General features: G+C 40.5%; 1 pseudogene; it reads right to left on the reverse strand.

The window, feature by feature from the left end:
* Nucleotides 1-27,895: 27,895 nt before the first annotated feature.
* LOC101541052 (protein SET-like) lies at nt 27,896-31,933 on the reverse strand (annotated as a pseudogene).
* Between the last annotated feature and the right edge of the window lie 40,156 nt (nt 31,934-72,089).

The raw sequence follows: 72,089 nt of genomic DNA on the forward strand, positions 1-72,089 counted from the left end.
AGTGAAACATACTTAAATGAACCAGGAATTGTCAGTACAAATGTCTGTGTAGTATTTGGCTTTGTCATCTGCAAACTGGGATAATTTAAGTTCTTTGGGTTTCAACATTCCTATTTGTCATAGAAGTAGTACTACGCTATTTTTCAGACTTTTAAGATAAAGTTGAATGAGATGAAAATGATTCAGTGTGGAACAGGCCCACTGAGATAGCTCAAAGGGTTTGGCAATGTGATACACATGAGGTCCCAATTCAAATTCTAGCGTTGCAGGTCCCCTACTCCTAGTACCAACTGTAACCCTGGTGGTCCATTACCACTGGGTCCAGCAGCCCCTCGTTGCTAGACTTAAGCATTAAACCATCAGGCCTTCACAGTGAAGCCAAGAATCCAGGAGTGGTGTCTAGGTTTTTGAGCACTGCTCAAAGGTCCCTCATCCAACTGATATCAGTGGGCCCCACGGGTGACTTACGTGAAGCGGGGAGGAGAAAGATGGTCACTTTCTCCTCAACTGCCTCTACCACTCGGGACCCAGAGTTACTGGGTTCTTGTCTCACTCTCGGAAAAGAATTTCAGGAGTAGACAAGCAGTGAAGTAAATAGATTTTATTTAGAGGCTTCTGAGGGAAGGAGGAAGGGATACGTGGGAAAGAAAAAACAGTAGGAGTAACGTGCTCAAGAAAGAACGTGGGCTTCTCCAAGGGTGGAGGAAGCCCCTACACATATTCTAGCACTGTAGACGAAAGCATGAAAGTACACATCTCAAGGGGGGGAGATGCGGGCGACACATGTGCTCAGCCACGCGGGCACAAGCAGCACATAGGCTCAGGCAGCATATGCTGCACTTCCTTTGTTCATGGTTTCTTTTATAGGGTTTCTTCAACCTGCCCCCACGTGGGGCTTCTTTCCAGGTAAAAGTTCATTGCTAAGGTTACTAGGGAGGTTGGGAGTGGTGATGGTCTTCTTTGGGGAACCTCCTGGGGAGGGGCCCATTATCCTCAGGGTCTGCTGATGGTTTCCTCTGGGTCTTTTGTTTTCTTGAATCTGCAAGTCTTAAGAGTCTCCTTGTTAAATCTCAATTTTCATAGCCAAGGGCCTTTCCCTATCTACCTGCCTACATCACAACCACTATAAACAGAGATGTAGTATTGTAGGTAAGGCACTTGCATTGCATGTGGATCACCCAGGTTCATTTCTTGCCCCGCTCCATATGGTCCCCAAGCCCTGCCAGAGTGATCCTTGAGCACAGAGTTAGGAGTAAGACCTGATCACCCTTGGGTGTGACCCCCAAATAAAACAAAGGCAAGAAAAAAAAAGACCACATGAAAGAAACATCAGGTAACAATGAAAGCAAGCCTGTTTGCTAGATTAAGGGACAGTGTGTATCACCAAGATCCAGAATTACTGGGTCAGAGTGCTAGTACAGTGGGTAGGGTGTTTGCCTTGCATGTGGCAGACCTGGGTTCATGCCCTGGCACCTCATATGGTCCCTTGAGCCTTTTAAGAGTGGTCCCTGAGCACAGAACCAGGAGTAATCCCTGGTCACTGACAGTGTGGCCCAGAAACAAAACAGAAAAGTGAAAATTACCCTTGCAAAGCAAACTTTTTTAAAAAATAAAATTTAAGTGATGGAAATTCCACAGTTTATAATACTATTAATAGTGGTTTTTGATATACAAAATTCCAACACCACACCCATCTTTAGATTTGCTTGGTTTAGGTATCTTTGTATCCACCCTGCCACAGCTATGCAAATTTAGACCCTTATTTCAGAAGTATTACTGTTTGAATATGTGAATGCTGGAGAAATCTGATTTGAGAGAGGCTGAACTGCGGAAGAGAGCAGTTTGCTTCCCCTCTAGATCAAAAGGTGGGGTACTTGACTGAAAAACTTAAGAATATGAATAATATTAAGGTCTATCTTCCTGGATAAAAAATGGATTATGCTCACCAAAGACTGGAGTGATAGCTCAGCGTGTAGGGTGTTTGCCTTGCACACGTGCCGACTGGGGTTCGATTCCTCCATCCCTCTCAGAGAGCCTGGAAAGCTACTGAGAGTATCCTGCCCACACGACAGAGCTTGGCAAGCTATCCGTGGTGTATTCGATATGCCAAAAAGTCTCACAATGGAGACGTTACTGGTGCCCGCTTGAGCAAATCGATGTCCACCAATATTCTCATAGTGGTATGTTTTTGTTTTTTTTGTTTTGTTTTGGTGTTGTTTGGCTTTTCTTTTTTTCTTCTTTTTTACTGCTATGTTCTGGAAAATACACATACATACATACATGTCTACTTTTACAAATTAAGATAAACTAAGTTTTTAATTTTTAAGAAGCACTTTGAGATGACTCTTTGTGATAATTGAAGATGCCCCAGGGTGATACAAACCCAGGCTTGGAAATAACTGTTGTAAAGCAATGTCACTGACAATCAGCAAATGCCAGGTCATGCTTCAAATGAAGAAAGACAAAGGGAGAATCGGGAGCAATGTAGCCACAAAGACCATTTTTCAATAGTCTCTGCAGCAGCAGAATCCTGACCCAGTCCCACGTTGAGAAAAGTAGACAAAGGCACCCCACATCACACTCAGGACACTGCCCTTGAGTGGAAGTTTCCAGTGGTTCTTGATCTAAAGTTTCAGAGTAGGGTGTCATTGAAGCCATTCTACTTTTTATTGGCATGACACTCCTTACACAGGGCTGTGGTTGAATGGGGTTTTGTTCTTATGGCGTATTTCGATTCCTGGTTTTAATTGCTACTGAAACACTCAATAGATGGACAACCGTCTCTGTACCACACCAGTCTGGAATCAAATCTTGGTGGAGGCTTCTGAGTTTGAAAGTTGTGGGGCATATTTCCTCTACTGTGAAAAAAAAAAAAGTCATACCAGCCTCCTTGCTGTTACTAATTTTAAATGAGACAATTTATTTAAAATATCATGCCTAGTGCTTAGCTCAGAAAAGCCATTTAGAGAATGGGAATTTATATTCAAGAAAGAATATGATCAAAGAGACAGGAAGTGTGAATTAAACTATGTTTCCTTCAGCTTCTAATCAATTTTGTGAATTTAGGTAAGTTCAGCAGGCCCCATGTTTACTCATCTATCAAATTGTCAACTGGTATTTGATGGCTTCCCTCTCACAGCTAAGGAAGAAATTGCCTTGAGGATATTAGGAACTTGACAAATATTTGTTAAAGGGTCAGAGGAACAGCAAGCACATATGTGTGTGTGTGTATGTGTGTATACCCATTAAATATATTTACCCATAAACATATATACCCATTAAATATATTTCAACACTTTAAATTGTGATTATACCCTTAATCATTTCCAAATTCTAAAATAATTTAATCAACACTTACAATTTGTGATGTTATTATTATTATTTTTTAATTTGGAAAATACTGAACCCCTTTAGAACCTGGTCACATATTTAAAATTGGACAGGATTTCTGCACCTGAATCCTACAAAAACTTTGCAGAGCTTTTAGACAGTTTTTTTTTTTTTTTTCTGCATTCGACTAAGGACAAAAAGATGAATGCCAAGGAGGATTTTTTTTTCTTTTTTTCTTCCCCTTCCTCCATTCTGAAACAATCATCAATTACCCTTATCTACCGGCACCATCTCATCTAAGTTCATTTTCAAGATGAAGTTTCCGCGTTGGATGGTGGTTGTCCAATCCTCCTCCTGTCCATCACTGCCTGCCTCAGAGCTGTCCCTGGATTGACAGTTTGAGAGCGAATCAATAATAATTATCTGGCTGCAGCCATGGCGAGCTGTGTAATTCTGCCACACGACAGCATTGTGCAAACAGAGCTGCATCCCTGGCTCTACGTTTAAATATGCAGACGGGGGCTGTCTGTTTAGCTGTGCTGATCATGTGATTACCAGGTGGTAGCATTTCTTCTCCCACTGCCTTAAAATGCTTTTAAATGAAATGCACTTACCTTCTAAAACTTGAATGCTAGGAACCCACTGCACTACGTAAAATGTTGCCCTCGAGCCTAGAACATAAATCAGACCTGTAAAAAAGGCACAGGCCTAGGAATAGAGACACAATTTGTTTTTGTTTTCTGGGTAGATTTTTGGATGAACCACTGATGGGAAAAGTATAAGCACAGATGAAAAATCCAGGGTTTCAGTTATGAACCTCACCTGAATCAAAGTATCTTATTCCTTTCCGATATGATTTCTCAGTTTAAACAGTAGAATTAATTCAATGTTATTCTTTCCTTTTTTACTACAGAGGTACAGGTTCAGCATCTGAACAGGAAAATATTGAGTTGAATGTTACTTATTTTTTGATTTATTTTATTTTAGAGAATGTGTTTAATAATACTGTTAATGGAATAAAACATTCCAATACTCTACCGGCCACTAGAGTGGTCATTTACTTTCCTTGGCCATAATTCCAGTGTTTCTCTCCCCTTTCAGTCCCCCTATTTCCCCTGTGGTATGCTTCCTATGGAAGATTTGCCTTAAAAAACTTTAGCATACCGATGTAGAATATAGGTAGAATATAAGTAGAATGTAAGACTAGAGCGATAACATAGCGGGTAGGACATTTGTCTTGCACACGGATGACCCAGGTTCGATTCTTCCATCCCTCTCAGGAGCCCAGCAATCTACCAAGAGTATCCCACCAGCATGGCAGAGCCTGGCAAGCTACCTATGGCATATTCAATATGCCAAAACCAGTAACAAGTCTCACAATGGAGACATCACTGGTGCCCACTCAAGCAAATCAATGAACAATGGGATGATAGTGACAGTGCTACAGTAGAATATATAGTAGAATATATTGCCCAATTAAAATTATTTTTAAAACCACCTAAAAGTGTTACTCTTATGAACAAGCTAGGCCAGTTATTGATCCTTTTTATTACACTCGAATATTGTGATTTCCTTGATGTTATTTTCTTGGAATCTGTTTCTGACAAGAAATTAGACAAGGAGAATATTTGCGTGAGGGATGGAGTAGAGAGGAGAGGGTTGAGTTATCAATTGCCTAAGAATTCAGTGAGATAATGCAAACAAAATGGGGCATCACAAATTATTGGGGGTTAGGGACTTTATATGTGGAACATGTATGTTAAGAATATTCTATTCGTTATAAGAAAATGACAGCAAACAGGAAAATTGTGTGTTCTTCTAATACAGTTTTAGTTTTCATTCTAAAACTAAGTAAAAAGAATATACACAAAATGGGGTGGCTTTTATTTGTTCATTCGTATGTTCCTTCTTTCTGTCTTCCTTTCTTCCTTCTTCCTCACTTCCTCACCTTCTTGCTTCCTCTTTCCTCCTCCCAAACACCATCCAGGTGAGATGAATTACCTGTGATGCACAGCCAATCAGGCTGGGGACTCAATGCTCCTGCTTGCACTGCAGTGTTAATCAGGCCCAGTAGTGCTGGGAGTTTAATGCTGATGGGGCATGTACTCCCAGTACATGTAAGACATGTACCCTCTACCCTGGGCTCTCTCTGGCTGGGCCCAGTAAGTTTGTTTTTTGGGACGTAATTAAGCTAAGGGAAAATTACTACTCTGCAGAGATGTCGGGTAGGTTATGTAAACTGTGAGAAATGATGATGAAACCTGTATTTTTTTTTCTGATCCGGAAACTGTAGGATTTGGGTTATTTTCTTGATTTGTGGGTAGTAGGAGAACCTGATAGAAGAGAATTGTGTGAGGCACGAGTTATGAGAGGGACGTAACAGCAAAGAAATGATAGGCATGTTGAACATCATCCATGACCATGGAGTCAGGCACCATTAGCATTCTTTAGCTTATCATTGCTTTATTGCCCCAGTGATTTTTATCGGCTCCCTAATCTTAGGAGTTAAAGAATTTTGTGGGGTAAAAATGACCATAAAACTTGTCAAAGAAGCTTTAGCTATTCCTTAAAATTGACAATAGGACAAAAGATGAGTAGGGAATGGAGATCCAGGTCACAACATTTTTCTTTCTTTGTTCTTCCCCTGAAGCCCTTCCTTCCTTTCAGTCTGACAGCCAATGGTTAGCAGATAATCAAACTATCTTTGTTTATAAACTTCTTGCTTGCAGAGCATACACATGAACCAACCATATTGTAATCTTGTCCTTGAATAATTAGACTAGTATGGGCGTTAATTCATAGCAATATTAATTGTAGACTAATAAGAAAATGAAGATACTAATTTTCTATATCTTCTTTGTTACAAGAAATGACAAAGAGTATGAAACACAAGCATGAAAAGTTTTAAGTGTGTAACCACCTCACGGTGATTCACTAATAAAAAATTTAAAAAAAAGAAATGACAAAGAATATGGTATGGGGCTTCAGAACCTAGATTATTTCCAGCCAAGGGGTCATATTTGTAGCAAAAACATCCTGTGATCAAAGTGTATACCTGCTATTTTTGCCACTAATTAATGAACTTTTTAGAAACCAGGGAGCCAATTAAAGGACTTAGGAAAAATAAAGCAGTGTTAAGTTAAAAAATACATGAAAGTTTAAACACTGGACATAGTGGGAACAATTTTAAATGATCTGAAAAAGACTTTAGAAATAAAAACCACTTAATAAAATCTTACTTATGAAGGCAATAAAGAAAAGGATGTAATCCCAGACAGAAAAATATTTCTGAGATGTGTAGGCTTTCCACAATTGAGTTGAATAGGAGTTATTATTTTGTTTTAATGATAAACATTAAAATGATAATTATTTTATTTTCTAATGTTTAAATGATAAAATAATTTTATTTTATTAAATGCTTTATTAAGACTCCATCTCTCTACCTCCTCCAGGACTCACAGGTTTCTTAACATCACACTACACTTATTCTGAATGTTTGTGGCCTTTCCTTAGTGAATTTGACTTCTAGAATTCACTGGCTCGTATAGCATGAAATGTGATTTTAAGTGAAGAAGATGTACTGTTTTATATTTAAAGAAGCATGGCCACCAGAATCACACTTAATTAGGAAGTTGACCATATTTCCAGAATTAAGTTTACTAACCAACTGAAAAGGCAAAGAAAGGTGATCTGTTTAACTGAGGTGATCTGTTTTGTGAGACCCATAATGTCTTCTTATCAAGAAATATTGTAGCACTGCCGTCCCATTGTTCATTGATTTGCTCGAGTGGGCACCAGTAACGTCTCCTTTGTGAGACTTGTTGTTGCTGTTTTTGGCATATCGAATACACCACAAATAGCTTCCCAAGCTCTGCTGTGCATGAGAGTACTGTGGGATACTCTCAGTAGCTTGCCGGGCTCTCCGAGAGGGCGTGGAGGAATTGAATCTGGGTTGGCCACGTGCAAGGCAAGTGCCCTACCACTGTGCTATTGCTCCAGCCCATCAAGAAATATTATGCAAAATAATTTGTACTGTGGTAAGTTCACTGGTTATGAGTGGTCACAGGAATAGTAAAACAGTGAGTATTAACCTGCGACCCTTTTGGCTGGTTTCTCTTCCATTCTATTTCCACTTCTTCTGGGCGATGGTAAGAAAGGAATGAGCTATCTACAGGCAGAAGAAGGGCTGAAGTTAGATTACTGGAAGTTACACTGAGTGCTGGGAGAAAAGCCAGCAGGGTTTTCTATTGGATTACTTGTGAGAAAAAGAAAACATTACAGGAAATAGTTAATTGTACAGTTAAGATGGGTTCACTAAGAGACAGGGGGAGCCATCATGATGAAAATAGGAGGAAATCTAGGGCATTGGTTTTGGAAATATTGGTGTCATGGAGGAAAAGTAACTACAAGCATCAGAATTCTAAGAATCAAAACTCATAAACATGTGACCCAAACTGTAGCACTGTAGCACTGTAGCACTGTCATCCTGTTGTTCATTAATTTGCTCGAGTGGGCACCAGTAATGTCTGCATTGTGAGACTTGTTGTTTCTGTTACTGTTTGGCATATCGAATATGCCATGGGGAGCATGCCAGGCTCTGCCGTGTGGGCGGGATACTCTTGGTAGCTTGCCGAACCTCGAACCTGGGTTCGAGGCTTGACAACCTCAAACCCAGGTTGTCAGCGTGCAAGGCAAATGCCCTACCGCTGTGCTATCACTCCGCCCTTGTGCTATCACTCCCAAACTATAATAATTAAATAAAAACAAAATGAGCTTGCTAAGGGGACAGGGTAGAAGTGAGAGGAAACCTTGGGACATTGGTGGAGGAACACTGACACTGTTGGTGGAACTGGGACACTGTGTGTCTGAAACTCTGCTGTTCATAGTTGTAAATCTGTGTATCCTGAATGGATTCGCTAAAGCTTATTTGTAGATGCAGGTTCTCATCTATAACATGGGGGGATTAATACCTAATTATCCCCAAACTGATTGTTAGCATGAAATATGGTAAAATGTTTTATATAAATATTAGCTAGGTATACTGTTTAAAACCCAGAAGGGACTTTACTTTTCCCTCTTTTCTCTAAATGACAACTCTGCAATGTAGGTGCCAGTAGCATTCATTTTGCTTATTGAAAAAAAGTGATATTTAGTAAATCCCTTATGGGACTAATCAAAGATTTGCTCCCAATTCTGTCTCCTGCTTTTCCTAGAAACAGAGGGCACAGTTTTAGAATTTTGATTGTTTATTTTCACCTCAATGACAAACAGTTGCTAAGAATGTAGAAACGTGTTATTCAGCCAAAAAGTATCATTCAATCTGAGGGTGTGGATAGAGAAACAATGAGTCAAACTTGGTTTTGAACTTGAACTCTAAGACTAGGAGCAGGGTCAAACAGAGTGCCAGTGTTTGGAGTTAATGCTCCCATTATTATTCTCCACTAATCTCCAAACCACCAATCTTACTGTCAGTGGAAATGCAAAGACGATATGGCTGCTGTTTACTGAGTCTGAGATTCTTCTCTCATTACTGAATATAAATTATCTCACTTAAACAGCTAAACTTAAGAAATCCTTCCAACTCTTCTATTATAAACCTTTATTTATATTTTATAGATAAAATTTATACATACAAAAATATCAGATTAGTATGCAGTTCATTGCAATTTGTATGGAATTGAAAGTGGTAAAAAGTTATGTCAGAAGGAGAACAGAAACCAGATCACAGAAATGAGGATGCTGGGATCCAGAGAGAAAGTACAGTGGTTAGGGTGCTTGCCTTCCATCTGGCCAAATGAACAGGGTTTGATCTCAGGCACCCCATTTGGTTCCCTAAGTACCATCGGGAGCAACCCCTGCCTGAGTGCAGAGCCAGGAATAAGCCCTGAACATAGCCTTGAGAACACAGTTACATCCCTTTGCTTCTCTTAGTATTCCAACTCTGGCTTGTACAAACAGAATTTTCATGTCTGAAGACTAAGGTTCAAGCTGACTTGGTCTATCATCATCATCATCACTGTCATCACCGTCATTCCGTTGCTCATCGAGTTGCTCGAGCGGGCACCAGTAATGTCTCCACTGTGAGACTTGTTACTGTTTTTGGCATATCCAATATGCCACGGGTAGCTTGCCAGGCTCTGCCTTGCGGGCGGGATACTCTCGGTAGCTTGGTCTGTATTTAAATAAATAGATAAAACAGTTTAAACATGCCATCGAAGAGCCTCTCTCAAATAAGCAATAAGGACATTATAATAAGGACATTGATGTCACACAGGACAACTGTTGAAAGTGATCAGGGTTGTTCCGGGAAGTGAGTGCAGGAGTCTGTGCCTCTGAAGAGTAAAGGGGTTCGTGAAGGCATGGTGGGAAAGGACTGGGGAGACTGGAAATGATGGAGTCTAAGTTCAGTGAATATTGGAGTGATAGCACAGCGGGTAGGGCATTTTCCTTGCATGTAGCCGACCCGGGTTCAATTCCTCTGCCCCTTTCAGAGAGCCCGGCAAGCTATCGAGAGTATCCCACCCGCATGGCAGAGCCTGGCAAGCTCCCTGTGGCATATTTGATATGCCCAAAACAGTAACAACAAGTCTCACAGTGGAGATGTTACTGGTGCCCGCTTGAGCAAATCGATGAACAAGGGGATGACAGTGACAGTGCTACAGTGCTACATTTAGTGAACCCAGGAGGGTAGTGGGTGACAGGCCTATTTGGATCTTGGCTTCATCACCTTATAGCTGTGCGATTTGGGGCAAAACGCCTGTCATCATCTCCTGACTTGTGAACCGGAATAAGAAACCTTAACTGTATTCCACAATGCAGTCATGATACAAAATGACAGGCTAATGCTTACCTCTGAAGAGACCAGATAAATGTTGGCAGTCTTCCTTGGCCTTATCTCCTCAATGAAGCACTGGAACTTTTGACACCTGGGTAGTTGTGTATGTTTTGAGGTGTATGTGCTGAAGAAAAGAACGGATAGAGGCACACAGGACTGATAAGGAAGAACTCTAATAAGGGAAACAATAACAGTTGGCTACCAGTCTATAGGATTATAATCTAATTTTTACATTCAGCGCATTTGAATGGAGTACTTAGGATTAGATGTAGCTTGAAGCTCTTTCAGCCCTATGAAATCCTACAGAAGTTACGTTGGACATTTCAACATGGACATACACATGGAAAAAAAGCCACGCACTTTTAAAAATATTTAGGCATATCGTGGAAATCAGAAAGGAACCATTTCTTAGTGAAATTTCTGATGCATTGAATAGAAACGATATCTTTGAACATTGATATGAAAATCAAACTTACTCCCAAGTTCTAAGATAATGTTCCTTTAAACTATATTTTTAAAATTTTCATATTTAAAATTCTGAGTTTTATTTTATTTATATTTTTCCATAGTTCTGGATAAAAATACTTTCTAAACATAGACAATTGTTTTTGATCTTTTAAGCAAAATAAGAATATTAAAAGAAGTGAGCCAAGTTCAATGATGAAAGCCAAGAAATTAGCCAAACATGATGGCCACTTAGTACCCGTTTTGCAAACCATAGCACCCAAAAGGAGAGAGAGTAAAAGGGAATTTGCCTGCCATAGAGGGAAGGGGTTAGCAGGAGGGATACTGGGGACATTGGTGGTGGAGAATGGGCACTGGTGGAGGGATGGGTACTCGATCATTGTATGACTGAAAAGTAATCACGAAAGTCTGTAAGTCTGTAACTATATCTCATGGTGATTTATTGAAAAATAAAGTAAATAATGGCCAGAGAGATAGTACAGTGGAAAAGGCACTTACCTTGCATGAGACTCACCTGGCTTTGATCCCTGCACCCCAAACCCTCTCCAGAGACCTCCAGGAATCATCCCTGAGTGCGAAGCCAGGAGTAAGTCCTGAGCACAGTTGGGAGTCATCCACAACCTACCAACCAAACAAATAAATAAAAAATAACTCACCAGAGGCTTTATAATAATACTGAGAATATTAAAAATATTACAAATATGGGGTAATAGTATATATAATGAATCATGTTCTGGCTTAATGTCTGATTTCATCATCATCCCATTGATCGTCGAATTTCTCGAGTGGTCTCAGTCACATCTCCATTCGTCCTATCCCTGAGATTTTAGCAGCCTCTCTTTACTTGTCCTTCCCAACAGTGCTGCATTAGAGGCTCTTTCAGGGTAAGGGGAAAGAAAACCAGCATTGTTACTGGCTTTGGCATATGAATATGCCACGGGGAGTTTGCCAGGCTCTCCCATGTGGGCAGGAAACTCTCGGTAGCTAGCCAGGTTCTCCCAGAGGGAGAACTAAGATATCAGATGTCTCCTTCTGGCAGCTTGGTTTTATAGTCTCTGGATGTTGGCCGTTGGTGAGATTACACAGCACTGGGGGCAGTCCCTGGGTGTGACCGCCTAGCTACTGGAAAATGGGAAATCTGGGTGGAAGAGGCCCAGTTCCGATCTGAGCAGGTTTGGAGGTCTCAGCCCCGAGTCCCACACACCTGGGTTTCTCTGCTGGTACCTTTATGTGTGAAGGTACATTACATTACATTGTAATGTCCTATTTAGGAAACACAAATTACTTTGTTCACATTAAAAAGAAAATAATTTATATTTGAGATTATCTCATCTTTTTCTCTCCTAACATGTCTTTGAAGAAAGAGTAGTTACTATATCAGCTTTTCTTGGAAATCTAATATTTTTCTTGTTATAATAATGGCATTTTCTTTCTCTGTTGTCAATGGATGTTTTCCAGTGGAGATTGCATTTTAAAGCTCTTTGGTCTGACATTTTAAATCCAGTCATAAATATTTCCTTGAAACTAGACATGAGAGACTTGAATTTTACTCTTTTGAAAACAACAAAAACAAAAGGATTTGAAGTTCTCTACATTCATATTAGAACACTAGAATGAGATGCATCACTGTCATCCCATCACAGTATCACTGTCATCCCGTTGTTCATCAATTTACTTGAGAGGGCACCAGTAATGTCTCCATTCATCCCAGTCCCAAGATTTGTATTTGAAGTATTTAAATATAGTTGAAGTAGCACTTTAGTGATCAAACCAAGTAAATCTTTTTGATCACATTTTTAGTCACCCCTCATCCCCCCACATATCAATGAGATGTCTACTTCCTCCCTCCCTTCTTTCCTTCTTTTCTTCCTTCCATCCCTCCTCCTCCTCTTCCCCTCTCCTTCTCCTCTTCCCCCTTCCTTCTACTCCTCCTCCTCTTCCTCTTCCTCCTTCTCCTCCTCCTCCTTCTTCTCCTTCTCTTTCTCTTCCTCCTCCTCCTTCTCCTCCTCCTCCTTCTCCTTCTCCTTCTCCTTCTCCTTCTCCTCCTCCTCCTTCTTCTTCTTCTTCTTCTTCTTCTTCTCCTTCTTCTTCTTCTTCTTCTTCTTCTTCTTCTTCTTTTTCTTCTTCTTCTTCTTCTTCTTCTTCTTCTTCTTCTTCTTCTTCTTCTCTTTCTGCTCCTTCTCCTCCTCCTTCTCTCCTTCCTTCCTTCCTTCCTTCCTTCCTTCCTTCCTTCCTTCCTTCCTTCCTTCCTTCCTTCCTTCCTTCCTTCCTTCCTTCCTTCCTTCCTTCCTTCTCTCTCTTCTTTCTTTCTCTCTTTCTCTCTTTCTCTCTTTCTTTCTTTCTTTCTTTCTTTCTTTCTTTCTTTCTTTCTTTCTTTCTTTCTTTCTTTCTTTCTTTCTTTCTTTCTTTCTTTCTTTCTTTCTTTCTTTCTTTCTTTCTTTCTCTCTTTCTCTCTTTCTCTCTTTCTCTCTTTTCTCTCTTCTCTCTTTCTTTCTTTCTTTCTTTCTTTCTTTCTTTCTTTCTTTCTTTCTTTCTTTCTTTCTTTCTTTCTTTCTTTCTGTCTCTCTCTCTTTCTTTCTTTCTTTCTTTCTTTCTTTCTTTCTTTCTTTCTTTCTTTCTTTCTTTCTTTCTTTCTTTCTTTCTTTCTTTCTTTCTTTCTTTCTTTCTTTCTTCTCTCTCTCTTTTATCTTTCTTTCTTTCCTCTACTCTGGTCTCTGAACAAGAGTCTCAAATAAGTGAGGCATTTTATACCACTGATTTAATGTCTGGTCTTTCATGATCATTATTTCATGTAAGAAAATTTATGTTTATTTTCATCAGATTTCACTGAAAAGTGAATTAGACCTATTTTATCCAATGTACAATTGACTACAATGAATTGAAATTAATAATTTTATATTTCATCTATTTAATATTTTTATTTACCAATGTTCTTATAGTATTTAGAGAGAAGCTGTGTATGTTTCATATAAGTGTACTGAATTAACAAAAAGCTACAAATCAAATCAGAAGTATGGATCTAATGAACTCATATGTGATGTTGAAAACATTCTCTATACTATTAATTTCCTAGAATTTTATTTGCAGCAAGAACTTTTGGCTCAGTACACAATCAGAGATGAGAAGAAAAGCTCTGGCATTTTACACTTTCTGTTTCATTATTGTAATTAATTTTTCAAAGGACTTTGGAATCCTGTGGGAATGCTACCATCGCCTGAAATTCTGTTATCAATTCCACATTTTATAACAAGTTAATAGTGACAAAATTTAATATGCATAAAATAAAGTTTATTGCATGGTAATAGCCCTTACCAAGTTTCCTTATTTTATTTTTCCCTGGATCTTATATAAGTATCATGTTCATTTTTTTACATTCTGTGTCTTAGAAGTGTGAGGAATGGTGGTTCATAATAGGGTTAATTGAGCCACTTTTTAGTTCTGATGTACATGTAAGTAGATGACCTAAGTCAGATAAGCCACTTACCTGCTTTCTGTGAGACTCAACCCTCTCATCTGTAGAAGAAGAAAATTGAGCTATGGCATATTTAAGACTTGATCTTATAAGTTAAATCCTTATAGGATCCTCATAAACTATAAGTTATATAACATATAATCTAATTTATAATCCTTATAAGTTAGATCTTATAACTTAAAACTATAAGTTATATAGTTTTATAAGGATATCTTTTAAAAATTTTCTTTTTTCATTACAAGAATTTCTTTTTTCATTTAGTTCTTATAATCACTAGTTGTTAGAATATGATAAGAACTAAAAGAATAGAATGACTGGGCAATGGTGGCTTTTCCTGGGAGTTTGTGTTTTTAGTTCATGGAGTGTAATGAAGAGTTCCATGAGTAAGGAAAAACTTCTAAACCATGATTGGTGATTCTGAAGATACTTGTTCTGTGCTTTCTTTTGAGTAAGTTTGTCTAAGGTTTTGTATCTTTTCAGAATAACACCAACCTTAGATTATGTTAAATAGGGACATTTAACATAATCTAAGACACTGCCTAGCTATGAAAAAAATGCTTTTTAGTGACATATCAGTAGCACTTAGCACAGTATGCCACACATAGCAGGGTCTTAAAAATAATAGTTAAATGAAACTGAACTCACTGGGAGAGATTTGCTTTATAAAGCATCTAATCAGAAATCTTACAGGGTGGATACCAATAAGCAACTTGAGACGTGATAGAAAACTAGGCTTCCAAAAAATTTTCCACTCTACTATGTCGACTGAGAAACTTTAATGCTGTTTGGGTATCTAGGTATATGAAATAGATATACTGTTGAGTAGGAAGGTAGGGGTTCCTGATAATGTGTGTTTGGGGGAAAGGAGTCTAAAACCTGAAGCATCCCAAAGTCATGGAGAAATTGAACCTGGGTCAGCCACGTGCAAGGCAAATGCCCTACCCACTGTGCTATAGATCCAGCCCTGGAGTATTTATTCAAAACCTCTGAAAATTAAAAAAAATAGATTAGAAAATTTTGAAAATATTGGGAGTATTGCTTTCAAATAAAAACTAATTACAAATCTATATTTTCTTGGTGAAAATTGGAGTTTATTAGTATAATTCATCAAATTAGGAGCTAAGTTCATTAGAATTATTTGATTGAGACTAAATTGATTGAGGACCTTGAAAACAGTTATACATATAATCAAGAAAAACATCCTTCTACATGGAAAAAGACTAGGGTGACATTTCAAAGACTGGTACTTTTTAAAAATAATAACTTAATTAATGTATAGAATTATAAAATTTGCAATAACACAAACCTTGGTAAAACTATTTTATAAAGCCGAATCTGAAGAAAATTGCTAGCATTTTCCTAGGAGAATAAAAATACTAAAATCTTCTTCCTTGCTTGAAGTGAAGTGAAGGTAATCTTGGACACTTGCTCCAATTAGTGATTTGAACTAAATAATCCAGGCAAGAATTAACTTACTCTGATCTGTTTAGTTCTGTGGTTCTCCCTCTTTTTAGCACCAGCTGTGTGCAGATGGTTATAGAATTATTTAAGTCTTTTTCTTTATTTCAGTGTGTGCATACATATATATAGCTTTATGAAAGAATGAAGAAACATTTGCTTTTAGAAAAGTGTTACCCTTTCTCTCAACATTTTCCCCTGGAGAGCCTCTACAGATGGAAAACATTCTTTTTCACAATTGAACCAATGCTTGCAAAAATGGTGGTCATAGTTTTTGATTTATTTTGGCTTCTGATGAAAGGCAAGCACTTTCAAAAACGGTTACACCAAAACGTTTCACTAGGGAAGTGGGAAGAAACGCAGAAAACGTTTGCAGTATGGAAGAGTGAAAATATTTCCTCTGTTAAAATGTCCTTTCCATTGGGATTCTACCTTTTGAAAATATTTGCAATGTCTTGCAGGAACTTAAAAATATTCCTAACTATTATTTCCCTGGTCATTCTATACAGTTCGTTCCAGAGTTTTAACATCTACTTAGAATCTTTTAATTTAGGTCAGAAGGCTTTCTCATCATAGCAGAAACACTCTGGCCAACACTCTTATAGCTACCAAGTGCTTGCAGCAATCATCCATAAATACACCATGCAAATACATCCTATACAGGAGAATTTCTGTGCTCATTTCTTTAAACTGAATCTCACAAATTGAAGAGTCTCAGGACTCTTATATACAATAAAAGTTGCTAGGGTACACCTGCCCCAGGCTGAGAGCCACCATTCTGGAGATGAGCACTGTCCATTAGCATCCCAGCCTCAGCTCCACCTCCAAGGTCCACAGTCACACAACTCTGCTCCTACACACAGTATTGGTCCTGCCCCCAATAACCTCAGTGCCTTAACTCTGTATCCACAGACCCCACACTTCAGATCACAACTGCCAGACTGTCTGCAGGCATGGAGTGGCAATCATCCCGAAACTAAAAGTTGGTCCTCCAAAGTGTTTGCACCAGACCTAACATCCCATCTGAGTTGGATAGTATCTATTGAAAAGGGTTTCAAAAGATCCAGTTCTGTGCCTGGATGACATGACAACGATCATGCCAAAAACAAACTAGGAGCTGGCAATCAATATACAAGGCAAACAGGGTACAGTTGCCTCCGGACCAGAGTTGGGAGCAGCCATCCCTGAGAAAACAATTGGAAACTGCCCTATCCAAGGCACAACAGACAATGGGTACCGTAGTGGCGAGCCCCACCCCATTGTAGTGTGGTTCAGAGTGAACATCCTTAAATCTGTCCTGGATAATGACAAAATTCCCCTAAAGCTACAAAGATCAATTTTCTGAACAATTATAGTTTGAGACACATGCCCGCAATCGCCAGTTAATGCCCGACACAGTTGAACTGTGATGCCACATCAACTTCCAGACACCAGAAGGGAACCCTAGGCAAGAACCAAGATTAGATAGACCTGGTTTCAATATCCAGAACCATTTGCCCTCCTGAGTACTACTGGGTCTATCTCTGGTGGCCTCTAGACTGCTGGGGAAGCCCCAGACAGCAATGACAAACAAAAAGAATTCAACTGCTATTTCCTTGATGCGTCATCAATGTGTCCTTAAAAAGGCATTTTTTAAATCCTCCTTATACCCCTTATCTTGCTTCATTTTTCTTCAGAGCACTGCTAACACATAATTTATTCTTTTGTGTCTGCCTCCTAAACTAGGATAATAGACCCTGGAGGGCAGGAACTTTCTCTGTTTTGTTCATTGTTATGTTTACTTCCATTGTACAGTCTGAAAAAAAAAGTTTTCAGTAAGTGATTGATGAGTCTACTTCTAAGTCCCTTAATGCCTGTATTAGTTTGTCACGAAACAAAGCACCACAAACTGGATGAAAAACAACAGAAAGTTTATCTCATGGTTCTGAAGTCTAAGGTTAAGATGGGTTGATTCCTTCTGTGGGCTGGGGTGAGAATCTCAAACAGTTCTTTCCCTTGGCTTTTGGTGGTATGTTGGCAATCTTTGGTCTTCCTTGGCTGTGGAACACCACCCCAAATTCTTTCTTCAGTTATCACATTATGTCTTCCCCGTCTATCTGTGTCTATTTCCAAATTTCTCCTTTCTATAAGGATTTAATCATGTTGTCTTAGGGACAACCCTAAGACAATATTTAAGTTAAGGTTCTTAACCCTAAGTTTAGAACCTTAACTTAAATATTCTTCAATGACCTTCAATAATCCTTCAATGACCCTGTTTCTGCAATGATTTGTTTCTAAGTAGGGTCACTTTCTGAGGTACTGGGTGTTAGGAGCACAACTATTAATAGATAGATGACACTATTCAGTTCCCTTCTCAAGTATTGTGGTTGGACGGAGACCCTGAGTTTTAGTGTTTCATTTGTTTGGAAAGTGGGCCAGAGCAGGCAGTGATCAGGGGCTACTTCTCTGGATGCTAAAGGGATTGTGTCATTTCAGGAGTTGAACTCAGAGCCTTATACAGCTCATGTAAGTGCTCCACCACTGAGCCATATTGATGGTCCCCCAAATCTAGAAAGTCAATCTACTAAAGAATAACTGCTTTTATTTATTTATTTTTTTGCTTTTTTTTGGGTCACACCTGGCGATGCACAGGGGTTACTCCTGGCTCATGCACTCAGGAATTACCCCTGGCGGTGCTCAGGGGACCATATGGGATGCTGGGAATTGAACTCGGGTCGGCTCCATGCAAGGCAAATGCCCTTCTGCTGTGCTATCGCTCCAGCCCTGAAGGAATAACTGCTTTTAAACTGAAACTTATGCCTGACTTTGTGCTTGTACTTACTTTGTTTTCCTCTGGAGAAAGAGTTATCATCTCTTCTGACAGCAGTTGTTTAGCCTCCAGGAAGACTGACCTACCCTGATCCGTTCTCACTCTGAATCAGAGCCCTGTTAACAGGTGCACACTCTTTTTTTTTTTTCTGGCATTAAATCAAATTTTATTACTTTATGAATATTTGAGTTACACAAATTATTGTGAAGTTTTTGTGTTGTTGTTTGATATATTTTTTGTGTTGTTGTTTGATATGTGCCTTTTTTTTTTAAATTTTATTTATTTTTAATTAGAGAATCACCGTGAGGGTACAGTTACAGATTTATACACTTTTGTGCTTATACTTCCCTCATACAAAGTTTGGGAACCCATCCCTTCACCAGTGCCCATTCTCCACCACCCGTAAACCCAGCATCCCTCCCACCCTCCCCAATCCCATCTCCCCCCCACCCCACCCTGCCAGTGTGGCAAGGCATTCCCTTCTGTTCTCTCTCTAATTAGCTGTTGTGGTTTGCAATAAAGGTGTTCAGTGGCCGCTGTGCTCAGTCTCTAGCCCTCATTCAGCCCGTAACTCCCTTCCCCCACATGGCCTTCGACTACAATGTAGTTGGTGATCGCTTCTCTGAGTTGACCTTTCCCCGGAACGTGAGGCCAGCCTCGAAGCCATGGAGTCAACCTCCTGGTACTTATTTCTACAGTTCTTGGGTGATAGTCTCCCACTCTGTTATTCTATATACCATAGATGAGTGCAATCTTTCTATGTCTGTCTCTCTCTTTCTGACTCATTTCACTCAGCATGAAACTTTTCATGCCCATCCACTTAACTACAAAATTCTTGACCTCCTTTTTTCTAACAGCTGCATAGTATTCCATTGTATAGATGTAACAGGTGCACACTCTTACAAGGCCACTGACCAATGAACAACTTGAAAGAAAGTATCATCAATGGTTTTTTGCACACCGACACATAGGCTGAATTTCCCTGACACCAGGTTCCACGGTAGCACAGTTCTAACACATAACATTTTTTTAAAAATCTGTTGGTTGTGGCAGATTCATGCAAATTCTCTAGCAAGTTATGTTAACTCTTACTTACTGGTGTCTTCTTCTTAAGTTCTTGACCTCCTCATCAGACCCTAACTTCCTCAGGAGTATAATTTTCTGATCTTCACTGTCTTATCTTATGCTGGCGGTCAAGCTCCTCAGGTCTTTTGGGGGAGTGATTTTCAAGTGGACAGCACTAGAAACCTCTCTAGGTAGTGGCCTCGCCCATTTAGACTTGCTCCCTTTCTCTGTTTCCTTCCTTCGTGACAGAGGTGGTCTTTTGTTTGTGTTCTCCTATAATGAGTCTTTGCCCATGGCTGGGGGGAGATGGGGTCTTTTTTTTCCCCTCTTCCAGTAGATTAAGACTTTAAGTGAAAAACATACTGGGGAACTAAACAGAGGGTGCGCTTCCTCCGTGCAGTGTTGGTTGCTCTTTTTTGAATATTGGAAGCAGGGGAGATGCTCTCCGAGGTAATTGGCACTGCTCCTAGACCCACAAATGGGGACCTGGAGTGAGTGTGACTCCCCTTGTGTTCTGTTGCACACAGTTCCGCATTCGGCCCTCTCATCATTTGCTAACTTGCTCATGGCATTTACTCACTTGCTGATTTTATTTTTCTCGTTTGCATGGTGGTATGCACATCTTCCTTCAGAGTTGAGCAGGTCTGTGTTATATGTGTTTCCATGGAGATTTCTTTAGATTATGTCAATTTACGCCGTCCAGTTGTGCTGTCTCATCAAGTCTCCCTGATATCAAAAACACTTGATATTATCATCTATCTGGTATTTTTTTGCTGATATAGTTGTTGCTGGGCTGGAGTGATAGCACAGCGGGTTGGGTGTTTGCCTTGCACGTGGCCAACCTGGGTTCGATTCCTCCTTCCCTCTCGGAGAGCCCGGCAAACTACTGAGAGTATCCCGCCCACATGGCAGAGCCTGGCAAGCTCCCCGTGGTGTATTCGGTATGCCAAAAACAGTAAGGACAAGTCTCACCATGGAGACGTTACTGATACCCGCTCGAGCAAATTGATGAGCAATGGGATGACAGTGCTGCAGTGCTATAGTTGTTGCTGTTGCTTATCCAAACTATGAGCCTAACCAGAAAAATCTTTTCTTTTAAAGAAGCATAATTGCATAAGTTAGTCGTAAAAATAAAATGTCATAAGTTAGTCACAAAAATTGAAAAACCTTCTGATTCCCATTAGGGATTCTTGAAACCTTTCCAACATGACTATGACCTTTGCCTCCATCCCCTCTATGTTCTGGTTCTCTGATTCACATCCAATTGTTTCTGAAATATATATTCTCAGCAGTCATGCCCATATACCACCTCTGGCTGGCGCCAGATAATCTCGTCATCAGCCACCATCCAGATCACATGTCCTCTCCCGGAAGGGAGCATATCATGACGCTCACCATAATCATGCCAAAGAACACCTCGTCAGACTCTTTCACTCGGGGCGCTCCAAAGAGGGGCAGTGAGACCCCTCCCCACCCCAAGGGACAAAACCCTGGCAGGCAAAAACCTCCAGAACTCACGATGACGGCTGCTCTCCACATGCTTGGGCTAAGCATCACCCATGAGTGAGCCTTTTCCTGGACCACGCGGACACAGACACTTCACAGGACACATCCCACCCATACTCCAAGAGTACCACACCACTTCTGATGGAATTCAAAGTAGGGGACAACCAACCTTAGAGGGAAATACTATATTATTTTGGTTCAGCTTTTGGACAGGGATTGAAGTATGGAATGAAAACACCCAAAATATGGTGGTGGAAAGGTGTATGGTGGTAGAATTGGTGTTTGAATATTAAATCTAATAAAATATTGTGAATTACTTTGACTGTATTACTGTCATCCCGTTGCTCATCAATTTGCTTGAGTGGGCACCAGTAATGTCTCCATGGTGAGACTTGTTGTTACTGTTTTTGGCATATCTAATATGCCACGGGTAGCTTGCCAGGCTCTGCCGTGCAGGCGAGATACTCTCAGTAGCTTGCCGGGCTTTCTGAGAGGGATGGAGGAATCAAACCTGTGTTGGCTGTGTGTAAGGCAAATGCCCTACCGGCTATACTATCACTCCAGCAAAAAAAAAAAATTCCATGGAATTTTGTAAAAAATATTAAATATTTATATTTTTGGTTGCTGAGGATCTATGTATGTCATCTTAAACTTTTCACCTGAGGGACCTGAAAAATACCTGTGTTTCTGTGATCCACCTGCACTTGATCCTCAACATCATGAGACTTCCTGAGATCCACTGGGTGAGCCCCTGTGGTCTCAAGTACACAGAACCTGAGCAGCCCCTGGGCCCACGCACTGGACCATTGGTCCAGTTGGCCAAGTGTTGCCAGGAGTGGCCTCAAGCTCTCCAAGTATCACCTGGGGAATTTCTCCTCCCTCCCCCAATTATTCTTCTTTTTTTTTTTGTATCTGAAACTAAGTTCTAACTCATCCTGAACCCACATACTGGCCCTGTTTATCAAACACTACACATGCTAGGAACAACACAAGACACACATTCTATTCATTTCATAGATGAAAATCTGAGGTTGGTGAAGGTTGAAAATCTCATCTGAGACTACTAGAAAATATAGGTAAAAAAAAGGGTCTAAAATTCTGGGTATCTTTCATTTTGGAAGTTCTACATTATCCCATTTGGCACAAACCCCACCACTATTATGAATGGTCACAGATATTTTACACAGAAAGCACATGTTAACATTTAGTTGTATGACAAGTCTATTAATGAATATTATATATTTTTTTCTTTTTGGGTCACACCTGGCGATGCACAGGGGTTACTCCTGGCTCTGCACTCAGGAATTACTCCTGGCGGTGCTCAGGGGACCATATGGGATGCTGGGAATCGAACCCGGGTCGGCCGCGTGCAAGGCAAACGCCCTACCCGCTGTGCTATTGCTCCAGCCCCTGAATATTGTAATATTGAACTAGAGACTCAAAGTAATTAACATGACCGTGAGTGCACAGAAAAATAAGTGGCAGAATGTTGATACATGCCCGGGTTTGTCTGAATATGAATCTAAAAGCCCCTTTTAGCTGAATATAAAGAGTAAATTAAATGAAGCATAAAGTACTAAACAAGTTATAAATTTTACCCATTAAAATGAACAACTTTTGAAACAACTTTTAGCAACAAGGGCCAGTAGGACTGGTCCACTGTCGGAAGCTTGCCACAAGTAGAGGGGGCCAGTAAGGTCAGAGAAGGGACTACTATGATAATGATAGTTGAAACTGATACTTCTGGGCAAGAATGGAGTGCTGAGGGTAGGTAAAGGGATATACTTCTCAGTACCTGCATTGCAAACCATAATGCTCAGAAGAAAAGAGAGAGTGAGAGAAAGACAGAGAGAGATGTAGATGCAGAGACAGAGACAGAGAGACAGAGAGAAGAAAAGTGCCTGCCTTAGAGATAAGCTGGGACAGAACTGGGAGTCAGGTGGTGGTAGGAAAGAAACTGGGGATATTGACTGTGGGAAATGTACACAGATGAAGGGACTGGTGTTGGAACTCTATCATGAAGAACTTTGTAACTGTGCATCTCACAGTAATTCGATAAAAAATTTTAATAGAATAAAACAAGCAACTTAGTAAATAAGCCATAAATGGAATAAAAGAGAAATTGAAAATGGAGAAGATATTTCTCATATATAATTGATGAAATATTGGTATAAAGAATATGTCAAGAAACTTACAAATGAATAATTCAAATGAATAATAGAATAATGGACAAAAGTATAAATAAAATATATGAAGAGAAGATCAACAACAGAATTATCAAGGAAATAAAATTAACATTAAATTAAGTGCCCAATGAGATTAAATTATTTGGTTTGTAAAATATTAATGTAACCTGGAACTAGGGAAATTATTCAGGGATAAGAGCTCAAAGATTTTTTTCTTTGCCTTTTGGGTCATACCCTGCAATGCTCAGGGGTTACTCCTAACTCAGCACTCAGGAATTAGTCCTGGTGTTGCTCAGGGGACCATATGGGATGCTGGGAATTGAACCTGGGTCGGCCGCCTGCAAGGCAAATGCCCTACCCACTGTGCTATCACTCCAGCCCCTCGGAGATTTTTATATAAGGTAGGTATGGTAGACGAAGTTTATTTTGCTTTGTTTTTATTTCTTTGGTTTTGGGTCACTCCTGGCAGTGCTCAGGGCTTATTCCTGGCTCTGTGCTCAAAGATCACTTTTGTCAGTGACATTCAGGGTAAGTGTCCTACCTACTGAACTATTTCTCCAGCCCTCTCCTATATAGTAAGTTTAATGCAGCCATAATAGTAAGTGTAAAAGACTTTAAAATAGAGACATATAGGAGAACAAATGCAGTGGGGAGAATAATCAGTGAAAGTTGTTCACATGAAAAAGCAAAATAAAATTGAAAAAGAAACAGATATGAAAAATAAAGAAAACAGGATACCAGTAAGTAAGCTTCATATATCAGTAATAACTCCAAGGGTTAATAGTTTTAATTTAACAATCAAAAGACACAGGTTGACTGGTTGAATAAAAGAGTAGGATCCATTTATATTATTCATATAAGAGTCTCATCAAATATTAAGAAACAAACATAGTCTCACGGACAAAGAACAGATAAAGGTGTCCCAAGCCAAGATTGTAGAGAGTAGGAGCAGTAAATATTGTTTTCATATTGGAGGAAATTGAAAACATTTTTAAAGTTTAAAAATGCTTGTTTTATTTAAGCACTATAATTTACAAAGCTTTTTCTAACAGAGTTTTGGGGATTCTTGTTCCAGCTTCAACTCTGCCACCAGAATCTGTCTCCCTCCACCAGAGACCCAAGGTTCTCTCCTTCGCTCACCCCACATTCTTAGCAAACTGCACTGTAGCACTGTCGCCCCATTGTTCATGGATTTGCTCGAGTGGGCACCAGTAGCGTCTCCATTGTGAGATTTTTTTTGTTACTGTTTTTGGCATATCGAATTTGCTACCGGTAGCTTGCCAGGTTGTGCTGTGTGGGCGGGATACTCTTGGTAGCTTGCCGGGCTCTTTGAGAGGGATGGAGAAATCGAACCCTGGTCGGCCGTATGCAAGGCAAATGCCCTACCTGCTGTGCTATCACTCCAGTAATATATATATATACATACATATATGTATATATATACATATATATACATACATATATATGTGTGTGTGTCTGTATGTGTGTGAATTGCCCAAGATGAATTCAGATACAAAAGGAAAGATGGATGAGTTTCTAGTTGATAATTTGAATCATTTTTATGAATAATTTTTATTCCATCATTCTTCCCTCCTTTATTCTTCCTATGAAATATTTTCCAGAGAGCATACTCTTAAAAAAAAAGTGTTGTGAAGAATTAACTGGATTCAAATTCTGAGTGCTACATTTGAGCCGTGTGACCTTCCTGTCCCTCCATTTTCTCATATATAGTCTCTTAAAGGAATTAGTCCTCTTGTTAGTTACTAGTCATTGCTTCATTCGTTCATTGGCTATCTGGTTCTATATTTTCCCCTTTACACCTATATTCATATTGTAATATTAATATTAGGTCATTTGGATGCATTTTTCTTTTCAATCTCCCCAACTGAATTCTTTCATGCTCTTCACTTACTTCTTTGATTCTACTCAGCATATATGTTGGTTATGTAATTCTTCAGTCGAAGTAAGGAGTACATATTTTCAAAATAATGAAGTCAATAAAAAGAGGCTTCTGGAGAACAGAAAAACCCACTAGTAACAAGGGAAAATCTTGAGACCTCCTTATCTTTTATTCTCCACCCTGCCATTGCCTCTCAAATAATTTGGTGATAACCGTGGGTTTCTCCACTGAGAATAGTTCTTGTGTGTATGTGTGAGGGGAAACAGACGATGAGAAGACTCCACTTCTGTATATCCAAACCTCAAGTCTCTACTCAGTAATGTCCACATCTAATAATCCACCAATATCAGTTTTTCCCTCCATAATTCCAATAATGGAAAAAATAAGTTTTAAAGCAGCGGGTCTTTCATTCTGCTGTAAAAGTGTCACCGCCAGTAACAGCAGCAGCTCCTGAGAACATAATAGAAATGAAAGTTCTTGGTCTTAGCTCTGACTGGATGAATCAGAATATCTGAAGTTAGAGCCCAGAAATCTATATTTTAATAAGTCTTCCAGGATAGGGTGCCCATGGCAAAGCAACATTGCCTATTATTAATAGCAGTAACTGCTTCAGAAAGGCGGAAGAAAGACTTTAGCAGCTGGCTCCAACAATAAAGACGACCACAAAAGCATCAGTGTTGTTTGGTGCCAGCTATCCAGCTATGGTATAGATGCTCTCAGATGTATCACCTTATTTTAGCCATAAAAAGATTAAACCCAGTGTTTGTAGGGGAGGAAATGAGGCAAACACCTACTCCTGATTATTGAGCAGGTAAACTCCAGACAGAGAAACCAAATATTGGCTAATTCTCCAAATCAAACTTTTTCAGTGATTCCACTTGGCTTCCCAAATTTTAAAAATACATTATTTTTTTATTCTTCACACTTATTTTAAATGATTGCTATTCCAGGTAAGCATTCTGTATTTGTTTTTCAGAATGTTTTATATTTGCATGTCTCTGTAAATGAGAATTACAGCTAAATTATGCATCTCAATATTATAGATTAGCTATTTGTTTTAACATTTATTAAGAGCCTATTATGTGTTGGATAGTAAAGACATTTGCAAAGGTGTTCATGTTTTATCCTTGCCCTCAAAATGGTTAAGTCAAATAATTAACTGGTATCCAAAATTACTTGGATAAAAACAGGTTAAAGTATCTCAGATATTTAATGTAGATATTATATACAGAACATTTTATGTTAAAATGAGAAGCAAATCTATTGCTAAGCATAGAAATGTTGAGATATTATTCTTTCCACACGTATTTGTTGAAGATTTTCAATGTGTCCCAAGATTTCCAAAGTGCTGTGTGTGAGTAATAAAAAAACAACAGAAAATAGACTCTGCTTTCAAGAAACCAGCAAGGGATTTTGTCCTTTGACTTGCCCTGCTGTTATCAAGATCAATTACTTTTTTAAAAATAAAATATACTACTCTGCTTAAGGCTACAACTGATCATCCTCATATAAAAATTATTTGATTTTTCACCAGTGTCTTTGAATTTCATTTAATATCCTGGGGTTCTTCTTCAGATTTTCTTTTCTTTAAAACATGAAATCCATAGTCAAGTCTTAACAAATACTTGACTTTTATCCATCTGTAAAGTAGCGAGTGCTATGGAATAAATATATGAAACAGATGGTCCCTGCACTCAGTATGGTCAGTGTTAGGCATGCAAGAAAATTATTGTGATTAAAAGACATGTAGTAAATTGTTTCGTGGATTTACCACATGAAGGGTGATTAAACAGTCACAGGGCAGATTTAAGTAAGGAGGTTCTAAGCATCAAAACATTTACAGTTATATAGGTTCATGAACCAGCATGACATAATAAGAAATCCTTGCATGAAATTTGGTGTCAGCATGAGGAAGAAAATTAATTTGGTGGAAATAAAGGTTTCAATATCATGTTTAGTAAATTAAAATACACTTTTTGCATGAATACATTTTGTTTTATTGTACCTAAGCAACTTATACACATTTACTGTTCAAAATTGAGAATCTCTCCTTTCAAGTGAAGTAAAAAATCTCTAAGGCAAATAAGAACAAGAACAAAACTGTAGTAGAGAATGTTATTTCCAAATTAGGATCCCACAGTTTCTGCTAATTCTTCCATAATGTGTCAGGACTCAAGTCATAATTAAGAGATGCTATTTCAAAAGTGTCATCTTAAACTGTAAGGATGTCCATTAAACATCACAATGAAATATGCCAAAGGAGAAACCACGTTGTCAAAATGCCCACTTAGCCCATCCAATCATCAAAAACCCATTATTTGCTGATCTTCTATGGTGCCATTTTAAAAATATTTTTCTCTTTTGAAATGAGGGAGTAGACAGATGTTGGTAAATGCTAACTTTCCATTTTTCACGTTTGACACAGTGTCATCTCCGAGCCCAGATGACAGAGAAAGCAGGAAAGAAGTGGGAATTCTATCACTCTGGCATGGATGCTAGCACCCCCAGCTTCCAGCAGAACTAAGGAAATAAAAAGGTTTTCCCTTTTTTTTTTTTACAGCAGAGTACAGGGGGGTGGATCCCATACAGTTGCATTTTTTTTTGATATAGGGGTGAGGGAAATTAATTTGGAACAGAAATGAATTTGGAAATGAAAGCGTATTTTTCCATGTTTTCCCCCCACTCCCAATTGAGAACGCTGAGAGTCATAGTGTAAGAAAGAGAAAAGGGATCTCAAACAGGGGAACTGCACAGAAGGATCTCAAACAGGGAACTGTGCACTTCGAGGGGAAGAGCAAAGGAGAAAGAAAAGTCAAAAGACTGCAACTTGCTCCAGGAACTGTAGAAAATTTTAAAAGATTGGAACCCATCAGTGTTCCAGAGTTGTCTTCTTCAGCCTCCATTTACCATCATCTTCATCTTCTTCACCTTCATACTCACCTCTTCTTCATCAGTACGTCCCATTCCTTCTTCATCACCGTCATCATCTTCTCCTTCCCCTTCTTTATCATCCATGTCAGATAACAAGTAGTGATGCGATAAATTTGGCCAACTACCGTCTTTGATGAGCTTGCCTGACTCATGTCCATCAACACCAGAATGCTCCGTGAACCAAGTGAAGAAGCTCTTACTCTTCTTGTGACCTTTTCCCACTGTCTTATTTTCTGTTTGACGAATATAGCATCAAATCCTTTCCAGATTTCCATTAGATTTCAATGGACTTTGATGATGGATCACCACTCTCACTCAGATGAAATTCTTTGGAGACAACTATTTTTTCGGAGTAAGGGTTTGAATCAAAATAAAAAATCTATTCTGTAATCTGATTAAATAACTTCAACTTCTGTCACTTGAGTGCTGGTCAGGTAATGCTGTATGTCTTAATCTGCCTCCCCAAACAATAAAGACACGAGGGTAGTTGACAAATGTTGTTACCCCAAAATTTGGGACTTGAGGATCAATTCTGACCTCTTATGGCAAAATGGCAGGTTGTTATATTTGTTTTACTTTGAAAATATCACTAGCTTGTTCATTAACTCATCTATTCTTTCTTTAAAGAGTATTTGGGCATTTTTAAAATTCATGACACACATTTTACTTTATATCTCTCTTAGCATGTCTCAGTTGAAAGAAATGATGACAGGAAACACAATGAATTTTGTAAAGAAAAATGTAGATACAATTTCAAAATCTAATAGACTAGAATAAAATAATTTCAAACATTTTTCACTTTGTAGAACTAATCATAAGTTCCGGCATTTTTGTTTTTAATTTTTCTAAAGCAAAAATATTTATCTGTATCCTACATGGTCATATGATGAATATGACTGTGTTAACTGATATCTTTTAGGTACAAATAATCAGGAAGTTCAATTCAAAACTCTTTCAGTGAAAAGATATAATAATTAATTAATAAAAAGGAAGTTCAACAATAATATCAAACTCTAGCACTGTAGCACTTTCGTCCATTGTTCATCAATTAATCAGTAACAATAAGTCTCTCAATGAGAGATGTTACTGGTGCCACTTGAACAAATCGATGAGCAATGGGATGATAGTGATAGTGACAGTTCATCAATTTCCTTGAGCGGGCACCAGTAAGGTCTCCATTGTGAGGCTTGTTGTTACTGTTTTTTGGCATATCAAATGCTCTATGAGTAGCTTGCCAGGCTCTGCCATGTGGGTGGGATACTCTCGGTAGCTTGCTAGGCTTTCTGAGAGGGGCAGAGGAACTGAACCTGGGATGGCCACATGCAAGGCAAATGCCCTACCCACTGTACTATATGCAAAATCCCAACTGGCTCCATATAAAATTTTCTGATTTTTTCTGTTTATCCATTTTTCTTTTTCCAGGGTGAACTTCAATCTGGTATTCTCCTCGGCTAATTTTAAAATGGTGGCCAGTACCACTCCCATACCACTAGAATTCTAAGGTGCATGATTCCTGTTTCTTGTGACATACTTCCTCAGCCATTAGCCATCACTGGTTTTCTTATATTTCAAAAGAAGAAAGTAGAACTTTCAATTTTATTTTGAACTTCATCTGTATGTTCAGTTGCTTCCTGCAATCTTATCTCCCTTTCTTTCCTTTCTTACACTCAGAAAGTTGGAAGCCTCATCACCTTAGGGGCACCCTTTTTCCTAATTCAAGTTTCAATAATGAGTACTGGCGCTAAAAAGCAAAGCATGTTCATCAGTCCTTTGAGCTGTTTCCTTAACCCAATTCCTGCTTTTTTTTTTTTTTCAGCTGTTGGCCTACCCGCTGTAGGGCTCTGAGATTACTCCTGGCTCTGTGCTAAAGGATAAATAAGGGTCTGGCAGGGTCAGAAGACCATATGGGATGCTGGGGAACCAACTTCCAGTTTGGCTGCATAAAAGGCAACTGCCCTACGCGCTATTCTGTCACTCCATTCCCAATTCCTGATTATCTTAATCACTTCAGTGGACAAGAAATTTTATGACGGAACTGGTGTAGATATTAGGAATATACTCAAGAACATAATTGATAAGACAATTTTACTCAATTTTAGTCATAGAGGGAAAAAGAGAAAGTAAGAACGTGTGTAAGCAAATAGACCTTGATGAAAATTATTAAGGACCCTTGAAAAATATGACCTTAAATTGAAGTTGAGAAGCTTCTTTTTAAATGTATCGAGATAATATGAATTACCTTGAGAAACTTCTGATTGGAGCAATTCTTGATGTCCTGAATTCAGTGAATCTGAGTCACCTTTTAAGGTTGAGCGACAGGCAGAGAAGTTTGCTACCAAGAAGTCTCGCTGAATGATTTTGATAGAAGGATCACTAGAATCTAGAAGCATACAGGAGTTTTCCCTATTGTACTTTGGTTTGTGTTACATTCTGTTTTCAGAATCACGAAGGTATTTCTAGGCATGGGGCCAAATCTTCATGGCAGGATTTTAAGAGAGTGAAACTCTGGAGAAAAATCATTCAGTCAGGCAAAGAGCCAATAAACTTAAGTTTTCTGTTTTTGATTGCTTGCTGCAAGGAACATGATGACATGATTAAAAATGATGATTTCATGTAGCAAGAGAAGAAGGATCTAAGCCCAAATGACGCAGTCACACAGTTCTAATAAAATTAGTCCATTTTGTGCAAATGGATTGCTTAGACATAGATTTACATGTTGTTAAGACATCAAAATATTTGACAAAAATAGTGTCAATAATTTTACCTCTATAAATTACTCACACAGCAATATTATGTTGGCTTCTAATTAATGTGGGACCAAACTAATTGACTTTTAAAGTCCAAGGATTGCACTGTCATGGCAGACACTAGCATAGGAAGAAATGGAATTTTGGGGGTGATATTAAAAAATGATCATAGATCTTCAATAGCTGCTTCCGCTAAAGAAGGATTTAATTTTATCTGCATTAAACTGTTGCCAAGTAGATTTATGACTAACTACCCTAACATTACATTTAGGATGCTTATTTTCCTTTTTTTTTTCAGATAAGAAATACGTATTACCTGCATACCTAAATGAGACAACTGAGCATATCAAAGGACCAGTGTGTTTCACTTTTAACTTTTAATTTTGGAATAATTTAATATTTTAAAAAGTTATAGATTAGAGTGTGTGCTTGGTCCATTAGAGTAGGAGTTTGCATTTTCTTTCTTTCTTTTTTTGCAGTCTCCTTTAGCACCTAACACAAGTTCTGACAGATAAGTAGTATTTGAGTTGGTGGTAAGAAAAGAGATAAAAACAAGCCAGTTTAACTTTTAGTGACCTATAACATAAAATGTCCCATTGTTATTTCTGATAAGGCTTTGTCTTGACTTTTCATCTCCTCTCCTTAATATGATATTTATTTGATTTGACTCATTAGTTTAAAATAAATGCAATTGTTATTCTTTGAATACATATTATTAGTAATACAATTTTTTTTTAAAAAAAGAATAAATTGAACATACTTAAGGAAGTTTGTTAGTTCTGGAATTCAGAAGATCTGGAATCTTATTTCTGATTTAAACTTGCTTTGTGGTCTTGGGTACCTAGATTGTTGAGCATCCTGCCTCCTCGAGTGTGAAATGAGAGAGGTAAAGTCTGTTCCCTTGAGCTAGTTGAAAATGCTCTTGCATCCTATACAAGACTGTGCATCCCATTCCAGACTGTGCATTTTCCACTGGGAATTTCTTTTCTCCTCTGCTCTCATTTCACTTCTCTGCTGTTACTTCACACTGCACGGGCAAAAAGGGAAAGTGGTGAGATGCAGCTGTTGCCTTACAATGTAATTTTTATATATTTTTACTGAATCACTGTGAGAGACCCTTACAAAGCTGTTCATGATTAGATTTCAGTCCCACAATATTCCAACACCGATCCCTCCACCAGTGTACACTTACCAGCACAACTGTCTCCAAATTCCCTTTCCATCACCATCCTATCCCTCAGGCTGCCTTTATGGCAGGGACTTTTCTTCTCTCTCTGTCTCTGTCTCTGTCTCTGTTTCTCTCTCTTCTTTCTCTCTCTCTCTCTCTCTCTCTCTCCATTTAGGCATTGTTGTTTGCAATGTTGACACTGAAAGTCTATCAAGAAAATCCCTTTACCTACTTTTAACACTCAGATCTGGCCCAGCGTGATCATTCCCAATTATTATTATAATAATAGTCTCTTTATAATACCTACCCTCTGCCCCCCACACACTTGTGATGGATTCTAAACATGGATAAGTCCTCTTAGCCCCTGTTTTCCATGGCCATTGATAATAGTCTTCTACTATATATTTTTTTATATATTATAAATGAGGGCTGGGGCGGTAACACAGTGGTAGGACGTTCGCCTTTCACAAGGCCAACCCGTATTCGATTCCTCCGTCCCTCTCAGAGAGCCCGGCAAACTATTGAGAGTATTGAGCCCTCCTGGCAGAAACTGACAAGCTCCCTGTGGTGTATTGGATATGCCAAAAACAGTAACAATAAGTCTCTCAATGAGAGACGTTACTGGTGCCCGCTTGAATAAATCGATGAGCAACGAATGACAGTGGTGACAGTGGTGGTGGTGACTATCAATGAATGCACTCATTCTATATATGTCCCTCTATTTCTGACTCATTCACTCAGCATGATACTCTCCATGTCCATCCATTTATAGGCAAATTTCATGACTTCATTTTTTTCTAACAGCTGCATAGTATTCCACTGTGTAGATGTGCCATCATTTCTTTACCCATTTGTCTGTTCTTGGGCACTCAGATTGTTTTCAGATTCTGGCTATGATGAATAGTGCTGCAATGAACAGAGGAGTGCAGATGGTGTTTCTGCTGTGAGTTTTTGGGCCCCCTGGGTATATTCCCAGAAGTGGTATTGCTGGGCCAAATGGGAGCTCAATTTTTATTTTTTTGAGAAATGTCCATATTGTTTTCCAAAAAGGCTGGACCAACCAGCATTCCCACCAACAATGAAGGAGAGTCCCTTTCTCCCCACATTCGCACCATCACTGGTTGCTCTTGTTTTTTGGATGGTGTGAGGTGATATCTCATTGTTGTTTTAATCTGCACCTCCCTGATGATTAGGGCTGAAGAGCATTTTTTCATGTGCCTTTTTGCCATTCGAATCTCTCCTTTGAGAAAGTTTCTGTTCATTTCATGGCCCCATTTTCTGATGGGATTGGATTTTTTTTCCTGTAGAGTTCAACCAGTGCCTTGTATATCTTTGCTATTAATGCCTTATCAGAAGGATATTGGGTGAATATCCTTTCCCATTCTGTAGGCTGCCTTTGTATCCTGGTCACTGTTTAGAGCTGCAGAAGCATCTTAGTTTAAGGCAGTGCCATTTGTTTATCTTTGCTTCCACTTGCTTGATCAGTGCCATTTCATCTTTGAAGAAACCTTTGGCTTCAATGTCATGGAGGGTTTTTCTGACCTTTTCTTCAATATACCTTATGGATTCTGGTCTGATGTTGAGATCTTTAATCCCTTTTGATCTGACTTTCTTACAATATAGCACTGTAACACGGTTGTCCTGTTGTTAATCGATTTGCTGGAGCGGGCACCAGTAACATCTCCATTGTGAGACTTGTTACTGTTTTTGGCATATAGAATACACCACGGGGAGCTTGCCAGGCTCTGCTGTGCAGGTGGGATACTCTCGGTAGCTTGCTGGGCTCTTCGAGAGGGACAGAAGAATCAAACCCAGGTTGGCCTCATGCAAGACAAACACCCTACCCGCTATGCTATGTTCCAGCTCTCTGACACTGTATTTTGATTAATATATTTAACTAAGAATATTATTCAATTAAAGTTCATCAGCCACTGTGTTCACACTGGATACATTTTCACTGTTTAATTTCAAATCCTTCTTGTCTATGTACTGAAAAAATATCTGTCTACATTTCAAAGAGGACATTTTAGTTTTGCAATAGAACCTCATTACTTTTTTTTGTTACAGACGTAGAGGAGCCTTCTCTGTTGAGTTGAATCATATGATTCACTATTGACTGGATATTTAATACTATATTGCCTTTATATTGTTCAGCATTCTTTCTCTTATTTGCACTTTGGAAATGTCTCAGAAGAATAAATTAATAGGTAATACTTCTTTCAAATAACTCAGCCATATCCCAGGTAGTTGATATTTTAAACACAATTGTGTAAACAAAATGTACTACCTTAAAATAAACCCTAATTAGTATAAGTTATTTATAATAATAAGTAAAAGTAGTAAATGATCCATTAAAACATGTTTTTTATAAGATCAAAACATTTTCTTCAAAAGATTTTTTAAGGTCATTATCATGTATTTTGTGAAATGCCCCAAATTCCCCCAGTGTCCTCTTTGGTAACTGCAAAGTGTTTTCCTTCTGTTCATAAAAGCAGAGAGGTTTTAAAAGAAAATCAAGGGGGTTCTCAGTTTTTGTTGACTATAAAAAAAACAAATTTAAATATAATGAGCTAATAGAACTGCCAGTGAAGTAGATCTGACATAAATAAACATTGTTTTTAGGTTAGCTATACTTTGGAATTATATGCCTTATCTACTTAAAAGTTCCTTTTTAAAAAAAAATTTTGTTTTTCTTGTTTGCTTGGGTCATACCCAGTGATGCTCAGGGCTTACTCTGGCCTCTGTGTTCAGAGATCATTCTTGGTGGGGCAAGACAAGCACCATCTGTGTGCAAGGCACCCTGTGGATTCGCCAGGTGGATTCTCAGCTTTTGTGTCTTAATAGCTATTTCACAATTTAAATGGTCTTGGACTGGAGAGACAGCACATTGGTCAAGGCACTTGCCTTGCACACTGTCCACCTGAGTTTGATCATCAACTCTGCACTGCATATTGTTCCCAGAAAATGGCCAGGACTGATCCCTGGTTAGAGCCAGGAGTAAGTACTGACCACAGCTGGTTGTAACCCCCAAACCAAAATTTAGCAGCAGGGTTGAAATTGAAGTGCTATTTACAATCTCTATAGCAAGTGTGATGTCCAAAGTCACTATTTCAAAAATACATATTCATTATTTGAATGAAGAGAATATTTTATTCTTAGAAGTCCTTGGAAGAGATTCACTTAAAAATTATTTCTTCGTTGGCGTTTAGCAAATGACATCATCGTTAATAAAGTCACACCCAGGTTATAGACTAGGTATTGCATATCTGTTGTATATGGAGCAGTCTTGAGAGCCTAAACATAAGGCTTCTTGCCTAGAAAAAGAGGCCTTTGTAAGCAATACAAGAAAGAGGGGATAATGCTAATGGGAATTTTCTATTTATCCTATATATGGAGTCCTCCTTCACCTGATAAGAAAAATTCTGTATTCCTCCTGGTGTTATATATATATATATACATACATATATATGTGTATATATATGGGCTGGAGCAATAGCACAGTGGTAGGGCATTCACCTTTCACATGGCCGACCCGTGTTCGATTCCTCCGCCCCTCTCAGAGAGCCTGGCAAGCTACCAAGAGTATTGCTCCCACACGGCAGAGACTGGCAAGCTACCTGTGGTGTATTGGATATGCCAAACACGGTAACAATAAGTCTCACAATGAGAGATGTTACTGGTGCCCGCTCGAACAAATCGATGAGCAACGGGATGACAGGGGCAGTGATATATACATATATATATATGTATATATGTGTATATATATTTAAAAATTCTACTTATCCTGCCCACTTCAAAATTATGGAATGATTAATTGCCAGATTCTTATTTGGGCCCACACGAATGGCAAAATAAGTAATGGCAATGTTTCATAAAATGAGCTGTATCAATGAAAAAAGAGATTAAAATTAGACTTACACTGGACATTTCATGTACATTTTCCCTTGGGACCACATGGCCTTAGAGAAGTTAAAAGTATGTATATCTGGTGCCAGAGAGATAGTTCATAAGGCCAGGCATATATCTTGCATGTGACCAAACTGATCCAATACTCTACCTAATATCCCTTTTTTTAATTTTTAAAATTTTATTGAATCACTGTGAGATAGTTACAAGCTTTCATGTTTGGGTTACAATCTCACAATGATCAAACACCCATCCCTCCACCAGTGCACATTCCCCACCACCGATATCCCCGGCATACCTCCCCTTTCCCACCCTCCCCCTGCCTCCATGGCAGACAATATTCCCCATACTCTCTCTCTACTTTTGGGCATTATGGCTTGCAACACAGACACTGAGAGGTCATCAGTCATCATGTTTGGTCCATTATCTACTTTCGTCATGCATCTCCCAGCCTGACTGATTCCTCCAGCCATCATTTTCTTAGGGATCCCTTCTCTATTCCATCTGCCTTCTCCCCTCTGCTCATGAAGCAGGCTTCCAGCTATGGGGCAATCCCCCTGGCCCTTGTATCTACTGTCCTTGGGTGTCAGCCTCATGTGATGTTATTTTATACTCCACAAATGAGTGCAGTCCCTCTATGTCTGTCCCTCTCTTTCTGACTCACTTCACTTAGCATGATACTCTCCATGTCTATCCATTTATAAGCAAATTTCATGACTTCATCTCTCCCAACAGGCATCAATAACTACTGAGCATCAACTATTACTTTAGTGTTTGTTTCTCCGTAATTTTCCTACATTAATCATTTCCATTTTTATTTTAAAATTATTTTCATTTCAGATGTCACGATTTCTAATATTTATAACGATGGAGTTTCATGCATGAAACATTTCAGCATTACACCCTTCACCAGGGTGTACACTTCTCTCTACCATTTTCCTCATGTCTCCCTCCACACAATGCACCCCACACGCCCTCTCCAGTCTTCTGTGTGTCAAGCTTCCACTTAAGATCAATTCTCAGCTTCTGTTCAGTTTGATTATTTGCTATTTCCTTACTATATTTCTTTATTTCCCACATATGAGAGAACATGCTTTAATTTTTTTTACTGATTAAATATGATACTCCAGTTCCATCCATGTAGCATCAAGTTTTTTATTTCTGCTATGTTTATAGGTATAATTCTGCATAATTTCTTTAGATCCTTTCCTATGATCATTTACTTTTGCATATAATTAGTGATTTTGTCATTCTTTGCTTATATTCCTTAGACTTTTGCATTGATATGCTAACAAATTATCATCTTTGGAGGCTGAATACAAGCTTTATTCATTTTTAAGTTCCATCTTGGCTAAAACCAAGATAGTGGCAGACTCTGAAAGGTAACCACTTCTCTAACCTCTTCCAGATTCTACAGTATATCTTTGCATGTCTGATTCACAGCCTCTTCCTTATTTTCAAGGCTGACAATATAGCATCTTTGAATTGCTCATTCGTGTCTTTACATCATGTTCTACTCTTATCTCTCAAATCTGTTTCCTCCTTCATGAGGGTACCTGAGATTATACTTAGGTTTGTGTTTCCCCTGAGAGTACTACAGTGGAGTAACAGTTGAGTGTTAGTGGTAGGCACTGTTCTATTTGCTTTAAAGAAAGTAGATTTTTCTGATACTTAAAGGGGTTCATTTCCAGATGTTGAATATTTGTGCTTCTTAGAAGAGAGAAGTATCACTGTCACTTGTATCACTGTCATCCGTTGCTCATCAATTTGCTTGAGTGGGCACCAGTAACATCTCCATTGTGAGACTTCTAATTACTGTTTTTGGCATATCAAATATGCCATGGGTAGCTTGCCAGGCTCTGCCATGCAGGCTGGATACTCTCAGTAGCTTGCCAGTTTCTCCGAAAGGGACAGAGGAATTGAACCCGGGTCGGCTGTGTGCAAGGCAAATGCTGTGCTATATTCCGGGACTTTTTTTAAATCAGGACATACCAAGATAATTAAGCTAATCTTATATCAAGATGCTTCCGTTAAGTACATCTGCAAAGATGCTTTTGTGATAAAAAAACAACATTTATAGGTTCCAGGGAACACAACATTGATGTTTTTAATGGGCTACTGTTTTACCTACACTGATTTTCAAAAGGTCAGCATGGGGAATATCTCCTACTGAGACTCCTTTCTGTGGATAAGCCTGACCCACGAGTTACTGAGGTGACAACTTATGCTTCCATGTGAACTTTCATATTTGACATGTGTGAAGGAAAAGACAAGAAGAACCTGGGTGGCATCTTGACTTTGCCGTCAATTAGCCACCTGGGTGTGGGGCAGACTAATCACATATCTGGACTTCACTCCCCTAACTTCCCTCATTTAGAGAAATAAAGAGAGATCCATTGACCTTTAAGGTCTATTCTACTTCAATGTTTTATTCTGAAGTCAGAATAAAAAATTGAGGGGGAGGGCAGAGAGACTACAGCGATATGGTGTTTATGATGCATGTAGTTGAGTCTGGTTTGGTCCCCTACACTGCACGTGGTCCTCTGAGCAACCACCACTAGAATGATCCCTGAGTACAGAGCCAGGAATAAGCCCTGATCACTGTTGTGAGTGACTCAAACACTACCATTACCAAAAAAAAAAAAAAAGTTTTATCTATTTTTCCTGCCTGCATGGGAGAGTCTGGCAAGCTCCCCATGGTGTATTCATATGTCCAAACAAGTAACAATGCTGGGTCTCATTCCCCTGACCCTGAAAGAGCCTCCAATGCGACACCATTGGGAAGGACGAGTAAAGAGAGGCTGCTAAAATCTCAGGGCCAGGACGAATGGAGATGTTACTGAGACCGTTCGAGAAAATTGACAATCAATGGGATGATGATAATGATGATGATGATGATGATGATGATGATTTTATTCAAGGTCTAGACTTACTCCTTCATGAAGACTAGATGCATAAATATGTGCTTAGGAGAACCCTTCAAGGAAAATAACCCTCAATAGGTATTACTTATTTTATTGTCATTATATATTTTATGATGAATAGTAGTGATTCATGTTTTTCAGTAATATTTTGGCATTAGAAAAAAAAGAAATTCCAGTCTCACCATATTCTCTATTTTTTAAGAAGAACAAAAAGTTACCTTCAAAGCTATAATGACTCATTGATAGGAGGAGAACCATAAGCACAAAGCAGTGAGCAATATTTACATTTGCAATAGAAAGAGGAATTTAACAATTTTGAAAATATAGGCTGGGTCAGGTTTCTCTGGTGATGCCTAAGTCCTGAATGACTGGGGCACACTAAAGGTTACGGTAATGTTAGATTAGAAGTACGCATGGACTTGCAGGTTTGATCTAGATAGAAACATGACATAGCACATGTATTCCGTATGACTAAGGTTCTACAAATAGTAAATTCCCAAAGGTAGTTCAAATGAAAAAACATCAAAATACAAGAGGCAAGGTTAAAAGAACCATGGGGGAATGTTGAGGGAACCAGATATTTAAAGTGTTGGAAACTGCTACCACCAGTAGGACTAGAGGCAAGGAAGGAAAGGGTGTAATTTGGACCTCAGAAAAATCTGGGGCCAAGGCGTTGGGTGTGAGGGCAGGTAGAGGTGCAGTCTGACAGGGTCTGACAAAGGACAGCTATTGAGGGATGTAACTACTCCCAACAAAATTTGAAAAGAGCAGGGAAGAGACATCCCCTGTCCAGATCCTCTCGCCTTGGGCACTTGCGATGCCACCTTTCACTGAATTCAATTGGAAAAGAGTCATCAAAGAAACTCAGAAAATGTCTGTAGAGCAGACAGGTGGGCAGGGGGGACGAAGAATCAATGAAAGGTTTCAGGCAGAGCAGAGAACAACTACCTGTTCTTTCTGTGGCTTTTCCTTTGATGCCTCGTTGGCAGATGTCTTTCCAGAGCATTGACAAGTTTCCTGCTCTGTGGATGAGAACACATTAATGAGGATAAGTGAATTCCTTTTCTGTGGTCGTACAGTGTAATGAAAAAATGCCCAGTTTGAATTAGGAAAACTGAATTGTGAATTGTTAATGAAAACATCATAATACTTGTTAAATTTGTAAGGCTTTATTTAGGACTACTATAATAAACTGTTGGGGTAGGGGAGATGGATTAAGCTTAACTCTGGGCTCACAAGGAAAAAAAATGTGTATTTGTAGCCAACGAGCAAAATAAAGGAGTCACTGGGTTGAAACTTACTGAAAGAAAGCATCACATTTATGGGGTTACTCTTGGAAACACAATTGAAAGAATTCCTATGGAATCCAGAACAGTACACATAGAATTCGTTACAAATAAAGGTGGAAGTTTATGACTATGGTGATTTTACTTAAAAAAAAATCATATTCTATGTTATGCTCAAGAATGGAACCTGGTTGGTCTCAATTAATCCTCTTACAGTTTGGTCAAGGAGAGAGTATTGTCATATCTCACCTATGCCCAAAACTTAGGTGACCTTAGACAAGTCACTGAATCTTTTTTTTTTTTGGCTTTTTGGGTCACACCCAAAAAAGGGTTACTCCTGGGTCATGCACTCAGGGATTACTCCTGGTGGTGCTCAGGGGACCATATGGGAATCGAACCCAGGTCAGCCACGTGCAAGGCAAACACCCTACCTGCTGTACTATCACTCCAGCCCCACTAAATCTTTCAAAGTGTATTTTTTCCAATTGTTCTCATTTAGTTATTTTATCTTTCAATTTTTAGTTAGGCACAGTGAGTTATGATACGGTTAACAGATTTTCAGGCACACAATGTTCCCACACCACACCATCCCTCCATCAATGTCTCAAATCCTCTCCCACCACCTCTCCAAACCTCCTCCTTGGCAACTTTTCAGGGTTTGTTACCATTCTGTATATTCCACACATGAGAGAGCATTGCGTATTCATCCTTACTCTGATTTTACTCAGCATAATACCCTCTGATTCCATCCACATATTCGTAAATTGTGTGATTTCATCTTTTCTTATAGATGAGTCATACTCCATTGTGATTACATACCATATATCTGGCTATCATCTATCTATCTATCTATCTACCTATCTATCTATCTATCTATCTATCTATCTATCTATCTATCTATCTATCTATCTATCTATCATCTATCTATCTATCTATCTATCTATCTATCTATCTATCTATCTATCTATCTATCTATCTATCATCTATCTGCTGCCTATGGGAAACCTACATTAACTTTAAAGACAAAGACAGGGGCTGGAGTAATAGTGCAGTAGGTCAGGCACTTGCTTGTATGCAGCTGAATCAAATTTGGTATTTAGTACCCTATATGGTCTCCTGAGACCACCTACACTGATCCCTGAACAGAGTCAGGAGGAAACCCTGAACACAGTTGGGTGTGGCCCAACCCCATCCTCCAAGAAAAGATAAAGACAAAGAGAGACATATTTAAATGGTTAGAAGATAATATTTTATGTAAATAGTAACCTTAAAAAGATAGTTGCAACTGTCAGTATGATACTGGTAGACTTCTATCAGAATAGGTTCCCAGCTAAAACTTTGCCAACTCCTAGTAGAAGTAATTTGAATTTATCTCTGTTTATCCTATAGGAACTTTATTTTATAGGACTTTATCCTATAGGAACATTGGAAATAAATTTTGGATAACTGAATTTTGATTCCTTCCTTAAGTAAATTACTTCCAAGAAGTAAATACAATAAAAGATTTAATGCATTTTGTGAATTATTTTGTACTGAATCCTATTTTAGACACAATATTATAATCAGAATTTGCCAGAGTATACTTTCTCACCCTAATCTTATCCAAACACATAATGCTCCCCAATATATTTCTTTTTAATTATTTTGGTGAGTTGTGGGATAGGAGAACAGTTAAGAAATAGGTACTGTTTCACTGTCTATTTGCTAGAAAGAAGCATCAAGTAAAATTAAGCATAAAAGTAATGAGATTTCAGTGCCTAATGGGGTCACCCATAAATGCTACTCACTTAAACTCTCCAAAAGGTTTAAACAATAATATAAAACTTATTCCTGCCTTTTAAATGTAGCTAAAGGATTGTGCAATTTAGATTTTAAAAATCAATGTAAATTGGTCTTAATCTGAATTCACTTCAAGAGAAAGGCAATAGTCTAGAAGATATTATAATGATTAGGAACCAGTTTTCACTGGCATAATTTTTAATGTCTCATATATTCATGACATGAGACCATCTCTAAAACAAGATTTTTTTAAAAGAGATTAAACATCAATAAATCGTGCTGGCTGGAACTGCCACTCTCTGGCTAAAAGGCATTGAGTTAGCACCTTAGTTTAGGATTTACTAGGCAAGGCTGATATTTAGAATGGAAGTCCAGTGGTGTAGGATAACATTGGTTTGCCCTTCCTCGATGGCTGCAGGGATCTTGGGGTTGTTGATTGCTCCCCCAACCTGCCAATTACCTTTGCCTCCTGATCAGACTCTGCTGACTTGTAAATATTGTTTTTCTCTTCTCCTTAATGTCCTTAGCATGGTTAGTTATTTCAGAGCAATTCCTTTTTGTATGAACACCAGAAGACAGTTAAAAAGATAAGTTTGAAACTTGGGAGTTAATTGACTCCAGATAATATTACCTCCTCAACATCTGCTCTCTCGACTTGAGCCTCATTTGCCCTTACTTCCTAGATCCCCCAGAACAGGATCCCGAGGAGAGACTGGATGGACCCAGGGCAAGTGTTGAGCTACCCCCGCATCGAAATGGGCCTGGTCAGAGTGCCATAATGCTTAACTATAAGTTAAAAGCTTGGTCATGGACAAATTCTGTCCATAAAATTCTGTCCATGATCCAGAAGGCAGTAACTAGATTCAAACCCTGCTAGGATTAGGAATGGTTAATCCAGCCTGAGCACTGTCATCTGAGTCTGAGTCATCCTACAAGCCTAATTGTGTCTATGACTGTGTCCATACAGAACGGCAAACATTAGGAAGTAGAATGAAGATGTTAATTAAGTTTCGGGTCTAAGGAGAGGAGAAACACACCTTAAGTGCTGTTTCGCCCTCTCTGGGCTGCAGGTGGTCAGGAAGGCTTGAAAAACATGTTAATTGTGCTTCCCGGGGGAGGTGTGGTGTGGGAGGTGTGGTTAGGGAAGAGGGGGTAAAGGTGGTGACTTCGGAGGACAGAGGAGAGACAGAGGTAAAAGAGGTAGAGAGTTGGAGAGAGGCAAAGGGGGAGCTGTGGGCAGAGAGACAGAGTTAGCGAGCGAGAGTTGGAGAGAGCATTGTGGAACGAGTTAAAGAGAGGGTTGGGGGTGAGGTGGGATGCCAGGGATCGAACCTGGGTTGGCTGCATGCAAGGCAAATGCCCTTCCTGCTGTACTATTGCTCTGGCCCACAAATTATTTTAAAATCAAATATAATTGACAAAAACTCCATCATAGACAAAACGTCGAAACTCAATTAAAGAAAAGCATTTAGGTTGGGGAGTTAGCTCAAAGATCTGAGCTATGCTTCCCGTGTGAGAGGCTCAGTTTTAAGCCTTAGCACCACAAGATCCCCTGAGCACTGCTGGGAGCCAATGAACGGGTATATCCCACAAACCTCTTCCTCCAAGAAAAGAATAAACTTTATTCCTGTGGCCCCAGAGATAGTACGATAGTACATGGGTTAAGAATCACTTGTCTTGCAGCTGACTCTGGTTTGATTCCCTATACCACCTATGATCCCCCAGTATCACCAAAAATAACCCTCAGTACAGAGCCAGAAGTTAACCCTGGTCACCCAGTGTGAGTAGCTGCAGAACAAAACAAAAAGGAGGTGAAATTTTTCAAGATCACATGGATACAAGAAGCAAGTTTAGGATTCAGCCCTAGACTATCTGAAAGCTTCACACTGAGTACGTTCCCTGATTAAGATGATGAGATGGAATCGCCACTTTGCAGAGAACTGGCCAGTCCCATAGGTTTTTCTACCAATTCATATTTAATCCTTGATAAATTTACTCATTCTCACCCATCTCCTCTTATTTTCCCTCCCTCTATCTAAGCTTTGGGTGTCCCTTGTATGGCAAATGCTTGTTAATACTCTGAGAGCATTATAGATTCTGTGTCTCCTTCCTGATTTCTGAGTCTGTTATGAGAAGGAAGCAAAATATATAGAGTCCATATCTCCATGGATGATGCTAGCAACGGCCCACATTTACCTTTACAAGTCTATCCATCATAGGTACTTTCAGAGTGCAAAAGGAGGTTCAAACATTTGAGGTTTAAAATGCCTCTCCCTTTCCTTTATATACTCTGGATCACTGTCATCCCGTTACTCATCAATTTGCTTGAGCAGGCATCAGTAACGTCTCCATTGTGAGACTTGTTGTTACTGTTTTTGGCATATCCAACACACCATGGCTAGTTTGCCAGGCTCTGCCGTGTGGGCGGGATACTCTCGGTAGCTTGCCAGGCTCTCTGAAGGGAGTGGAGTAATTGAACCTGGGTCGGCCATGTGCAAGGCAAATGCCCTACTCGCTGTACTATCGCTCCAGCCATTTATACTCTATGAGTTGCATTTTTATTGCCTTTCTTTGCTTCATCTCATCATAAGTGTGCATCATTCTTGAAAGTGCTAGTCAGTAGAAAAAGAGCCCAAGGAGATAAAGCTCTAGTGAAAACCACATACTATGAGGGCTAATATGCAGATGCTGATAAGGATTTCTCACTGAGGGATGGGGCCAAAGTCAGCTTGAGATCAAACTTTGGTCGGTCATTGGGCTTATTCTCCTGTCAGTGATGATCTAGTGAGGCTCTTGGAGTTTGGAGAATACTGGATTGTTCTCTCTCTGTTTCTTTCTACCATGAAACACAAGTTATCAAAACAAATCTCTCATCATTACCTCAAAGCCATACCTAGAATCTAACCCAAAATCACTTCATCCCCCCACCCCAAGTCTTTCTCCTGAAGTCCTGTTTCAGGTGTTTATACCCCTCATCTGGAACTATGTCTATATACTTGCACCCCCCTGAGAGTCCTGCCTGTTCCATTTTCTGCCATGTTCCTGGTCAGAATCCTAAAATCAACATAATTGGGTAAACTCCCTATCTTATTTGTAGGTAAAATACTCATATTTACATATATTAGCACTGATGATAATGTTAGTACCTGCACATTGAAAAATATAGACAATAAGGCACCCTGTTCTGGAGTCATCCACTTACTTACTAACTCCAGAGGCATGGTGTCTCTTTTAGAGTGCCCCCCACCTGGGGTTTTCCATGGTCTTCTTTAGGCAACAGATATTTTTAAGTTTTTGCCTTAAAATTTTTCTTAAAATTTGCCTTAAAAATTTTGCCTTAAAAATATGTAACAATTTACATATTTTCTGTATTTAAATAGACTGAAACCATAGATTCTCCTCAGAATTATTATCCTCCCTCAATAAAACTATTTTACTTCAAAAAAAAATGCAATCAATAACTATTTAGGGAGGAAAAAGTAAATCCTCTTACCTGGCTCCAATTACTCTCTTGAGCAACCAATCTTTTCCCACTGATGGTGCTTTTCTGAAGTTGTTTCCTTTCTGTAACCCCCCCTCCCTATCCTACCAGTTGACACCTTAGTTTCATGTTATAGTCCCCCATTTAATGTGACTTTCACCCGTCCCCTCTTGGAATTTACTGGGGTCCTCAGTAGGTGACGTGGCTTGTAGTTGAGAAATGGTGCTCTCTTGGAAGTGGCGGTTAATATTAGCTTTGCCTCCTTCCATACACTTTTCTGTCTATGTAAAAACATGCACAGACATAAAAATGTATACCTTCATGAGTAGACTTAAACAAACACTTGGAGATGCTTTACTGCAATTCCATTCTTTTACTTAAAGCACATGTGGAGCTGGTCTTATCATGGCAGTACACATCAAAGGCTGTGAAATAGTTCATTTATTTTATGGATTTAGTGATATCTATTTCGCCAATCCCCTATTGATGAACAGTTAAGTTGTTAACAGCTTTCACTGTTGCACATTATGTGCATCAATAGTCTTTCTCTCTTTTATATAGAGATATATACAGTACCTATGTATATCTATAACTTTAAAAGGTTTTACTTATTTATTTATTTTTACTAGTGAATTACTGTGAGGTACAGTTACAGACTTACAAACTTTCATGCTTGTGTTTCAGTCATACAATGCTCGAGTACCCATCCCTCCACCAGTGCTCATTCCTCCACCAGTGCTCATTCTCCTTCCCTGATGATTCCAGTATTGCTTCACCCCCCTACCCCATCCCCTTACCCCACCCCACCTCACCTCTGGGGCAGGGCAGTGGTGTTTGTTCTCTCTCTCTTTTTGGGTGTTGTGGTTTGCAATAGAGACATTGAGTGTTCATTGTGTTTGATCTATAGTCTACTTCCAGTGCACATCTCCCATCCCCAGCAGGTCCTCCAACCACACCTTACTTGGTGTTCCCTTCTCTATCTGAGCTGCCTTTCCCTCCAGCATGTGAGGCCAGCTACCAGGTCGTGGAGCCAACCTCCTGGTACTTATCTCTACTATTCTTGGGTGCTAGTTTCCCATCCTGTTACTTTATATTCCACAGATGAGTGCAGTAACTTTAATAGGTTTTAAATGCCTGCTGAACCTTCCTTTAAAAATAGCATAGCATTATGAAGATATTAAAACATTTTACAGGTCATAAATATACAATTTTAAAACATAACCATGCAGTGAATTTATAAGGAAAAAAGTGTGGTCCCTTGTCCTCCCCTGAAGCTTTATCCAGAATTTCAGTTCCCTGAATGAACCTGCTTTCAACTCTTTTACCTTTAATATATCGTTTTATCTCACAAAATTTATTATTTTCTCTAAAATTAGTGATTGCCAATATTGTTTTCATTTTCTTAACAGTCTACAGAATAACATGCATTCATTCAAAATTTATCAACAGATATAATTTTTTTGATTGTTTAATCAATTGCTCATTTATTTGTAATCAATTTATTTATTTATTTTCTTGAAATTGACTTTGTTTTAAAACAGATTTGTGTCCACTTTTTCTAATCAGGAAAATATGATTTTCTGGGATAGCAAGACAGTTTATGGTTGTTATCTTAGATTTGTAATCACGCTATTCTGGGATTTCTCTTTGGTTAAATGATCTATTTTTTCTGTGACAGGTCTTCCTTCTTTGTGTTCCCCATCATATCTATATAACTCCAGAGAGTAAATCCTCAAATATTCATTGACTGATTAAATGAATAGAGGTGTGATTGAATGGTATATAAGGATACACCATTGATTGGGACTCAAAAAAAAAAGGTTACATCCATATTTCCTAAGAAGTGAACTCCCAAAATAGAAATTTGTGGTAGCATCTCTGTGAGCTAAGAGGTCTGGTTTAGTGATAGAATCCATCACTGTCACTGTCACTGTCATCCCATTGCTCATCGATTTGCTTGAGCGAGCACCAGTAACGTCTTCATTTTGAGACTTGTTGTTACTGCCTTTGGCATATCAAGTACGCCACGGGGAGCTTGCTAGGCTCTGCCGTGCGGGCGGGATACACTCGGTAGCTTGCCGGGCTCTCCGAGAGGGGCGGAGGAATCGAACCCAGGTCGGCTCCTTGCAAGGCAAACGCCCTCCCTGTTGTACTATCGTTCCAGCCCTCATGGAATCCATAGCATGAAAAAAGTATAAAGCCATCCATCTGATCTTTTCAAGAATTGCCTCTGCCCTCGGTCTCGTTAACTCCCCTCTCTATCCCAGTGAGTCCACCGACTGCAGTCAAGCACTCATGAAATAATCTGGCAAGCTGGCCCTCACATCACGGCTCCTGGCTTCTGGCCCTAATGAGGATTGCTGATGTCTTTGAGTTGAGCCCTATTTCTCCCTGCAGGCTGCCCTTTAGAAACCTGTCTTATCAGCAGCCGCTGACCCACCCAGGTGGGGAGGGCTTCCTCTGCTCATAATGACTCTGTATGTGTTTTGTCCAGACCAATTTACTACCACAACCCACCTTCACTCACAGGAGCTTTGCTCTAAGCTCCAAAGGTTAAGGTCATGCTTTCTTCAAAAATCTTTCTTCCAAAACCTTAAATCATTTATTTGTTTGCTTTCTACTGCACTTTTTCGAGCTCAGTCAGCATTACCTTCTCTTACCCACAGTCCAGGGTTGCAGGGACCTCACTGAGCAGGGGCTCTTGGTGCCTTTCAGGCACCCTTTGAATCTCAGATTGTCATGAAAATAAACAGAGCGCAAGTAAAAGCCATATCCGCTGGCTGTCCTTGTACATTTCAGAGTATGTGGTTGTCAGGTCTATTGCTTTCATCCAAGTGCACAGAGGTGGACCTCCCCAGTGAAGGCAAGAACAAAGGAGGAGATAAGAAGCAAACTAGGGTAGGGACAGTTTTCTGCTGGAGGCAGTTTTATCTCCCATTTTCCAAAGTGAAATACTTTTCTCTCAAAATCATGTTTTTTGAATTATTCTTACCAGGGACCTATTCTGTATAGATTATCACCACCACCACCACCACCACCACCACCACCACCATCATCATTATCATCATCATCATCATCATCATCATCATCATCCCATTGATCATCGAATTTCTCTAGTGGTCTCAGTAACGTCTCCATTTGTCCTATCCCTGAGATTTTAGAAGCCTCTCTCTACTCGTCCTTCCCAATGATGCCACATTGGAGGCTCTTTCAGGGTCAGGGGAATGAGACCCAGCTTGTTACTTGTTTTGGCATATTAATACACCATGGGAACCTTGCAAGATTCTCCAATGTGGGCAGGAAACTCCCAGTCGTTTGCCAGATTCTCCCAGAGGGAGAAGTAGGCTATAAAATATTTTAAAAAATAAAGTAGTCATGTGCTTTGTGGAGCTTGCTTTTAAGTCTGTATGGATACTATGTCTTTCACATCTCACCAAATCTGTATGATAAGCAAAACAAAATAGGAGTCTTCAGAGGTTGGTTTGTTCTGGGTTGCATTGCCCAGCTAGGTTAAATTTTGGTCTGAATATCTCCAAGGTCACTGCTGTTCTCCCATATAGCAAGTGGATCAGTGATAGGAGAAAGAAAAGAGAGCCAGGCACTCTATAATTGGAGTTCATTGCCCTCTGCCAAGATGGAACCAGAGACGCTACACTCAGTAACCTTTCAGTCAGGACTTGGTACCCAGCTTCTCCATGGTCTCAGCACACAGCCTCTTCCTGAGAGTCCTGCAGAATCTTTCCCTAGGATCAAATTCTGGGTCTCAGAGAGATATAATACCTAGCGAAACAACTGTTAGGGAGAACACTAGTTTTGATTTGATGGGAACCTCCAAGATCCCCAAAAGTGAGAGTTTTGATCTCAAAAGAAAACTTTTGGGGAAACCAGAACAAACTAGTAACCCCATGACTAAAGGCCCTTATTTACTCCCCAGGCCCTCACTAAGTTCACCAAGGTTTTGTCACACTGGATCATGCTGCTATTTTTTTCTTTTTTCTAAACTTTTTCCCCCCTCCCTTCCATAGGTATTGATCCTGACAAGCACTTTTTACCTCAGATTCTTTTTCAGTCTCTGCTTTCAGAATCCTCCAGGCATACTTCCACTGCCATAGAACATCCATGTCCTAGAAGATTGCTGATTGACCAAAGGTCCAGGCAAAAAAAAGCATACATTGCATTGGAGTAATTCACTAAGGTAATGTAGGACTAAGGCAGGGAGTGTACATTCCTACACAGAGGCAGAAACTGCCTAACTGCAAGCTTTAACGACTAACAATATTTCTGCCTGATGAGCTCTTACTGATTAGAATAAGAAGCAGCAGACTGCAGGCATATGGAGACATTTGAAAGATACAAGTACTGATTTTCAGCACCAAATTACTCAAACATTTACTTTTTTCTCCTTTACTTTGCAAACGTGTTCTTGTGACCCTCTGTTCTCAGGCTACTTGACTTGATTCTTCTCCCTTACCTTGCTTTTCATTGTTGCTGCAAGTTCAGTGAAGATATTTTAGAATCAAAACAATTCTCATTTTTTAAAGAAATCAAAATAGGGAATTTTTCAGTTTTAAACAATTCCTCTTAAAAATTATCTTTTTTCCCTGGGGTTGGAGAGATAGTACTGCAAGTAAGGTGTTTTCTCTGCATGCAGCTGACCCAGGTTCAATCCCTGGCATCCCTTGTGGTTCTGAAAACCTGCAAGGAGTGATCCTGAGCACAGAGCCAGGAGTAACTAATTGAGCACTGCTAGGTGTGGTCCCTAAGCCAAAAAAGAAAAAAGAAAAGAAAAAGAACGAAAGAAATGATATTTTCCCTTAACAGTAGACAAATACAGTATTTTCTCTTTACTTTCATTTGTTTGGTTTTGTATTTAGGTTTCACCTGGTGATGCTCAGGGTCTTCTCCTGGCTCTGCACTCAGGCATCACTTCTGGTAGTTCTGGGGGACCATACAAGGTGCCAGGGGTCAACTGCAAGCAAGGCTGCTCACTGTACTAGCACTCTGCCAAACATTTCCTTTTAGAAAAGTTTACTTTCAAGTACCAGTGGGTCCACACCTCTCTGTCCTGCTGAGTAGTGCAAAGCGATGACACAACTTTGTCACATTTCTAAGGCCAGGTGGTGTGTGTTGCGAAGGGAAGGTGGTTTGCAATAAGTGTGTGGACAAGAAGGCAGTCAGAAGAGACGCCTCTTATGAGAGGTCATGTCCCCTCCATGTGACTGCTCTGCCACATCCACACAAGCATCTTTCCCCTTCATCACACCGATTCACACTTAGGGCCATTTCTGAATCAACTGTCGTGTCCCCTTGGTATTCACATATTATTTTGCTTAAAATATCCATTCTTGGGGCTGGAGTAGAACGTTTGCCTTACACAGCGGGTAGAATGTTTGCCTTGCACGCGGCCGACCCGGGTTCGATTGCTAGCATCCTATATGGTCCTCTGAGCACTGCCAGGAGTAATTCCTGAGTGCATGAGCCAGGAGTAACTCCTGTGCATCGCCGGGTGTGACCCAAAAGGAAAAAAAAAATCTATTCTTTCAACAGTGGCTGGCATTTTACCTCCCTTGTTGGGAACTTTTCCAGGAATAAATGAAAATACAACCAAACTATTCTGCAAGCTTCTTGACAGGCACCGTCAGGACCATGAAAGTATGACATTGAAAGTGGGAATAACATTTCTGTTATTTTACTAAGACAGAGGATGTACTGCACAAGTGCCAGCTGCTACTTGTTGTGCACTTGTGGGAAAAGGTTGGTAGAAAGAATATTGGTAGAAACAATCCCCACTTTGGCCTTCGATCTGATGGCACTTCATGCTTGAGAACATATTTTGAGAATGAGAATGAGGCCTTGCTTTAGGCAGAACTGTGGGATTTGGGGAATTGGACCCAGGGGAAATAGTGTGACCATGATTACTTGTGTGTGTGCCTCGGCTTTGGCCAGGTTTGTTGTTTCCCTATAAGAGGGAATTTCCCAAGACTGAAAGGTGATCCCTGAGAGAGAATAGCATGATGGGAGCTTGTGCACAGGGATTCCGGGGTACAGATAGCCAAGGGATATGTCACTGCTAGGAGCCACCCTTGGCAACACAGATGAACACAGAGACGTCTGGGAGGATGGGTTACTGCTGCCCGGACTGCCTTGTGCAGCCCTGGAGGACACAGGTACCCTGGACACTGAGAATGGAGCAGTAGAACTGGTAACCAGGAGAAAGTGGGAGCAGCCAAGGCTGCCCCCCCAGAAAGAGGGCTGCGAGGGCCAGAGCAGACGCAGGGGTTCAGGCTGCCTTGCGTGCAGCCAACCCTGTAGGATAACATTGGCTTTCCCTTCCTTCCTGGCCGCAGGGAAGATGGGTTTGTTGATTGCTCCCCCACCCTGTCAATTACCTTTGCCTCCTGATTAGACTTGTGAATATTGTTTTTCTCTTCTCCTTAGTGTCCTTTGCATGGTTAGTTACTCCAGAGCAATTACTCTTTGTATGGACACTGGAAGACGGTTAAAAAGACAGGCTTGTAACTTGGGAGTTAATTAACTCCAGATAATATTACCTCCTGGACACCTGCTCTCTCGACTTCAACCTCAGTGGCCCTTACTTCCTTGATCCCCCAAAGCAGGGTTCCGACGAGGGACTGAATGGACCCAGGCAAGCGGCGAGCTACCCTGGCATGGAAATGGGCCTGGTCAAAGTGTCCTAATGCTTAACTATAAGTTAAGAGCATGGTCACAGACAAATTATGCCATGATCCAAAAAGTAATAACTAGATTTGGACCCTGTTAGGAATGATTAATCTGGCCTGAGCACTGTAGTCTGAGTCTGTGGTGAGATGGTCCTAGGAAAGTCATCCTACCAGGCTAATTGCGTCTATGACTGTGTCCATACAGAATGGCAAATATTAGGAAGTTGAATGAAGATGTTAATTTAGTCACTGGTCTAAGGAGAGGAGAATCAGACCTTAAGCGTTTTGCCCTCATGGGCTGTAGGTGGTCAGGAAGGCTGCAGGAACATGTTGCATGTTGATTGCATTTGGTAGGGGGGGAAGGAGTGGTTTGGGAGACGTGGTTCAAGCAGTGGGGGTAAAAGTGGTGGCTGAGGAGAGTAGGGGACAGAGTCAAAAGAGTTAGAGAGTTGGAGAGAGGCAGACTGGGACCTCTGGGCAGGGTGAGAGACAGAGTTAGCGAGTGAGAATTGGAGAGAGCGTTGTGGAGTGAGTCAGAGAGAGGGTTGGAGAGAACTGAGAGAGAGAGAGAGAGAGTTGCGAGTTGGGGAGAGAGTTGTGGCCAGAGGTGGAGAGAGTCTTGGAGAGAGTTTGGGAGAGACAAGAATGGAAATGGCAACTAATCACCAATGAGCTTGGCCCTCCTTCCTCCTCTGTCTGCCCATTGCAACAGCCGGCCCTGGTGGGGAAGTGGCTAGAGAGCACTGAACAAGGGCAGTGAGACAGAGCCGCCCAGAGAGCCTGCGGACATCCTTTAATGTGTCATCCCTCATAAGGTCACCCGGGAAAGGAGTTTACTAGCTCTGAGGAAGGGATTACACAAACCCCAGTTAGAATCTTGGCACTGCTTATGGTTCCCCGGGCGTGCCAGGAGTGATCCCTGAGCACAGTGTCAGGAGTCAGCCCTGATCCTCACCAGGTGTGGTCCCCCCAAATGAAACCTCCAAATTGAAGAGGGAGCCAGAGAGACAGACAGAGGCAGAGAGAGGTGCTATTAGGTGGGTCCTGAAACAGAGCAGGTGAGAATTAAAGAATGTGAACAGCACCAATAAGGAACATTTGACCTCCCATCCCTCACCCCCAGTGGTTTGCTCCTTTACCTGCTTTGGTTCCAGGACCAGGAATCAAACTGCTGTCTATATGCTTTGTGCAGCTCATCTTCAAGCTCACTGATTCTGTCTTCGGCTGTAGTCATTCTACTATTGAGGGCTCCTAGGGAGTTTTTCATTTCATCTACTGATTCTTTTAGTTGTGTGACTTCTGTTCGTAGCTTTGAAATTTCTGCTCTCATTTCTTCCTGGATTATCTTGGTGGAGCGTTCCAATGCTGCATCCATATCCTCCCTTAATTTATTGGATGTTCGTTCCATAGTTGTGTTGAGTTCGTGAATCATCCTCACAATTTCCTCTCTGAATTCTCTATCTGAGAGGAGGGTGTATTTCTGGGAGGTCGCTGCTAAGGTTAGTGAGATATTTTTTTGGCTCTCTCCTAGTGGTGGGGATTTTCTCAGTTTCTTCATGTTGTTATGGGCTTTACTATCTGGAGCTCTCGTTAGCTTGGGAGGAACCTCGACTGAAGATTTTTGGCTATGCTCTTTTGACAAAGTACTTTTGTGTGCAAGTTGATGTATTCATTGACAGTTCTTGTGAAGTTAGGATAGGCTAGGTTAGTTGAATATTAACATATAGTAATTAAGATGATGAGGGAGTTCTTCGGAGGAATGGGTTCAATCAATTGTGGCCAAAGGACAATGCATGGAATGGTAAGAAAAAGATCTGCGGCCGATCCGGAAAGAGGCCACGCCCACTTTTGAGGCCACGCCCCCAAATGAGAGGAAACGCCCCTAACCTGTTCGGACACGGGAGGGCGGGATCAGGCGCAGTGGGCGAATGACTGGGACCTGCCCGGAGGGGCTGGGGTGCTCCGAGCTGTCCCGCTGCCGCGGGCGGGCACGGAACGCGGGGGGCGCTTTTCCGGGTGGCACAGGGTCTCCAAGGGGAAGAGCCAATATACCTGTCGGACACGGGAGGGCGGGATCAGGTGCGGTGGGCGAATGACTGGGACCTGCCCGGCGGGGCTGGGGTGCTCCGAGCTGTCCCGCTGCCGCGGGCGGGCACGGGCGAATCAAACTGCTGAGATAACCCCACTGCCCCACAAGTGGTAAAGAGTGGAAAGAACCCCAAGAACCTAGACATGACCCCCATGGGCCAGGAATCAGCAGAATTTGGTGATATTCGCCCTATGGTGTTAGGAAGTTAGATTTTAGGAAAAGAGTCGGGTTTCTTACTAGGAAAATGTAATGTAATGCATCTCTTGTGACTTTTACATACTCCTGGAGTAGCTAATGAAATTATGTGTGGGAAAGCGTTCTTGAAACCCAGCAGAGAGGAATAGCAATGCAGATATTCCAATATACTTTGGAAACAAATTATTGACAGAAAAAAATATAATGACAATAATGAAGAAGCCCCTCTAGAAATGTTTTTGTGGTAGTGGCCACTATGAGTTGCACAGCAATGAGCAATTGAAACATTCCTCTATTGAGAATATTTTTTCCTTAATTTTCTGCACGTAATTCACCAGAAATTTGGTTTCAATAATCATGCAGCCATGCAGAAACTTGTTCTCAAAGACTGGTCTAAAGAAGGCCCAGAAAGTTTATGGAACTTGTTTGAGGTCACTCGGGTAGTAAGAATTAGAGCTGGGATTCATTCCGTGTCAGTGAGAGAGGTAAAGGGTGAAGTGGGTATTGATAGACTTTGAGAAGGACAAGACAGAAGAAAGTGTTCTGTGCAGAATACTATGTTGGGAAGCGTCAGGATGGGGACTCCTGAGAAGCCAATATCCAGTTTTTCAGGTAGCCTGAGGGGAAAATGATGGCTTTTAATAGCAACCACACAACCTGAGAAATGTTTCAGTCAATCGTCAGACATTATGTTTATACATGAATGGTCAGGGACAGATGTCTCGGAAAAATAGAAGGCCACCGAGACTTTCAAGACACAGCTACTCTCACATTTGAGCATAACAGTAACCACAACTACATCACCAAGTAGGAGATACCAGCAACCTTCCGTTAGCATTCTGGGCAAAATCCTTAGATTTGCTGGTTTGCTCTGAGTCAGGTCTTCAGACATCGTCAAAGTTAATGTGTGCCGTTTAGAGAGGAAAATATCCATTGATGCACAAAAGCCACGTCAATAAAAACAAAACAGATAAAAATGAAACAACCCTTTACTAGTAAAGTCCCCCACACCTGGTCCAACAATCCTTGAGCAATTGCAGCCTCCTGCTGCATTCAATGTTCACACACCCATTGGGTCCATTTCTTTGCCTGCATTTGAAGGAAACTTGCAAATGGAACCTGTTTTCTGTTCTCTGCTCTTAGGTTTCCTTGTCGACATAGCCATCCCTTGGAGCTGGCACGAGTGTCAATTTGTAGATCAATCGTGCTATCCCACAAACGAACCTCGGGATTTGGGAGGATTTCTTCTCTGCTATTGAAGGACTTTCTCTCATGGTAGATCCATGAAACAGTGCCTTGGCTCATGTTCCAACATCCTACAGGCTCATAATGAAGAGTTTCTTTTCTCCCTGGCAGGGAAGCTCTGAATTCTTCTTTTTTTTTTTTTTTTTTGCTTTTTGGGTCACACCCAGCGATGCTCAGGGGTTACTCTTGGCTTTGCACTCAGGAATTGCTCCTGGCAGTGCTTGGGGGATCATATGGGATGCTGGGGATCGAACCTGGGTCGGCCGTGTGCAAAGCAAACGCCTTACCTGTTGTGCTATCGCTCCGGCCCCTGAATTCTTATATGAACTACTGTATCACTGTCATCCCATTGCTCATTGATTTGCTCGAGCGGGCACCAGTAATGTCTCCATTGTGAGACTTATTGTTACTGTTTTTGGCATATCAAATACACCACAGGAAGCTTGCCAGGCTCTGCTGTGTTGGCGAGATACTTTCTGTAGCTTGCTGGGCTTTCCAAAAGGGGCAGAGGAATCAAACCAGGGCTGGCTGCATGCGAGGTGAACGCCCCACCCACTGCGCTATCACTCCAGCCCATATGAACTACTATGTTCTTAAATATATAATGTTCCTGAATACCTGCTTTGTGTTTCTCTCTAGCCTTGGAAAAGTGATCTCAAGGCCACTGGTGACCTTCAAGCTAACATTTTTTCATTTTAAAGCCCACATGCTTTAAAATACAACAGGCTGTGTATTCAACAATTTTCTCAAGCCAGCTCTTTCTCTCTAGTATGATTCTCTCCACTGAACCCAGGTTCTCTCTGTCCTCTCTTGCCCTTCCAGCTAACTCTTCTCTGTAACTTTGCCATTCTCTCTCCTGTTCCATGCAAGAGGCTTAGCTCTTGGCTGTGTTCTGGGAGAGGCCAAGGAAGAATGAGTACCACTCGCTGTTTCAGGAAGATTTTTCTGGGACAGCTTAGGGAATTAGGTTAGGAGTCATTTTCTTATGAGAAATATAGGAGCATGGAGAATAGCTTTGGCATCCAGCACAGTTTTACCTTTAAATAAACATCAGACTTATGGCAGAACACTTTAACTTTTGTTTATTTGCAACAAAAACTATGCAATCTCAAAATTGGGTACATACAGAGATTGAAATCGCATTTAAATTTTCTCAGTAACAGCTCTGGGAGGAAAAGTCTATGCCACTTATTTTTATAATTTTAAGCATATCATGACCAAGCTTCTTTAAAGCACTAATGTCAGGGGACAAAAAAAATAAATAAAACAAAACTCAATGCTTACTGTTCACCAATTTTTGTAAGTTATACTTTGAGAGAAGTCACTAGGCTGTACTAAATCTGGATTAATAGAACTGTGCATGCTTTAACACTGTTCAGCTTGATAATAAAAATATGATGCATTTGGTTTAAGATGCACCAGGGTGATTTTTAATATCATTTCATCTGTGATGGCACTTGACATTATCTCTTGTGATCTGGCTCCTCTCTCTTTCAGTGAGGTGTCCCATATTTGCATAAAGAATGAAAACACATCAAATCTGAGTTAAGACTCAGTAACCTTTTAATTTACTGAATTGAGGGTTTCCTAATTAGTGGCACAAGGCAGATCTGGGAAAAGAAATGTGTATTTACTTGCTGTTTAAAGACGTTTTGGATTAAAAGATAGTGGAACGGATAACACTACAAAATTAGTTTTTGCTCTGATGGCAAGGTTAAGACTTCTGCTGTTGCTAGGATATACTGCCCTATCACAGCTGATCTCAATGGTGAAAATTGGCGCCTTAATTTCCCAGTGGTCCGTGCTACTTCTGACTTTGGCCTCATTCTGGTTAATCACACTGTCATTCTCACTGCAGATTGCCGTTTGACATCTTCATCTGCACCAGGGTCCTGAAGCCAGGACTCAGTGTGTGGAGTCAATTCAGCAGGGCTCCGTGGTCATGGCCTGGTCCCTAGGATCTGCCAGGGTGGGGGAGGAGTGATGCACACTGAGGACACTGTGCATGGCTAACAGAAGGGTTAGAAGGAAGAGCAGATTTCTCTTTGTGTACATGGAACCGTATGTGAATGAATTTGGGGAGGAACCTTACTATGCAAAGTAAAAATCAGAAAGTTACTGTTAGTACTTTCTGATGGAGTAGTAACAGTGAACAAAATTCTGCCTTTATAGGTTTAAGTCCAAAAACGATGGGTAATCATTTATGTCGTATTTGAAGAACTGGCTTTTGTCAACCTCTATTTTATTTTATTTTATTTTTTAAATATGTGGTCTTTTCTGATTCCATTTAAACTTTATTATGGCTTTTTTTTATCCTGGAAGAATGTTGGCTGAATTTGGATGGTGATTGCATTGAATCTTTGTCATAGCTTAGGTTGTATAGTTATTTTAATGATAGTGATTCTTCTGATTCATGAGCGTGGGATATTTTCCCATTTTCAAAGATATTCTATCTTTTAAGTGATTTAAAGTTATTATGGTGTATACCTCCCATGTCTTTTGTTAAGCTGGTTCCTAAAATATTTGATGGTTTGGGATACTATTTTAAATGGCATAGACTCCTTGACCACTTTCTCCTTTAGCCGGGATGTGGTGAAAAGAAAAACTCTCATATACTTCTGGTACAACCACTGTGGAAAACAGTGTGGAGATTTCTCATGAACTTAGAATAAAACTGCCGTATGACCCAGCAATTCCACTCTTGTGCATCTACCACCAAGACATAAAAACATCCTCTTAAAAGGACATGTGCACAGCAACAATTAAAACATGGTATCACATACGTGCCCAATGACAGATGAATGGGCACACAATATGTCATATGTACACAATAGAATACCATGCAGCTGCGGGACTGATGAAATCATGCATTTTGCTGCAAGCTGGTTGGAACTGGAGGGTATCCATGATGGTGGGTCCCCGGGTGATTTATATGACGTGGAGAGAAGCAAGATGGCTCCTTTCTCCTGATCCATGCCTGCCACCCCAAGGCTGGAAAGGCTAGGACTGATGACTCTGCTATGAGCCCCTGCGTGGCATGGACCTTAAGAAGTACCACCATCCCCATTAGGTCAAGCCATACCTGCCATCCACTTGTTCTGCCCAGCACAGAAGTTAATCCCCACTGAAAGGTCACTGACCTCCCCTGGGGCAGAGAGATGGACAGAGACAGTGAGGAAACAGGAAACGTTTACTGGGCTGCTCTCCTGGGTGCGCTCTACTGATCTCAAGGGAGGTTGGGTAAAGCCGCACTGGGAGGGGCTCAGTAGGCTTTTAAGATCTCTCTTATTTTTTTTTTTTTTTTTTTTTTTGCTTTTTGGGTCACACCTGGTGATGCACAGGGGTTACTCCTGGCTCTGCACTCAGGAACCACTCCTGGCGCTGCTCAGGGGACCCTATGGGATGCTGGGAATCGAACCCGGGTCGGCCGCGTGCAAGGCAAACGCCTTCCCCAATGTGCTATTTCTCCAGCCCCCTTAAATATCTCCTTGGTACCAGTGGGACAGAGGGCAATGTGGTTTCTCTGGCACAAAGGGGACAACATGAAGGTGTGCTCTCTGGCGTGAGGGAGGCAGAGGGTGGCGTGGTTGGTCTTTTATCCACGGGGGAGGATGGAATGTTGCCTGCCTCGTGGAACACAGTCCAGGCAGGGAGAGGGCAGGGTGATTTCTCGGGGAGATGTAGACTCGGGCTGGAGCAAGGAACTGCTCTTTGCAGGAAAGAAAAGCTTGTCCTAGGCCATACACAGGACTTTTAGGTCATTGCTTTCTCACAAAAAAGAATTTCAGGAGGAGATGAGCAGGGAAGTAAAAACATTTTTTTTTTTGCAGTGCTATTTATTTATTTTTCTTTTCTCTTTTTTTTACATTTTTTAAATTTTATTGAATCACCATGAGATAGTTACAGGCTTTCATGTTTGGGTTACAATCACACAATGATCAAACACCCATCCCTCCACCAGTGCACATTCCCCACCACCGATATACCCCCCTTTCCCACCTTCCCCGTGCCTCCATGGCAGACAATATTCCCCATACTCTCTCTCTCCTTTGGGGCATTATAGCTTGCAACACAGACATTGAGAGGCATCATGTTTGGTCCATTATCTACTTTCGGCATGCATCTCCCATCCCGACTGGTTCCTCCAGCCATCATTTTCTTAGTGATCCCTTCTCTATTTCATCTGCAAAAAAAAAAAAAAAAACAAATTTTATCTGAAGGTTTTTGAGGAATGGGGATGGACAGAGAGAAAAGGAGAGAGAGAAACAGCATTCAAAGAGAACTCAGCTTCTACAAACGCAGAGAGAGCCCTAACATACATCCCAGCATTAGGTATGAAAACATGAAAGTACACAACTCAAGAGGGCTGTTGTAGGTGACACGTGTGCTCAGGCACCACATGCAGTTGGACAGGAAACATGGACACAAACAGCACCATAGGCTTGGGCAGCAGATATGTGCACTTCCTTTGTGCAAGCTGGTCTTTGTAAGGTTTTTCCCGAACTGCCTCATGTGGGATTTTCTACCTTGGTAAGAGCCTGTTGTAAGAGTGGATGTCAAGAAGGTGCAGTAGACTGGTAGAGGGTCTTCTTTGAAATTTATTTCTTGACCTTTGTTACTGCTAGAACTTCTCTCAGTGGGTGGATCCAGCCTTCTCTGGGTTTGCTACCAGACCCAGGAAGAAATTATCAAGCCTTAGTTCCCTTGTTCACAAAGTGGGTCCTGACAGCTTTGGGACTATTGATTATTACTTCCCACAGTTCCATTGCCATGGGGTCTTTCCCAATCAACCTGCCTCAGTACCAAGTAGAATGAAGTAATCTAGAATAAGAAAGACAAACACAGGATGATCTCACTTATCTGTGGCATATAGAATAATGCATGAGGAGATGTAATGTAGAAAAAGGGAGATGCCTCAATCACCCTTGAACACAGTGTTTAGAGAGGAGGACAGAGAAGGAAAGAAATGAAGGGGCAGCCGCTGAGATGTGATCCCAGGGGCCGCACCTATGTGCGGCCTCTCCGCAGCTGCACGAGCATAAATCCAGACCCAGCAAAACTACTTTCGGCATGGGCAGCTCCTTGCAGAATGTCTCCAGCCTGAGAACTAAGCCGAAGCCCCATGCCTGCCCAGGAGGGGAAAGGTGTTTCTCTCTCGCTCCTCTTCCTTTCCGGGGATAAAGGGCGTGGTGTGACCGCCATATTATGATGACCACAGATGGGGTTTATAAGCTTGCAATGATCCAATATCTGGAAGAAATCTCTCTGGACTTAGTTGTTAAAGTACAGAAATCCAAAACCTCATTTCTCTTCACAACAGGTCTGACTCTAGTGGGGTGCTCCTAACAATAATAGTGAGGTTTGTGTTGAAATATTGAATGTAACCAAAGTAAACAGAAAGTAAAGTGAAACTTATCAGTTACAAAGTGGGGGGGTGCAGGGGGGCGGGATGGGAGGTGTACTGTGTGGATTTTTTTGTTTTCTTTTTTTGGTGGTGGGATATGGGCACTGGTGAAGGGATGGTTGTTTCAGCATTGTATAACTGAGACTTAAGCCTGAAAGCATTGTAATTTTCCACATGGTGATTCAATAAAATAAAATTCTTATTAAAAAAAAAGAAATGAAGAATGAAGGGGCAAAGAAGAGAACCACTACTAATAGATGAATAGCATCAGGGCTTTAGTTATACTGGTGATACGGGTGAGTGGTACAGCCATATATCTGAAACACAGACTCAACACCACTGAAAACAGGGTATCTGAGCTGCAATCACTGGAACTTTGTGACAGGCAGGGATGGGCTGGAAATTGGGACAAGGGAGGGAGTATGGGAACACAGGGAGGAAAGTTAACTCTGGTGGGGGGGATTGGTGTTGAAGTATTATATGCCTAGAACTCAACTATCAATAACTTCTTAAATCACAGTCCTTTAACCAAAAATATTAAAAAGAAAAAAGAGAAAGAAGGAAGGAAGGGAGGAAGGAAAGAGAGAAAGAAAAAAGGAAGAAAGAACACTTGGGGGTATGGTGCTGCCAACAGGTCAACCTGTACCTGCAGGGCGAGTGCATCAGCAGCCTGATGGTGACTGCAGGCTTCCTGATACCCCAAAATTGCCGCCGCTGTGCCTTTGGCTGGATCCCAACAACTTGGGACCAAGTTTACTAAGAAATTAAATGGCCAAAAGTTAGGCATGTGGGAGCCACACCCACAAACCACCTCCAGCTCAGCTATATAAGCTCATTTATTGGCCTTTTTTCAGAGACCCATAGATAAATTTTGAAAGAGATCAAAAACAGCAGTTATTCTCTGACCCATGCATGGCTGAATAGACCGGGGTAAATTGGAGGGGCATGGTTTGGCCTGGTGGCCCGCCCAAGCAGATCTCCTGACAGCCGCTTGCTTCCACAATCCAAAATACGGCCATACCCTCTGCCTGACTCCACTGCCTCAGGATGGACCTCGCCAAGATATAATCTGCTGAAAATTCCAGTATGTGGGTTTTGTGACTGGAATCTCCAGGCTTTCTCAGGGTCAGGATGGGCTACCTCCTTCCACCTCCCTGTACTTCCGGAAGCCTCAGCAGTCACATCCACATCTCAAAGCTTCCACCCAATTGAAAAGCTACTCCAGCCTTACCATCCCAATAAAAATACTGAATGCCCTGAACAGACACCATGACCTCTTAGCACTTGTATTGCAAACCATAATGCACAAAATGAAAAGGAGAGAGGGAGCAGGAAGGAAAGTGCTTCCCATAGAGGGAGGCTGGGGGTAGGAAGTGTGGGCTTGGGAGATGGTGGTGTGGAAACGGGGGACATTGGTGGTGGGAAATGTTCACTGGTGGAGGGATCGTGTTGGATCTTTGTATGGCTGGAACCCAATTATGAAGACCTTTGTAATGGTCTATCTCAGAGATATCCAATTAAAATTTTTTTTTAAAGTAATGTGGAGCACCTTGGTAAAATTTTGAGATAAAAATAGAGAATTGCATGGAGAATGTGGGAAATTTTACTAGATATATTGTTAATCCTGGACTAAGTGATAGCATAGCAGGTAGGGCATTTGCCTTGCACGCGGCCGACCCAGGTTTGATTCCTCCATCCCTCTTGTTGAGACCGGCAAGCTACCAAGAGTATCCAGCCTGCACGGCAGAGCCTGGCAAGCGACCTGTGGCATATTTGATATGCCAAAAACAGTAACAACAAGTCTCGCAATGGAAACGTTACTGATACCCGCTCGAGCAAATCGATGAACAATGGGACGACAGTGCTACAGTGCTAATGTGGAGTTGATGCTCAATTCAATCAGCTTAATCAAGGGCTGAATAAATAGCAGTACTCCCACATTAAATAAAAGGAAGGAAAAAAAGAAAGAAAGAACATGGATTTTCTCCCTGGAATGTTAATAAGTGACACCACGCGGAGTGTACAGGGAAACTTGCTGCAAATAGACTCACCAACAGTGGGACCCTCCCAGCTACGTGTCCTCTTCCCTTGTTACCCTATTGATTGGGCTCTTTCATTTATGAAGAATGTGGCACCTCTAGGGTAAGACAAATGGCTGTGAGTTCTGCCCCATGCCCTTCCCTCCTGTTAATGACTGAAGAAACCTGAAATACTGGGCTTGATGGGCTAGGGGGTAGACACACCTTTTAACACAAAGACTAGGTAGGAGACAAAATCAACACGGAAGTAAAAGCAACCGGAGGAGTCACCACCAATTCTGTTTGCTGCCATTAAGAAAGCACTATCTTAAGGTGTTACATTTTAATAGGCCAAAAGATTTCTCAATGACAAAGCAAAGAAGAGAGCTAAAGTAATTCTTCACCTTTTTAAAATAAAACGTTGTTCCAAACACTGGTGTTTCAAAAAGAAGTATTATATGATATAATCCACATTGAATAAAGGAAAATATTTTCCTGGAAGAAATAACATCTATGTTCTTTATTAACCTTCTGGATCGGAAAATGTCTAGAAGGTCCTTGGATCATATAAGTGAGTCCCTTTCTTTCTTCTGCTGGTCCAGGTGCAACACTCAGCACGTGCAGTTCAGAGATAAAGGTTAGCTCATCTGTAATACTGCACAAATAGCCTGGACAATGTGCTGAGGTGGGGGGGGTTGTCTACAGAGAAGAGGCCACTTTCAACGTTGATGAGAATTAGTGCCTTGTAGAACACCATGTGGGTCAGAAACAGCAGAGATCTTTACATTTCACTGCACTCGATCAGTTCACATTCCTTTGGACGTTGAGTTTGTCTGTGTTTTGGTACCATAACTAAATATCCCACCCACAGTGAATCTGGTTTTCACTGACATACATTTTGTAAACTAGATTCAGTCCCATTTGATTCTGGCAAATTCCAACGACTGCTTCTAACTACCCCTGTGTATGTTCCAGAGTCAGTACCAGCTAGTTGAACAGAATTTATTTTCTCAGTATGCCTCACCTCGGTATTCTCCAGTTTTTTAAGTGTAGATCCCCACAGAACAAATTCCTTTCACTGGTGACAAGACCCACATTCTGACAAGATGGAAAAATCCGAATATTTTTTACTGTAACCTTGGAGTTAATTCCCATGAACTTCCCAATCATGAGACTCCATAGAAGAGCAGCAGAACTGTAATGTTTCAGATCAGTCAGGATATTGGAACTAGCAGAATCATCTAGAACAAAGCTAGGCAGTTGATTTCTTATTCACTCTTCAGGACAGCTTTCAAGACCTTGCTATTTCTCTATAATAACATTTGCAGTAGCATAAAAATTTACTCGTTTACCTATCTTTTCATTAAAAAACATCTGACAACAGTGCCAGTTATAATGACCTCCTATACAAGTACCTGAGGACTAGAACGATTGCACAGTGGGTAGGGCGTTTGCCTTGCATGCATCCAAGCTGGGTTTGATTCCTCTGTCCCTCTCAGAGAGCCTGGGAAGCTACCGAGAGTATCCCGCCCGCATGGCAGAGCCTGGCAAGATACTCGTGGTGTATTCAATATGCCAAAAACAGTAACAACAAATATCACAATGAAGATTTTACTGTGGATGCTGGAGCAAATCAATGAATGATGGGAAGTCAGTGCTACAGAGCTATACAAGTACTCAGTAAATTAAGCATCTTATATGTGTACACATATATTGACATATACACTTATTGACCTCTATTGGTTTGAAAGTAGAAGAGACTAGGTAGAATGTTTAAACAACCTTTGGAGGTAAGGAGTTACCATCTCTTCTGCCCTTACAGAAGAGAACACTAACTAGGTCTCAAAAAGAAGATTGAGTGATTTATCCAGGGCCACACAGAAAATAAGGGCAGGCCTTAAGCATGAAGTCAGGTCACTTCATTTCAATCGGGACTCTTTCCATTACTCTCCGTTGCTTCCTGAAATTGCCTTCACAGAGGGATGTTTGGCCTCTGAAGTATTTCCACAGTAGGAGTCACAGGCTGCAGGGGCATAGAGCATCCAGGTGATGTCTACAAAGAGCAGACACAAAGACCGCGGCGCACACAGGGCTCTGTGAAAGCCGCACCGTCAATACGGATTACTGCACAGCCCACAGCGTCTGAGCAGAGCCACGGCCATTCAGCAACAGGCAGGGGTGAATAGTGGGAGCACTGCCCTCCTCTGCGCATTTGGTACATGTCTGAAGGTGGACAGATCTGCCATTTGAAAAATAGTGGGGCAAGACCCCACTGGGTGGGTCCCCAATAGCACGAAAAATTCTGGTGCTTTCCAAGGTGGCTCTGAGAAGGGCTGGACAAGACTCGGATCATCAGCACAGCCCTTGGGCAGGGGACTGGCCTAGAGTTGAAGCTCAGCCAGGACTGTGAGGGGGATGTGCACCTGTGCGCTGCATCCTCCATAACTGCCGTGGAGCTCACAATAAAAAACGATTCCCTAGGCTGCCTTGTTTTTATTATTAGTTATATGGCATCATAAATGTACATAGAGATGTTCAGTAGATGAAATTGTGCCAAACAGCAAACAGGGCGACTGCCCCAAAGATCTTTTGGCCTCTGGGCAACGGCAGAGCAATATAAGAGGATCAAAGGCAGCCATGAGCCTGATGGGGTGACGTTTTGGCCTCTGAGCTGGGAGAGCAGGCAGGAGGGTCGATAGAGAGAGGAGCGGTATGAGAAATGCACTGTGGCCACTAAGGAACTTGGATACCAGCATCCAGGCTCCTAGGAATGGCCTTGAGATGATTTCAGAAAAGCAGGTGAATCAGGTCCTTCTGTTATTAAATAAGATAAATATAAGAGGTGGGGGGAAGGTGTGATTACTTGCTTCTTGATCAGGAGCAATCATTGTTAGGAGAGGCACACACTGCAGGCTGCTCCTCTCTGTAAGCGTCCCTTTGGACGCCACACAGTATTAAATTGCAGACTTCTGGGGCAGAGGCAATGTGTAAATATAGAACAATAACTGGAAATTTACGAGGTTAAATACTGAGGAATTGCTAAGTAGTAAAATAAAGAGACATAAATTACAGGAAATGCTGTCCTTCAATGAATATGTTATGCACAATAATTAAACTTTTAAGAAGTAACAGTAACCAAATATCAGAAGGTCTGGAAGGAGCAGAGCCGAGTAAAGAACTAGAGCTAGGACAATCCAAAGTCAGATTTGCTTTGTCACTGTTAAAGAGCCATATCAGTTCTCTTAGATTTCTGTGGCTCTTTGTCCTCAGAGAGGACACAGAGAGGACAGACTAATTCTTTAAAGGAGGTGACTTGATTTGGTGAAAGGTGTCTGAGTCTCAAGAGAAATAGCCTCACTTCCTCTGTGACCTTGATCAAGTACTTAATCTATAAGATCCTCAGTTATCTCTACTCTAAAATGGTTTTGAGAGTAAAAAGAGATATGATAGCTGGTAGGGCACTTTCCATACATGCAGAAGACCCGGGTTCAATCTCTGGCATTCCATATGGTCCCCCAAACACCACCAGGAATAATTCTTCCTGTGCAGAGCCAGGAATAACTCCTGAGTATTGTTGAGTGTGGCCCAAATATTAAAAATAAAAAAAATAAACAGGGTTTGATAAAACCTATTTTTAAAATAATCATTGCAATGACTACATTGCTCAGACATGTAAACCATTTAGCTCGACGTGCACACTATTACACACAGAGTATCCCCTCAAATCTACATAAAATAATAGTAAAATGTTAGCAAAGTATAGAGGATAAAGATTCATTCTGGCCAGAGACATCAGTTAAGGATTTAAAAACTAGGTTTGATTTTGGTGGAGAAAAATGGAATGGGCAAGTCATCATCAAAAATAAAGATGAGGAAGTGGGTGGAGTGTGTTGGTTGCAGATATTTTGAGTGTGGTTGACTCAGCAAATTTCCATGAAGAATCATTCAAGAGGACACTGGTAATGAATGCAATGTTTGAATATAGACCAATACTAAGACTTAGAATTCATAAGCACTCTGTCCACAATGAAGCAACAGCAATTAGTGAGCCCACAAAAGGAAAGAAAATAGGTGAAAGAAAGTGGGAAAGAGAAGTGGACATGACAAGGCAAAGGCCAGAAAAACTTTTCCTTTCCAGGGCAGGAAACAACTGGTTACAAAAGAGCTGGAGACAGAGCAAAGAGAGACATGATCGTATCTTGGTGCCAGAATTAAAAATCAGAGAAAAGTTGAGAAAGTAAAAGCGTGGGAGTACCAATAAAGCTTGGTGACTTTAACAACTATTATTTATTTCCTCCTTTATTCCAAAAGCACTTCAAATATTCACATATACTTCAAATATGGGCTGGAGCAATAGCACAGTGGATAGGGTGTTTCCTTTGCATGAGGCCGACCCAGGTTCAATCCCTCTGTCCCTATCGGAGAATCTGACAAGCTACCGAGAATATCCCGCCCGCATGGAAGAGCCTGGCAAGCTCCCCGTGGCATATTCGATATGCCCAAAACAGTAACAACAAGTCTCACAATGGGGATGTTACTGGTACCAACTCGTTGGGATAACAGTGACTTCAAATACTTCACTTCAGTTGTATCACTTGTTGTCCCGTTGATCTTCGATTTGTTCGAGTGGGTGCCAGTAACATCTCCATTTGTCTCTGTCACGTGCCAGTGCAGCCCAAAGAAGAAGGAGAAAGAAGAAGGAAGAAGAAGAAGAAGGGGGAGGAGGAGGAGGAGGATGAAGAGAAGAAGAAGAAGAAGAAGAAGAAGAAGAAGAAGAAGAAGAAGAAGAAGAAGAAGAAGAAGAAGAAGAAGAAGAAGAAGAAGAAGAGAAAGAAGAAGAAGAAGAGGAAGAAGAAGAGGAAGAAGAAGAAGAAGAGGAAGAAGAGGAAGAAGAAGAAGAAGAGGAAGAAGAGGAAGAAGAGGAAGAAGAAGAAGAAGAAGAAGAAGAAGAAGAAGAAGAAGAACAACAACAACAACAACAACAACAACAACAGCAACAACTATCTACTTCAAATACTATTGTTAAAAAAACATTTTAAGAAAACTACAGAAAGCTAACTCCAAAGAGACACATGGGGTGACTAAGCATCACAACAGAGGACTAAATTTAGCCACAGCACATAGGAGGTTTTGAGGTCATGATGTATCTTTAAGGCAGGACGGAAGGAAGAGGGAGAAGGAGACCAGACAACCTCTGAGAGTGGGTCTGGGGCTTCAGAAAAGTAGAAATAAGAACAACAATATCCATATCAACATCTAGGACGTGATGTGAATCATGTAGGCAAAGAATGAATGAGCATATATTCTGGCCAACCACATACTTAGGGAAAAGAACATCCCCGCTTATCCCCTTCCTACAGGAATCAGCACATTGTTACAGGAATCAGAGAAACCAGTATGAAAAGTTTTATACAAGTAAAGATGCAGGGAAGAAATTTTCTGGGTATGGGGAGGGGTATGGCTAGAACAGAGATGTATACATGGGACAAAACATGGTAACACTTAAATGGTAAAGAATGTTTCTCTCACCACATTAATGGCCTCTTAACATAGAAAACCCTGCAGAAGAAGGGCTAGATAATTTTTCCTTTAATGTTTAACATATATGCCTTAGACTAATTGATGAAGTTGAATGGGGAAATATTGCCATTGAGTGAGTATGAGAGAAGATCACAACGTGAGAGTTAGAAAGACAATAATGTGTGGGGGGGATAAATTTATCTGGAAATGAGATATTAATAGGCATTCTATACTCTCTTTACACAGGGAAGGAAGCAGATATTTTGGTATGGTCAGATAATTTGCCCAAGATGGGACAGATGTTTCAACTGAGAGGTCAAAAGCTCTTTTGTTTTTTGCAGGTGAAGAAAATAGAGTCAGTGAGGTGGGATAGAGGATCTGTTGCATATCAGTTTGTTTTCTTCCATCACACAGATGGATGGATTCTACGGTGCAAACAAGATGGTTTGTTCGGACCAAAATAGGTAAATTGTCAAAAGGAAATGTCTTTTCTCTTTCACAGTTGTCCTTTCACCAAGAAATATCAAGAAGTACCTCTGATGACATACTCAACGAGCTATTTGAGTATGTCATCATGACAACTCACACATCTAGTTATTCATCTATCAAGCATTCATCAGATGCTCTCATTATAAAAATAAGAATGAACCCTGAAGACATGGTGGTAACTATGATGGGGCTTCCTGTCCTCAACCGTCTCCGAGTTTCCACAAGAGGAAGCCAGACTAACACCCAAGCATCAAGCTGTGATGAAGTGCCCTGAAAGGCCAGTCCCAGCAGAGTGTTATGGGTTTGAAATAGCACTTCAATATTTTTTTATTCATTGTTGAAGGAGCATGGTTGCAATAGTAAAAGATTAATTATCACTGTATCACTGTCATCCTGTTGTTCATCGGGCACCAGTAACGTCTCTATTACACTCAGTCCTGAGGTTTTACCAGACTCTCCTTACTCATCTTTCCCAATGATTGGAGGCTCTTTCAGGGTCAGGGGAATGAGACCTATCATTACTGTTTTTGGCATATTGAATACGCCACGGGGAGCTTGCCAGGCCTTGCCCTGCAGGCAGGATACTCTCGGTAGCTTGCCGGGCTCTCTGAGAGGTATGCACATATTTGTTACTGTATTGAGGATATGAATATGCCATGGGGAGCTTGCCAGGCTCTTCTGAGCAGGCAATAGACTCTCAGTAGCTTATCAGGTTCTCCAAGAGGGAGAACTAGGCTATAAGATGTCTTCCGGGAGCTTGGTTTTATAGTCATTAGATGTTGGCCCTTGAGCATGGCTGTGGCTGGGTTCTGGAGGTCTTCAACTGTTGAGGCTCTGCTCAGGGCAAAGAGGGAAACTCAACCCATCCACTCCGAGGGGCCCCAGTGAAGACAGCCAGGCATGGGGGCAAGAGACTGCCTCCTTCTCTTTTGGGAGCTTGGTTTTATAGTCTCTGGATGTTGGCAGTTGATGGGATTACACGGCGCTGGGGAAGTGTAAAAGATCAATTAATAGCATAATAATAACGTATAATATAGTAGCACTGCACTGTCCTCCCGTTGTTCATCTATTTTCTTGAGCAGGCACCAGTAACATCTCCATTGTGAGACTTGTTGTTACTATTTTTCGCATATGGAATACACCATGGGTAGCTTGCCAGGCTCTGCCATGTGGGCGGGATACTTTCTGTAGCTTGCTGGGCTCTCCGAGAGGGACAAAGGAATGGAACCCGGATTGACTGCCTGCAAGGCAAAATGCCTTACCAACTGTGCTATTGCCCCAGACCATATTATAGAGTATAATATATAAAATAGTATGTAATACAATATAAAATATATTTATATTATATTTATACACACTATATAAATACATATAATATAAATATAAATATAATATATAAAATATGAATATTTTCATATTTATAAATATGAATACAACATATAAACAGATATAATATATAAAATAGTATATAATACAATATAATGTATATTATATATTATTATAATATGTTATATTTTATTACTATAATATACTGTATCATATATAATAATATAATATATTAAATAGTACAGTAGTAAAAGATTAATTAATAGTAAAAGATGGACAAGTTTGGTGGACAAGTTTACTCAAAATTAGTAACAGCTTATAAAAACAATGAACTGCTTTTGTGCTGGGATTTTTACAATCCCGCTGTGTTTGCTGTATTCTGAAGTAAAATTCTTGTGCATCACCTCTGATTTCCTGTGCTTCTGTGCTGAGTACCTAGGGATTGGCATGCTCCCATCTGGGAACTTTCTCTAGGGGTCTCTGAACTGCTCCCTATAACAGTCACACCATACAGATAAAATGGTTATGCACGGCTGATCTCAGAGTTTTGCCCAGTGCCGAAATCAACGCTGGAGAAGAGGGGGAAAAAAAAAACTAACTTCTAAGTGTCCGCAGGGAAAAATATAATGGAGAGAAAACCATCTCCAGTAAGAGTTCATACTGACCAAGGTGAGGGAGGGAGGTAGGTAGGAAGGGAGAGAGAGAGAGAGATAGAGATAGATAGATAGATAGATAGATAGATAGATAGAGAGAGAGAGAGAGAGAGAGAGAGAGAGACCTCTGTTCCTCTTTGAGGTCATGCTTTTTTCAGGTTTGATATGACTCCTCAATACACAACACCGCCTATGCATTCCTTCATATGCCATGATTGTGATAATGTGTTCAGTAAATAGCACGGCCACAGTAAAGACTTTGTTGTGAAATCAAGCAACATTAACTCATTAAGTCAATAATTCATGGACTCTTTTATCTAAAGTGGCAACATCACACCATCAATTCACAAAACAGCCACTTCTCTGAAGTGTATGTGATGATAATAATGGATTTTCTAACAATACCCTCTCAAAGCAAGGTCACTGCGCCCAGATGCTGTGGACATGCTGATCTGACCTAGGTCAGCAAAACTAGCTTTATTATTGAACCTAATTATGAACTATCAAGATAATGGTCTATACTAAACTGTTTCCTAGGGGATTATTTAGAAACTAGTAAGCCATTTTAGTTTTAAATCCACTGTACTTTGCAGTGCCTTTGACCAGGCAGGAAATGTGTTTGCTAATGCAGACTGGACTATACTTGATGAAAAGTCTGAAATCCTAGTTTAGTGGTGGCACTTACAATGTACTTGCATATAAGTTTAAGGTTACTGTCTGCTATCTGCTCACCTTAAATACAAATAGCTCTACAAGTATAGTTCATTTTATGGAAGGCTCATGATGAAATACACAGCTCTGAATGTTTGTAGTTGGGTTTGTCATATAGCACACATGGAAACATGGTTTGTTGTATTACCTTTTGTTTTAACTTAGGAACTGTTTTTTAAGATAATTTATTTTAGGTACTTATTGAGAAATCTTCTCTTGCTGTCAGATTGTAATATTAATATTCAGGTTCACAAACAAGCAGTTTAAACTTCAATTTGGTTAAAATATGCCTCTGTTTCTAATCACAACATGCCTACACTGGGTAAAGCATCCATCATGGTTTGTATAAAAGTTAACAAATAGGGGTGCAATTCCTGGAACCACAGAACCCAGTTTCCTTGATTGCAATCTACACTATCAGATTTAAACCACTATGGGGAGAAAATTCAAATTAAAGTAGGTAGTGTTTATACATTAACCCTAAAGTTCATAAATGCTAAATTAAGGAAAC

The sequence above is a fragment of the Sorex araneus genome, chromosome 2 (assembly GCF_027595985.1).
Source record: "Sorex araneus isolate mSorAra2 chromosome 2, mSorAra2.pri, whole genome shotgun sequence".
Lineage (NCBI taxonomy): Eukaryota > Metazoa > Chordata > Mammalia > Eulipotyphla > Soricidae > Sorex > Sorex araneus.